Here is a 72089-nt window from a genome sequence, read left to right as displayed (position 1 = left end):
AGCACCAGCCTTGGGATTACCAGATTACACTAAGCTATTCAACTTATTTGTGCATCACAAGTCGGGTTTTGCACAATCTGTTTTGACTCAGTTACATGGGGACAGGCAGCGACCGGTAGCGTATTTCAGTACCCAACTAGACCCAGTGGCACGCGGACTACCAGGATGTCTTCTTTCGTTGGCAGCAGCTTATTATGCTATGCAACAGGCTCAGACAATAACTCTAAATCATCAGACCATTTTGTATATCCCACACTCTGTCAAGATTTTACTTACTAAATGTGCCACCCAACACCTAACCTCCGCAAGAACCACTAAATACGAGGTCGAACTGTTATCAAATCCGAACCTTGTCATCAAAAGATGTACTACCTTAAATCCAGCCACTCTACTCCCCACGGAAGACGACGGCGAACCCCATTCATGTGAAATGGTAACCGAATTAGTGACTAAACCACGTATCAATCTAACAGATGTACCAATGTGTAACCCTGATCTAATGTACTATGTTGACGGATCAGCTCTACGAAATGATAGGGGCCAACCTAGAGCAGCTTATGCAATTGTAACTCAGTTTAATGTTGTCGAAACAGCCTCTCTTCCAGACTCCTTTTCAGCCCAACAAGCCGAATTGTTTGCGTTAACTCGAGCCTGTATTCTGGCTGAAGGACACACAGTTAATATCTACACTGTAGAGCTGATAATGCAGCTAAGTCAGCAGCTCTGTCGAAAGGGGGGATGCAGGTGTCATTGTTCCCACTAAGGAAAAATAATTGCTCAGACCCACCACCCACTATTAATGACGTGCTGGCCTTTCAGACACAGGCCAGTACGGAGGAGGTGGTGACCTGGACGAAGGATCAATGTTATAAAAATCCAGAAGGAATATGGGTTCACCATGACGGCCACATGGTGGCCCCTAGATCCTTACTTCCATGGATTGCCCGATGTGTTCATACATTCACACATGCAGGCAAAGGGGGATTGGCAGATTATATTTTGGCAACTTGGTATGCACCAGGTATTTCGGCAATTGCAAAACAAATCTGTGAAAATTGTGTTACCTGTCAGACAATGAATCCGGGTAAGACGGAAAAAGTAGAATCTGCCTCCCACCCAAATCCAGTCGGGCCTTTTGTACATTTACAAATGGATTTTATTGAATTACCTATGTGTATGGGATCCAAGTATGTATTAGTTATTGTAGATGTGTTCTCTAGATGGATTGAAGCCTTTCCATGTAAAAAGGCCGATGCCACTACTGTTGCTAAATGTTTGTTAAAAGAAATTGTACGGCGCTTCGGAATCCCTGCTAAGCTTTCCAGTGATAACGGGTCACATTTCACGGGAACTGTCATAAGAGAAATGTGTAAAGCTTTACAGATTAATCAACGTTTTCATTGCAGTTATCATCCACAATCAGCTGGACTTGTTGAAAGATATAATGGAATGCTTAAAGATAAGCTGGCAAAACTATGCAATGACACTGGACTGAAATGGACAGAACTGCTGCCCTTAGCTTTGATGGTAATGCGATCTGCAACCAACAGAACAACAGGCTTGTCACCACATGAGATAGTTATGGGACGTCCCCAACGACTACCTTTTACAGCACCATTTACTGCAAAACAGATGGACATCTACAAAATGGAGGAAAATATGTTGAATTATTGTATTGCACTAACCAAATGTATTTCCAGCTTTCATTCACAGGTAAAGGAAGCCCAAGTCAAGCCAGCGGAAGGGAAGTGTCATAACCTGGAGCCAGGGGAATTCGTTTACATCAAGATTTTTAAAAGGAAAAGCAATCTACAGCCAAGATTCGAAGGACCATACCAGGTCTTGCTGGCGACCAATACTGCAATCAAGGTAAAGGAAAGACCAACATGGATCCACGCATCCCATTGCAAACGGGCACCCGACCAGGAGGAAGGGACGAAGGAATCAGAGGAACAGAAAAAGGAAGACTGAATAAAGAACTGTATGGACTATGGGGACTGATGGTGCTGGGCTTGACAGGGTTTTACTTCGCATTATTGATTACACCAGGGGTACAGACCCACCACCGAAGGGAATTGCACGTAAACGTATTTATGGCACTGAGTCATAGGTATGCTCAAGAAAGAAACTTGTCGAGTTGCTGGATATGTTCCCATGTACCTGTCCACTCCAGGGGGGGTATTCCCCTGAGATCTGTCCCCTTTAACGAATCAGAAATGGTAGAATGGTTGACAGTGCAAAACAGGACAAAACTAACTAAGGGGCCAGAAACAAAGGAGCAAACAGAATGGAGGTCGGCAGGGTATAAACTTACAGCCTTCCAGGGATGGTACCAGCCCAATTATGATAATAACCATCAGCCTCCCTTCCTAAGCATTACTCCCAGAATAGGAAATCCTGAGGGTATAATATGCCTAGTGAGTAATGAAACTAAAAGAAATGGAAATGGAGAGACTGTACAAGATCAGAATGGATTGAGTTGTCCTTGTGAAGGACAAAATGGGGGAATGTGGAAATGTATTTTTATCTAAGCTGATACCAAACGGTATTTGTGTGCCTTTTGATTAAAATGGAGTCCTGGCCCTTCCAGAACTTTCTGCATTTTAGCAGCCAGCTTATTTTAAACAGCTAAACCTGCTGTTAGATGGCTGATGGTTATCAGACAGCTAGGAGACAAGTCATGCTGAGACAAGTAACCCCCCATGGTGCTCTCCTATTGTCTACACTACAGGAGTTCCATGTCACCCCACCCTTATCTCCTAGCCATTATCTCTTTCCTTTACCTCATCCATTTGAAGCAAACAGGTAAACTGACCAGGAAATTGGATAATCCTGATACAATACAAGACAGGTGATAGCCCATTACCTATGACTCATGGAGTAATGGCCGTTTGGCTTTCTGATAACCCTGACAAAAGGAAATATCTGGATACCATTTCAGGACCAGGATATAGTAATTAACTCTTTATCTGTATTCACTGACTGTGAGACAGAGCAATACACAGGGAGAGGCCAGAACTTGGGTTTTACTGTATAAATATCTTGTGAAGCTGTACCATTGCGGAGGTGTTCATTTGGCCCTTGACTGAGTGAAACCTAACCCTTGCGAGCAAGTAAATTAAAAGAGAAACTTCCATCGGAGCTGTAAGTGTCGGAGTCGATTCTTTTCTGAGGTCGAGATTTCGACACCAGGCAATGTATATCTCCAACAAGCAAGAGTCTAACCACCGCCCCTTGACATTCAACGGTATTACCATCGCTGAATCCCCCACTATCAACATCCTGGAGATCACCATTGACCAGAAAATTAACTGGACCAGCCACATAAATACTGTGGCAACAAGAGCAGGTCAGAGGCTAGGTATTCTGTGGCGAGAGTCTCACCTCGTGACTCCCCAAAGCCTTTCCACCATTACAAGGCACAAGTCAGGAATGTGATCGAATACTCTCCACTTCCCTGAATGAGTGCAGCTCCAACAACACTCAAGAAGCTCGTCACCATCCAAGGCAAAGCAGCCCGCTTGATTGACACCCCATCCACCACCTTAAACATTTATTCCCTCCATCTGACGTATTGTGGCTGCAGTGTGTACCATCTACAAGATGCACTACAGCAATTCCCCAAAGCTTCTTCGGCAGCACCTCCCAAACCCGCGACCTCCACCATATAGAAGGACAAGGGCAGCAAACACATGGGGGCACCACCACCTACAAGTTCCCCTCCAAGTTACATACCATCCTTACATGGAAACATATCACCATTCCTCCGTCACTGGGTCAAAATCCTGGAACTCCCTCCCGAATGGCACTGTGGAGTACTTTCACCACACAGACTGCAGCGGTTCAAGAAGGCAGCTCACTGCCATCTTCTCAAGGGCAATAAATTCTGAATTTGCCAGCGACACCCACAACCAATGAACGAATAAAGAATTAAAAAAATTGACAAGCTAATATTTTTGGAGCACGTACAGTGACTTTTCGGGTCGCTCCTTTCTTCCCTGCTCCCCCACACTGCAAGTGGAAGGTAGAGGCAACCTTTGGCCTTCTTCGGAGATTAATGCTGCAAAGAGTGTATCATTTAGCCCATCATGCTCATTCCATTCAGAAAATATGTATGATTGTTACATCATATACTTCCTCACAACCACCAATTGACAATCCCCTATTTTAAGGAACATTAAGTTCTTCCTGGTATCTACAGCACTTAAAACCTCTGGTTGTGTCAACTAACCACTGCTTCACATCATGGAATCATACAATGGTTACAGCCCGGAAGGAGGCCGTTTGGCCTGTTGAGCCCGTGTGGGCACTCTGCAAGAGCACTGCAGCTAGTCCCACACCCCTGGCCTTTCCCCATAGCCCTGCAAATATTTTTCTTTCAGGTACTTGTCCAACTCCCTTTTGAAAGCTATGATTGAGTCTGCCTCCACCACCCTTTCAGGCAGTACATTCCAGATCCCAAACTCTCACTGGTTTTGCAACCGGGCGTGGTGAGATCAACAAATCCCGCCATATTCGGCAGGGGGTTTGGGTGGTGGTACAGCATTGTGCCCCAGTCTCCTTCGTTCCGATATTGTGATGTCATCACCATGCGCAATGTCCCAGCAGCACCCCGGACCCAAAATTGCATTCCACCCCCTGCAGCATCGGCAGGTGAAAACACCGACAGCAGCAGGAGGTGTGCATCACTTCAGGGGCGATACTTAAAGACGAGGTGGCCGAGGACCGGGGTAAGTAAAAAAAAACATACCTTAGTGTAGTTGCCCTACCTTTCATCTTAGTGGGAATGTGCCTCGACTGTACACGAACTATCTCCTCTTTAAAGGCAGCCCATTGTTCCACGACAGTTTTGCCTACCAATCTTTGATTCCGATTTACCTGGGCCAGATCTGTTTTCATCCTACTGAAATTTGCCTTTCTCCAATTATGAATTTTTACTCTACGTTGCTCCCTGTCCTTTTGCATAGCTAATCTAAACATAGTGAGGGGGCTCAACAAGGTGGATGCAGAGAGGATATTTCCACTCATAGGAGAAACTAAAACTGGAGGACATAGGGCTAGAACCTCCATTTTTTTTTAAGCGTGCTTAGCGGCCACTTAATGCCCATTTTACCACTGAAATGACATATAACGCCCATTTCGGCATAAGATGGAAACTAGCGGGCATTTTTCGGAAACTTATCAATGAGCATTACTTTCCCCAAGTGCTTAACGCCGAGAAAAAATATTACCGCCCGCCCAAAATGTTTGGGCGGAATCAGTAGAATGGGCGAATTCAACGCCCATAATATCGCCCAGCGTTACTTTCCACACAGATTTAATGCCGAAATTCAATATTAACACCCACCCACTTTTTTTGTCGTAAAGAGCACATTTGATTAAACTAATGCCCAGGAGATCGGCCACCGTCACTTTCCCCACCTCACACATATATCGCCCACAATATCGCTCGCCTAACAAACTGCCCACAAAACGTGGAACTGTTCTGAGCGAACGCCAGCAGTGTGGCTGCCATTTTTAAAATCCCATTCTTACGTGAGGAACTGAAATCTGAATGATTTGCCTGAAAGAGCCTGTGAGTGACAAAGCTGACACGCTGCTGTGTGTGTGCAGATCAGACATCAACGGTGCCCATCAGCTTCGTGCCAGTTAATTGATGTTAAGTTGTATTTAACCTTTTCATGGTAAGGAATCAACAGTGTGTAACGCTGCAGTGATCTGAGACAATGTGCAACAAGGCTATGTTCAATAACAAAAATGTTATACCAATATTGGTCTGAAATCATAAGTATCACAGCCAATGATACCCAACCCCCGCTCACGACCCACTTTTTCCACCATTGACATCAATCACATGTTCAACATGTCCACCAACACAGAATACAAAGGCAAAGCAGGAGCGTGGTCCCCAGCCCCCAAACCTTGCAAAAAATTGCATACACCCAGCTGGAGATATAATACCGCCATCACCTGCAGACATGCATCTCACTTTCCTTCCCCCCTCCCCTTCTTCTCCCCACCTCTACCCCTTCCCCTCCTCGCTCCATGGTGCCTCATTAGTGGGGGATGAAGGCAAATGCGGTCTTTGCATGGGTATGGGAGCGGGGGATGCTGAGGGGGCTATATTCTCTGATGCAGAAGCAGGATCTTGGTCCTTGCTCTCATCTGTCGTTTGCAGTGCTGGTGCGGAACCTGGGATGGTGTGCCGCGCTCGGGGATCAATGGGAGGCCTGTGGCAGCAGTGTTCCTGGCTATCGCATCCAGGGACTCTGCCATCCACGGAATGTTGCCGGTCATGGTGCCGGACGTGGTGGCCAGCTGTCGGGATATGCCCCCCAATGCTTTGATGAGCTAGTCACCAATGTCTACAGTCCTCCTGGACAACTGTACCATCTCTCTGCTCTCATGTGGTGCTCATGGAACAGACCTGCAGCGTCCACAAGGCCTCTGCGAGGTCGGCCCCGTCCTGGGGACAAATGGGGTGCCCTGTGGCGAGGTGCTTGGGCCCGGTACCTCCAGAGTGGAGGTGGGAATGACCGGAGGACCATTAGATTGCCTTGGGGTGGAATGGCTTCTGGATGCAGGTTGATGCAGGTTCCTTGAAGTCAGCACTCTCACCCGTGGAGAACAGACCCAGCTGATTGATGGGCGAGAATCAGACCTCCTCAGCACCAGATGTAGTTGGATTGTCCGCCGACTCCTGCCCTGCACCCCCATCTTCTGGCCTCGGGTCTTGCCTTGGGACGCGCTGCTGGCTGAGCTGTAAAATACAAATTAGGTTATTAGAGGAGTAGGGGGTGCTCGGGTCACAAGATGAGTCCAGCGCTACACACAGCACATGCACGATTAAAGCACCACCGCTATCAAAATCATCACAGACATCACATTTCATGGCCATCAACACATTTGCATTCCAATGATTTTCATTGGGCCATCATTATTTATATGACAATTTTAGAAATCATATATCATATATGATTGTTCGGATATGAGTGGGTGTGGCATCTATTGACTTTACATCACGCAATGGTGTAAGCTTTACTCACGTGGTATCATTTCAGCGTCTGCAGATGCATCCGTAGCTGTCCGGGGGTGTTTCCTCACGAGTGCGAGCACTCGCTCCTCCATCTCTGTGATGTAGCTGGGGACTGGTGGCCCCCCACCCGTTCGCCTCTGCATGGACCTCATCGTCAATAGCTTCTTTTCTAAAAGGTGACAGGACAACATGACATGAGATCATTGCGTGATATCATTGATAGGTATTGCCATAGACACTGATACAACACATAACCGAAGATGTAAAAATCATTATTATGATAATTATCATTCTTTACCTTAAGACGTGCACCGTGACCGCAGGCTTTGAGTAAAACATTCCCAGTAAAAGTGAAAGATCTCACAACTGCTGATAATCATTCATGACTGTTACAAATCAAATTATATAAATACATAAGTACATGTAAATCAATGTAATAATTACTCTTGCGGATCCCACAAGCTCGTTCCATTGTTTGCGGCATTGGTTTCCCTCACGAACCTCGTTGGTTACCGACGAGACCACCTTGGTCCATATCTTCTGGTATGCCATTGGGGTGGGCTTCCCACACCCTCCCTGTGTCAAATCACCCCAGCGCGACTCGACCTCCTGCATGAGGGAGGCATTTGCCTCGTCCGCGAACCTCCTGGCTCTTTTGCGCCCTCCAATGTGCTCCTCTCCCACCTCACTTCTCTCTCCAGCTTCAGTCTCCACAGCCTGCTGTGATGCCTCCTCCTCTCTATCCATTATAGGCCAAATTCGGTCAAATATGTGGCTGGTGACAGCTACTTTTTGTTTGCCTACTTGCTGTGATACTCTAAAGTCTTCCTGCTTCTTCCCAAAGCAGCCACACCACACCCAGACACGCCTTCAGTCCCTCTGAGCTCCCTCTCTCTCTGTCTCCTCTTCTGAGCATGTCATGATAACCCTTGAGCTCCAGAATCGCAGGAATCGAGCATTGCCATGCCGTTGCTAAGGACGGCCACACTTTACGACAAGAGGTCAAAAAATTTAAACCTACCACCCATTTTATATCGCTCGCGGTAACACCCATTTTCAAAAGTGGAGACTAGGTGCTTTGAGAATGGGCGAGAAGCCGGCGATCTGAAAACCCATTTTTACCGCCCACGCCGGATATAACGCCCATTTTTTGGCGATAAGCACAAAAGTGGAGATTCTAGTCCATAGTCTCAGAATAAGGGGCTGCCCATTTAAAACTGAGATGAGGAGGAATTTCTTCTCTCAGAGGTTTGTAAATCTATGGAATTCTCTGCCCCAGAGAGCTGTGGGGGCTGGGTCATTGAAGATATGTAAGGTGGAGATTGACAGATTTTTGAGCGATAAGCGAATAAAGGGTTATGGGGAGTGGGCAGAGAAGTGGAGCTGAGTCCATGAAATTCTTCCCCCTCCCTTTACACTATTATTATCCCAGTCTATGCGCTCAACTTTCCACATGGGTGATTTTTGCACAGTTGAAGAGGTACATAGGATTTTTTAGTCGCCCAAATACGGCAAAAAAACAAATCCAATTTTCGCCAGAATTAACTTTGAATTTAGAGCAGCGCAGATTGGCCTTAAGCTATGTGGGCCAAAAATTGATGTTGCTCGGGTAACGAGGGATGTTCATAAGGGTTGAGGTTAGTGTTACTTTTAGAATATCTCCACAAGACTGTGTATCTTAAGCTCAAACTGTTGTGACCTTGGTCTCTTTATTGTAACTCCAGAGTGAGGAGGTAGCATCGCAGACTGTCTTTTATACGTGCTTGTCCACAGTGTGCAGGTGACCCTTGGGTCTCCCACAGGTGCGCCCCTTGATGGTAAGTCTCGGCCCGGGAAAGCAGCAGGCCGGTACAGGGTCCTTTCGGCCCGGGAAGGTAGCGGGCCAGCCCACACTTATCCCTGGCAGAAATTACCCACCCCCCCACCTACCTGCCCAGTCTTCAGCCCACCTCGCCCCTAGCCCTGGTCGAAGGGCTTGCCGGTGCATTCTCCCGACCCTAGCCCAGGCCGAGTGCTCTCCTCCCTCCTGGTCCCCGCACCTAACTACACCCGAAAGGCTTCCCCCAACCCCCTCTCCCAGCCCCCCACCTCTCTCTTCCACCCCCACCTCTCTCTCCCCCTCTTTCTTACCTTTGCTGCTGCTGCTGTCCGGGCAGCTGCTGCACTTACCTGCGCCGATTTCCTTACCTGCGTCGATTTGTTTAATTCTCTGCAAGGGAGTGGCCACATACGCTGGCCTAAGTAGAATGGAGTAACTACTTAGCTGGCCAAAGTTGCCTAAAAGGCCCCCTTTTGAGCAAAAAAAAAACTTACCTAAAATAAACCTAACTAAGTCAGTTTCGCTGGTGCAAAGTGATTGGGGAAAATGGAGATTTTTAAGTTAGGCCAGAAAAAAGCAGCCTACTCCAAAAAAAACCCACAGCAAATACTGGGGAAAATTGAGCCCGAAATTAGGAGAGTTGAAATCCTCCATTATCACTACTCTATAGTTCTTGCACCTCTCTGTAATTCCTCTGCAAATTTGCTGCTCCATATTTTTCTCACCAGTTGGTGGCCTATAGAATAACCGAGTAGTGTAATGGTATATTCAGAATATAGATTCTGTCCTTGTCCCTTCCAGGAATAATTAATATCCATTCCTGCCTTTTTATGCACCTGGTCTTCGTTATTGCCATATTATATTCCCATGTATCTACTTGCGCCTGCTGCTCACCAACCTTATCTTCACATACATACACTGCAAAGCTATCTTAGACCATCCCATTTTCTCTCTTTGTCTGACCCCAACTAATACCTTTATTTCTTGCTTTTGTGCTATCCATCTCTCCCAATCCTTTGTGCCCTTTGTTTCTCCTTTCTAAAGCTTCCCGATTTTCCTGGGTCAGGTCTCAATAGAGATGCACGATGGCCTCCTGGTGCAATTCCAGAGCAAGCTTGTCCGCGGGGAGGCTGCTATAGTGCCCGAGCCTGTCAGTGGGGAGGCTGCTATAGAAACATAGAAACATAGAAAATAGTTGCAGGAGTAGGCGATTTGGCCCTTTGAGTCTACACCACCATTCAATAAGATCATGACTGATCTTTCACCTCAGTACCCCTTTCCTGCTTTCTCTCCATACCCCTTGATCCCTTTAGCCGTAAGGGCCATATCTAACTCCCTCTTGAATATATCCAATGAACTGGCATCAACAACTCCCTGCGGTAGAGAATTCCACAGGTTAACAACTCTCTGAGTGAAGAAGTTTCTCCTCATCACAGGCCTAAATGGCTTACCCCTTATCCTTAGACTGTGTTCCCTGGTTCTGGACTTCCCCAACATCGGGAACATTCTTCCTGCATCTAACATGTCCAATCCCGCCAGAATTTTATATGTTTCTATGAGATCGCCTCACATCCTTCTAAACTCCAGTGAATACAGGCCCAGTCAATCCAGTCTCTCCTCATAAGTCAGTCCTGCCATCCCAGGAATCAGTCTGGTGAACCTTCGCTGCACTCCCTCAATAGCAAGAACATCCTTCCTCAGATTATGAGAACAAAAATGAACACAATATTCCAGGTGAGGCCTCACCAAGGCCCTGTACAACTGCAGTAAGATCTCCCTGCTCCTAGACTCAAATCCCCTAGCTATGAAGGCCCAACATACCATTTGCCTTCTGCACCGCCTGCTGTACCTGCATGCCAACTTTCAATGACTGATGTACCATGACACCCAGGTCTCGTTGCACCTCCCTTTTTCCTAATCCGCCGCCATTCAGATAATATTCTGCCTTCGGGTTTTTGCCACCAAAGTGGATAACCTCACATTTATCCACATTATACTGCAGCTGCCTTGCATTTGCCCACTCACCTAACCTGTCCAAGTCATCCTGCAGCAGTTTCCTCACAGCTCACACCACCATCCAGCTTAGTGTCATCTGCAAATTTGAAGATATTACACTCAATTCCTTCATCCAAATCATTAATGTATATTGTAAAGAGCTGGGGTCCCAGCACTGAGCCCTGTCTGCGGCACCCCACTAGTCACTGTCTGCCATTCTGAAAAGGACCCATTTATCCCGACTCTCTGCTTCCTGTCTGCCAACCAATTCTCTATCCACGTCAATACATTACATCCAATACCATGTGCTTTAATTTTGCACACCAATCTCTTGTGTGGGTTCTTGTCAAAAGCCTTTTTTAACAGTCCAAATGCACCACATCCACTGGTTCTCCCTTGTCCACTCTACTAGTTACATCCTCAAAAAATTCTAGAAGATTTGTCAAGCATGATTTCCCTTTCATAAATCCATGCTGACTTGGACCGATCCTGTTACTACTATCCAAATGCGCTGCTATTTCATCTTTAATAATTGATTCCAACGTTTTCCCCACTACTAATGTCAGGCTAACAGGTCTATAATTAATTGTTTTCTCTCTCCCTCCTTTTTTAAAAAGTGGTGTTACATGAGCTACCCTCCAGTCCATAGGAACTGATCCAGAGTTGATAGACTGTTGGAAAATGATCACCAATGCATCCACTATTTTTAGGGCCACTTCCTTAAGTACTCTGGGATGCAGACTATCAGGTCCCGGGGATTTATTGGCCTTCAACCCCATCAATTTCCTCAACACAATTTCCCACCTAATAAGGATTTCCTTCAGTTCCTCCTTCTTACTAGACCCTCGGTCCCCTCGTATTTCTGGAAGATTATTTGTGTCTTCCTTCATGAAGACAGAACCAAAGTATTTGTTCAACTGGTCCGCCATTTCTTTGTTCCCCATTATAAATTCACCTGAATCCAGCTGCAAGGGACCTACGTTTGTCTTCACTAATCTTTTCCTCTTCACATATCTATAGAAGCTTTTGTTGTCACTTTTTATGTTCCCAGCAAGCTTCTTCCTTGGATTTAACACTATCCTTAATTTCCCTTGTTAGCCACGGTTGAGCCACCTTCCCCATTTTATTCTTAGTCCAGACAGGGATGTACAATTGTTGAAGTTCATCCTGTCAGCAAGGAGGCTGCTATAGTGCCTGAAGATAGGACGATGGACATACAGGAGCAGAAGCAGGCCGAAGATCAGGACAAGCCCTCCCACTGAAGGCCTCGGCTGAGAACATTCATCAGGTCAGATTCCAGGACCGGTTGGAATGCGAGAAGGCCGCCATATGGCCCTCTCCCTCCACTTGGGTATTTACCGCCACCTTCCCAATGTCAGTCTTGGGAAGTGGTAATAAGTATCGCAGGAAAATTCAACTGTGCCCCAGCATTCACTTGTGATGGGTGGGGAAGAAACGAGCAGTGCCGGTCTCGGCAGGGGAAATCCCGGTTTCATCCCCCATGAACTTTCTAACATTCTCGGTCACAATTCACAAATTACCTGATTTTTGGTGGGATCGTAAAGGATAATTCCTCATCCCCCCCATATTTTCTAACCCCAATTGGCTAACTGGGGAGACTGCTAGTGAAATTCCATGCATCTGTAACAAATCAACAGACAGTAGGAGGATTGTGCAATCTTCCAAGAAGCTTGATGCAGCAGGAGATACTGAACTACAATTTGCGTGCTTTCTAGAATAAGCCATCCTCATTGAAGATCATTACAGATTTGACAGTTTGTGGAGATTGCCAGAAATTGTGTTGTTGATTCTGTACAGCGATACAGAAATATGTGATGAGAAATATGGTGCGAACAATGGACACAGATGACTGAAATGAAGTTAAGAATGAACACAAAAGGAGTGTGCCCCACCAAAAGAAAAGCCAAGATTTTAACTCGGGCCGTGAGTGTGGACGTGGTGAACTAGAAGCTCGCACGGCAGTGCTGTGTGAGGGCCGCAGTGGGTGGGGGGGGATTTTAATTCCCGTGCTACATTTCCACATGGGAAGTTGGCATCCTGCCCAAATTCAGAGTGGGAATCGTTACCTAACCGCTGGGTGGGAGCGGAATTCTGTCCATCCGGAAACTTCCACCAAGGATCCAAGAGAACGGTTCACATGAACAAGGTAAGTGATGTGAAGGGTTTGGGGGTGGCGCTGTTCCAGAGGTGACTGTGTTCAGGGGAGGGGAAGGATAGTTCAGGCCAAGAGAGGCCCAAGCCTTCCTCGTGGCATGCAGAATAGCACTCCTGCTCCTCCTGCCCCAGAAGAAAACAATGGAAAAATGTAAAAGACTGACCCACCTGCACCTCTTATGGCCCAGCTCCAGCTTGCCGCCAGGTTTCATTGGTGGGTCAGTTACAGTGCGCAACCGCCACTATCTGGAGTGCAAATCACGCCAGGGTCCTAATTGCATCATAGGACCCCAACACTTAATTAGCAATGAGGTTGTCCCGCGTGCCTGAGCTGAGTTCAGCCGACACTGCCGAAAACCCACCAGTAAAAATGGCGGCAGGCGGGAGCACATGGGGAATAGCAAAGGAAACACGGGTCCGCCCTTTTAACCACTCGCTCACCCTGTTCCCAACTACCAGGCAGGGTTAAAATCAGTCCCAAGGCGTTCTTCTGCAACATCAAAAGGGAAACAGGTTCATTCGCCTGCTCTTTGCTAAATTTATTTGCAAATCAAACTCATGCAATGACAGCGACTGGAAGCCAAGCATCGAGTACATAGATCTGTTAACAAAGTGTCACCACTCCTTTTTGAGATTTTTGACAGAAAGGATTAAGATACGATTCATGGTAAGGTGTTGATTTTAAATTAAATGGAACTCACCATGGTGAGCAATCCTCGTCACAGCCACATAGACTCCAATAGAAAAAAGACATGAGCAGGGTGTAAAGCCGGCTGCCAATTCGCTATCATCCAGTTTGCATGACTGCCCGACAAATTTCACTCCCAGTATTCCATGTGTAAATTCTGCATCCAAACAACAACAGGCAGTTCTGACCAAGGGTCCATGCCTGACATGTTATCCATTCTAATCTCCCTACAGATAATGACTGACCTTGTGAGTGCTTCCAGCATTTTTTGCTTTTGATTCATATGCTCTCGCCTTAAGCCGCTGGGGAACTCCGCTGGCTGACAAGTTAGAGCTTTTACTATTGTTGTGTTGATAATCTATTTATTTGTTACTGCTCACTGGATGGGTATTAGGACCTTGCGGGAGCTATTCACAGTTGCTATACTCATACTGGTTCATGCCGGTTTGGGGACACCATTTTGGGTTGTATAAAAGCACAGTTAAGTTACATTACTCCTGTCTCAGTTTGTCAGTTATTCACGCATACACAACTTAATTTGGCAATGAGGATGATTCAAATTAACCTCCCTGCACCCCCACCTTTCCTCTCCACACCCGGGGACCCTCCAATTCTGTGGCCGAGGTGGATAAAAAGTTGTTCTACCTACATCACAGCGAGTGGGTTAGACAGTGACAACGTAACACTAGCTTGCCACCCTGTAATACTTATCCACTGCCTCGGCACCAAAGGCCAATGCATCTTTGGCAAATTGAAGACATGGAGTCCTATGACAAAACAGTAAACGCCCCAGAGAACTATTTTGGGCCAAAGAAAAGTATTGTGATGGAGAGATACCAATTTTGTAAAAGGAGGCAAGGGAACGGTGAACCAATCAAACAGTACATTCAAAAGTATATTCAAACAGTACATTCAAAAGTAAACAGTATATTCAAAAGGGAGTTAGATGAAGTCCTTACTACTAGGGGGATCAAGGGGTATGGCGAGAAAGCAGGAAGGGGGTACTGAAGTTGCATGTTCAGCCATGAACTCATTGAATGGCGGTGCAGGCTAGAAGGGCCGAATGGCCTACTCCTGCACCTATTTTTCTATGTTTCTATGTTTCTATGTACATTTCATTAACTGAATTGGCCGCTACATGTAACTTTGGAGCACTCTGTGGAATTCTCTACCACAGAAAGTTGTTGAGGCCAGTTCATTAGATATATTCAAAAGGGAGTTAGATGTGGCCCTTGCGGCAAAAGGGATCAAGGGGTATGGAGAGAAAGCAGGAATGGGGTACTGAAGTTGCATGATCAGCCATGATCATATTGAATGGTGGTGCAGGCTCGAAGGGTTGAATGGCCTCCTCCTGCACCTATTTTCTATGTTTCTATGTTTCTGCACAGGAAATGATCAGGGGCTAGAAACTCCAATTTTTTTGCATGCTTAATGCCCACTTAACGCCCATTTTATTGCTGAAATGACGTATAATGCCCATATAGAGCCCATTTTGGCATAAAGTGGAAACTGGCGGGTATTTTTTGGAAACTTATCGCCGAGCGTTACTTTCCCCATGTGCTTAACGCTGGGAAAAAATATGACCGCCCGCCCACTTTTTTGGGGCGGAATCAGCAGAATGGGCGAATCTGAAACCCCTTTTTTAATGCCCACGCCGGAAATAACACTCATTTTTGGGTGATGAGCACAAAAGTGGAGGTTCTAGCCCCAGGGTCAATTGATTGAGAAAACAGTGTTCCCCCGCATTCAGAAATGGAGGATGAGAAAATGTCATTGGATAAAACAACTAACTTTGGCCATCCAAATCGAATCAGCACTTTCCGATTCAAAAGCGATCAGATCCCCCGCTCCCCCTGTGCAGCAGACTGCAGATACAGCCCATGTTCGTCCAAAGCAGAAATTACAGCAGAGACCCAGGACTAGTAATAAACCACTCACTACAGAACTGTCTTCAGAATTCCACGGCTCAATAGTTTTTACGAAACTCGATATGCGCCGCAGTTACTTGCAAATACCCCTAGCGGACAACAGCAAACCACTCACGGCATTCACGATGCATGATGGTCTGTATCAGTATTGACGCATGCCCTACAGAGTATCAGCTGCACCAAGTGCATTTCAGAAGATTGTCACTACTATGCTAGCTGGCATAGAGGGAGCCCTTAATCTTCTTGACGATATCGTCATCCATGGACGGGCAATGGAAGAACATGACAAGCGACTTCACGCAGTTATGGCTAGACTTGCTACACATAACATTACACTTAATGTCGATAAGTGTACATTCACTGCTGGAGAAATAAACCTTTTGGGCTACAGAGTCACAGCACAAGGAGGCAAGCCGACACTTGACAACATTGATGCGATCCAGCGAATACAGGAGGCTACCAATGTCAAAGAACTCACATCATTCCTCGACACTTGCAACTCCTATCTGAAGTTCGTCCCACACTACGCGCACATTGCCAAACCACTTCGCAAGTTGTTGCACAAGGACGTCCCTTGGGAACGGACAGATTCCCAGGCTCAGGCATTCAACAAGCTTAAGGAAAAAATCACATCCCCTCCTATCCTCGTGGACTTTGATCCGAATGCCAATATGTTCGTCACCAAGGAAACATCAGGCACCGCCATGGATGCTGTGCCCTCGCAATGGAAAGACGGCCTGGAATGCCAGTCACCTTCACCTCTCGCACACTTTCAATCTGCAGAACGTAAATACTCTACAGGGGAACTCGAAACACTCGCTTGCATCTACGCACATGAACGCTGACACATCTACCTCTATAGCAGGAAATTTACTCTCTGTATGGATCACCAAGCGCTGACTACGCTACTGGCTCCAACTGGATCTGGGCACAGGCCACTACGAATCAACCGATGGTCACATTGCCTTCATCAGTATAACTTCGATGTACAGTCCATTGCTGGCAGTCACAACCACGTAGCTGACATGCTCAGCCACTCGACACCTGTTTCGGATGCTAGTGCTGACTTATTCACAGATGATGACATACATGTCACGTCGATCATCACTCAGACTATCAGAAAGCTTGTCTCCTGCGACAAACTCAAAACTGAATCAGAGAGTGATGCTATGCTCCAGCAAGTGTGCCACTTCCTCCAGACTGAGTGTAGGATTGCAAAATTCATGGGAAACCGCCCCCCCCTCCCCCAGTGTTTGGACGTATTGGAAAAGGATATTAATTTGGAACGGTCAACCAGAACGTTTGGGATCCTAAAGTGCACCTGGAAGAAACTACGAGTTTTAATCGAATTTGGGATTTTACAAGGCAGTTTGAGTCCGTGTGGGAAGGGCTGAAAACTAAAGGATAACTATCCTTCAAAAGAAACCAGTTTTGGGTATTGAAGCTGTCTGGGGTATTGAAGCTAAGCAAATCGTCTGGGGAATTGAGTAAACTCGAAAACCCTTCTCCCTGAGAGATATTAACATAGCAACAATCAACCCAGAAATAGCCAGCCATCACCCTGAGTAGGAAATCCATCCAACGCATACATAATGTTAATGGCCCATCCAGCCCGCATGGAAACCCAGACCTAGGCAGGCATTGCAAATACCAAAGTTAATTTTTTCCGATCAAGAAACAAATTCAAGAGATCGACACATCCGAGATAGGTTAACATTAATGGGCCCACCAAAATATGACAAAGAGATATCAATGTCGCCAAAAATTAAACAAAGAATCGGGTTGATTTGGCGCGAAGATTGGACGGCTCCCAAAGTATAACTGGGGTCCTGCTTTAACAAAGTTTTTATACATAGAGCATCAAGAAGGAAGAAAGGAGAGAGAGACCACCACAGCAGTTTTAACAAGCCTCTCCAGCCTCAACGACACTCCCGGGGCCACACTGCCCTGCTACCGAAAGAAGAAGGAAGAACATCATCACAGCAGAAAGCAGCCCCAATAACTTCGGACATCGCCATCACGGCAACAACTGACCACAGCCAACGTGGTAACATCGAAAGCACCGTGATCGACCAATTCCAAAACCAAAACTCCTCAAAATAAACCGAAGATTCGAAAGTTTCCACTCTACAATCTAGTCCGAGCTACCAACAGGCGAAACATTATTTAAAAAGACTTTAAAACCTATTTCTATTGGAAGAAAGTGGGTACTCACCCCATAAGTCCAATACGCGTCCTACCACCCAACTAAAGACTACGCAGTCAGAAATCTTCTACGACGTTTGGGGTATGGCAAGCAGAACCTACAGAGTCCAGCGAACCCCGAAATTGCGAACCACTGCCAACGGATAATAAAGGATTGATGAGCATAAACCCTGTCTGCCCTGGAGTTTAACCTAGTCAGAGTTAGGAATTGGGAGGTGGGAGGTGTATTATTTCTGTAACCCCTTTTGAATGTGTGGTGAAGTGTTCTTTATTCTAGTCATTTCAAGCTTGACATTGTACTTTTCTTGTCTGTAATAAAATCAAAGTTCTTTGCACCAAAACAGTTGTCTCTTGCACTTTGTCACATCCCCCAAAAAAATCCAAAGTCTAGAGCCCAGGGAGTGGAAGCGATTCGAACCGCTCAGAAGGTCAGAGGTGAACCTGACCCCACACACCATCCCCTACATGAGTAACCTAAGTCTAAATTCTGGAACAACTGAAAACATTCCACAGACTTCGCGATGAATTTTCTGTTTGGAACGAAGGCTGCCTAGTTCGCGGTGATAGAGCAGTAATTCCTAAGTTGCTTCAAGAGCGCGTTCTCTCATTGGCACAAGATGGACACCCTGGCATTGTCTGCAGAGATGTCGTGATTCAGTATTGTGGCCTGGGATTGACACTTGCATTTGAGGAGTTTGCCTCACACTGCGAAGCATGCAGTCTGAGCGAAAAGGCCACGAACATCCAACCAGCGCCAATGAAGCCCATTCAATGGCCAGAACTTCAGTTGGATATCTTTGGTCAAGTTGATGCAACTCCACAGCACCAGTATTTCCTTGTTGTAGTACTTGATGTGTATTCCAAATGACCAGAAATCGCTTCAACAAGTTCAGTGACCTCATCAACGATCGTCACTATTCTGCAGCGTATGTTCACGAGGTGGGACCTCCCAGAGGTCATAATCACTGACAATGGACCACAGTTTGTGTCCGACCAGTTCACGGATTTCCTCACTCGTCATGCTATCGAGCATCGCCTTACTGCTCGGTACAATCCTCAAAGCAACGGAGGTGTTAAGCGTTTTAACCGCATCATCAAAGAGGGTTTGAACGCAGGCCAAATATTCGATGAAGCGGTTCAGACCATTCTCTGCACATACTGTTTGACAAAGCAGGGAAGACACCGCTGAGCTCATGATTGGGCAGAATTTTCGCTGGCTACTGGACATTCTCAAACCCCCAGCCAAACCTAGTGCAAAGATAACCACACTCGCATCACAGATTTCGGAACGCCAATGAAAAGTCAAGTCGTATATTGACACAAAATGACGCGCTCAAAAGCCCCAATTAAAGAATGGAGATTGGGTCAGAGTTAAGCACCCAAACCGTAGTCATAAGCTCGCATCTTCACTTTCACCTCCAAAACAGATCGGGCGAAAGTTCAGCCCTCACACCTACAAGCTCAATGATGGAACTCGATGGAACGCTCGTAGACTGATCCCAACTCACAGGTCAACAGACCAGCAGGATGGAACAGAGGCACCGTTCTGTTTCCCAACTGAAAACTTTGATCAAACACCGCAAGCTTCACGCCAGTCTCAGCGTATCAGTTCACGACCTGGCTATCTCAAGGACATTGCCTGTACATAGGCGGTGGTTTTAAAAAGGGGGTAGATATGGTGTGTTCATACTCTATTTATTTGTTTCAGCTCACTGGGTCATTAAGACCCTGCAGGAGCTATTCACAGTTGCTGTAAACATGCTGGTTCATACCGGTTTGGGACACAATTTTGGGTTGCATAAAAGCACACTTTTTAAGTTACTTCACTCCTGGCTCAGTTTGTCAGTTATTCACGCCTACACAACAACTATCGATAACGACTGTCTGCATCCTTTTATTTAACCAATTAATAATTCATTTCACATCTTCATATTGGATTTTATGAGTTTTTATGGTAGGAGGGTTGAAGTTAGCGACAGTATATATCAATTTAAAAAGTGTTCGCAAGCATGATTCTTAGAACTATGAGGTTGTTAGCTTGATGTCTATTGTGAGAAAAAAAACACTGGAATCTATTACAGGTTGAGCCTCTCTTATCCGGGACTCCCTTATCCGGCACCACCCCTCGTCCGGAACCATTCCCGGCCACTGGGTGGCACATGCGCAGAACACAGCCAGTCAAAATCCTTCCTTCCCCAGTCTCAGAACATATATGAACAAAAAAATTCGGACAGGGTCCTCACCAATCTAATCATTCTCCTCGATGCCGGGATTATCGGCTGCCTCTTCCTTATCACTCTGCAGCAACTCCAGCAGTCACAGTCCTCGGGCCGGCTGCTCCTCTGCCCAGCGCTCCCTCCAGGGGGTCCGGCCGGCGGGCCTCATCCTCGGGCCCACTCGGGCCGCGCTGACACTTCGAGGCCCCGCTGGGCCTGCTCGGGCCGCCGACCTCTTCCCCCGACCTCGGGCCACCTCATTTCCCCCCGGCCGATGACCTCCTCTCATCTGGAAAAATCCCTCATTCGGCACAGGCCAGGTCCCTAGGGTGCGGAATAAGGGAGGTTTAACCTGTACAAACAAAGCAATGAAAAGCACTGAGTGAGAGAACAGGAAATAAACTGAAATCCAAATGGATTATCAAAAGCAGGCTGTGGTTAACTGTTGGGATAAAAAGAAGACGTCTCTTCCTCAAGGTGGGCTCCCTGATATAAGGAGTCGACACCTACCCTTTGACATAGCGACCATGGAATCACTCAGACGAAACCCCTCGGTTAACCGATTTTATTCAAACATGCTCGGGAAGATTCTGATGAACACTTCCTCAATCAGAGATTTTACAATTACAATTATACAGTTTTCCGAGGTATGTGACCCTCCTACAAAACCATCGATTGGCCTACTGTGATCATCAAAGTTACTTTGATTTGTTGACTCTTATCAAACTAGCTCTAAGTGGTTCTTTTCTACCTGTCCATCTCTCATCACATGTCACCCTCCAGGAATGTGTTCAACTTTGCCTCAGTTTCTCATGATGGGTTGATTAACCTTGCTTCCCAGGGTATGCTATCTTTCCAGGCTGTTGACTCTCCACTGCCCTTGTTATTCAGTACTGAGTGTATGTTTTCATCTATCAGTCTGTGCTAAGGGTCATTGCAGTGTTGGCTACTTATGATGGTTCATTAACCATCAAGCTTTGCAACATAGCAAGCTTTGCTGCTTCCCCTTCTTAAAACCCATTCAAGCAAGTGTATAAGCGTGCTTTACATACATAAACGAGTTTTACATACAAATACAATCCCTATAAAGACAGGGGAACTCCCGATTCCTTCGAACCTCCTAATACTGATAAGCCCGACAATTCAGTTCGGGCATTCCTCCCCTTACACTAACCAACATGTTACATTTCCTGGAGGATGCAACAGTGAGTGAAGAGGGTAGGGTAATGCCTGTTCCAAGAATTAATGAAGGGGGTAGGGTAATGCTGCCTGTCGCCTACTTAACTGCATCATTTATTTAGCATCTGATGAGGAAGACTGGGACGAGGGTGAGGAAGGAGAGAGGGTAAAGACACCAGATTAACCAGAGATGCTCCAGACCAGCGCTTCGCTTCATCTACTCAATGCCTTCAAACCTTTCCCAATCCCCCTTCCATAGTAGCAATCCTCAATATCTCCTCTACCAGGCTCTCCATCCCAAAACAAAAACCTCCAACCACTGAACCAACTATCGTATAGATGATACCCTGACATTGCAGGTCCGTAACCTGCGATAAGTCTGTACTGCAGATAAATTTGAAAACGTGAAAAAAACTATTGGTGACCCATCAGTCGACCCATAGGACCAGAATTTCGGCTTTATTGTTGGCGATTTTCTCGGCGTTGCAGCTATTTTTTCGCTCGGCAAGCGTTTCCGCGCAAGTGTTTTACATGGTATCGCCCACATCAGAAGTCGCTCACCGGGACCAAATCACCCATACGCAACGCCGAGAATAACCGCCAGGACATAAGTTTGGGCCTCAACCGCCAACATCCCGATTGCCGAGAGACCCGCCAGGGCGGGAACGGGGGGACCGTGCAAAGAAAAGGAAGTGAAATTTATTCATTTAAAATTTTAGCCCAGCGATTAGGCTTAAAACTGTCTTGGGAATGCGTTGCATGTGGGATTTTTTTAATGATCATTTTTTATTTAGGTTTTCCCCCCTCCGTAGGCCCAACCGCGGTCTCGGCCTAAATATTTGCACTTACCGTCCATTCCAGTAACGACCGCCCATTTGGTTGACTTTCCAATTACCTGCCGAGAGACCGCCGAGAATGAGTATGTAACGCCGATTTTTTTCACCGTGCAATCATTTCCACACACCTTTTCCTGAAAAATGCTAATTCTCGACCGTTTATTTCACCTTCTCAGTGGGCAATCGGGCGTTGAGGGCCTTTATAGAAAGTCTGGACCATAGTCCGCGTCCCAAATACTTTATTTAACTGCGATATGCTTCCACAAATGCTTCTAACATGGCTGATGGAAGGCTGTTACTGCTCAAGGACTGTTGAGATGTTTGTAGAATGCGAAATCCGGGACTGAGAGAATGTTGGAAGCTGCTTGTACGGACAGGCCCAACTGGCTTCCTGGCACCAAGGTGGGCATTGGCTGAGGGGGAATAGCGAGCAAGCAGGTGTGCTGTCACCTTGAGAGAGGGTAGCATGTGCCGCTGCTGTTGGCCCAATGTCAGTCCCATGGGGCTACGAAACATCACTCCCACTGATCTGCAGGGGAACAGACAGCTGCAGATCAGCCACGCGATTATGCCCTGAATCGCGTGTCTTCCAGTAGCACTTCCAAGGTAGTGCAGAGAGTGCAGTCCAGAAAGTGAATGGCAGCGTGATTGAACTCATCACAAAACTCTCGATTAACAACCACTGCTCCTCTGGGTCCGCGGGGAAGGTTTCGAGTACCTCTGCCAGGGGTCCTCCTCCCTCCCTCGATTGCGAGGTCCTGCCACACCCTTTGTTTGTGACAGGCCAGAATGCTGGGGACCAAAGAGGTTGAGAGCAAAAGTGATACTATGAGCCCAGAAGGAGCAGGAAGGCGCCACAACAATGTGGGCCGCCTCCAATCACACCCACTCCCCCCGCCCCCCGGCGACAGAACCGCCACTTCGGCCATATCGAGCCTCAACCCACCACAACTATCTTTTCCCGATCGGGTCGCATATTGGGCCAGCTAAAACTTTGCCGGTTGCAGCCAGCAAGCTGCATTGCGATGCGCATTTGGTGCCATACAACTCATCGACACAATCGATCCTCCCACACGATCGATCCTCTCTCACTATCGATCCTCTCACACTATCGATCCTCTCTCACTATCGATCCTCCCACACTATCGATCCTCTCTCACTATCAATCCTCCCACACGATCGATCCTCTCTCACTATCGATCCTCTCACACTATCGATCCTCTCTCACTATCGATCCTCCCACACGATCGATCCTCTCTCACTATCGATCCTCTCATACTATCGATTCTCTCTCACTAACGGTCCACTCTCACTATTGATCCTCGTACACTATCGATCCTCTCTCACTATCGATCCTCGCACACTATCGATCCTCTCTCACTATCGATCCTCTCTCACTATCGAACCTCGCACACTATCGATCCTCTCTCACTATCGATCCTCTCTCACTATCGATCCTCTTTCAATATCGATCCTCGCACATGATCGATCCTCTCACACTATCGATCCTCTCTCACTATCGATCCTCTCTCACTATCGATCCTCTCACACTATCGATCCTCTCACACTATCGATCCTCTCTCACTATCGACCCTCTCACACTATCAATCCTCTTTCAATATCGATCCCCTCACACTATCGATCCTCTCACAATATCGATCCTCTCACACTATCGATCCTCTCTCACTATCGATCCTCTCTCACTATCGATCCTCTCTCACTATCGATCCTCTCACACTATCGATCCTCTCTCACTATCGATCCTCTAACTCTAACGGTCCACTCTCACTATCGATCCTCTCTTAATATCAAACCTCTCTCACTATCGATCCTCACACACGAATGGTCCTCTCACACTAGAGATCCTCTGTCACGATCGATCCTCTCACACTATCGATCCTCTCTCAATATCGATCCTCTTTCACCATCGATCCTCACACACTAACGGTCCTCTCTCACTATCGATACTCGCACACTATCGATCCTCTCTCACTATCGATCCTCTCATTTTCGATCCTCTCAAACTATCGATCCTCTCACACAATCGATTCGCCCACACTATTGATCCTCTCTCACTATCGATCCTCTCTCACTATCGATTCTCTCATACTATCGATCCTCTCTCACTATCGATCCTCTCACACTATCGATCCTCTCTCACTATCGATCGTCTCTCACTATCGATCCTCTCATTTTCGATTCTCTCTCATTATCGATACTCTCATTTTCAATTCTATCTCACTATCGATCCTCTCATTTCCGATCCTCTCACACTATCGTTCCTCTCACACTATCGATCATCTGACACTATCGATCTTCTCTCACTATCGATGCTCTCTCACTATCGATCCTCTCTCACAATCGATTCTCTCACACGATCGATCCTCTCACACTATCGATCCTCTCTCACTATCGATCCTCTCACACTATCGATCCTCTCACACTCTCAATCCACTCTCACCATCGAACCTCTCTCACCATCGAGCCTCTCACACGATCACTCCACTCTCACTATCGATCCTCTCTCACTATCGATCGTCTCTCACTATCGATCCTCTCATTTTCGATTCTCTCTCATTATCGATACTCTCATTTTCAATTCTATCTCACTATCGATCCTCTCATTTCCGATCCTCTCACACTATCGTTCCTCTCACACTATCGATCATCTGACACTATCGATCTTCTCTCACTATCGATGCTCTCTCACTATCGATCCTCTCACACTATCGATCCTCTCACACTCTCAATCCACTCTCACCATCGAACCTCTCTCACCATCGAGCCTCTCACACGATCACTCCACTCTCACTATCGATCCTCTCTCACTATCGATCCACTCTCACTCTCAATCCACTCTCACTATCGATCCTCGCTCACTATCGATTCTGTCACCCTATCGATCCTCTCTCACTATCGATCCTCTCACACTATCGATCCACTCTCATGATCTATCGTCTCTCACTATCGAACCTCTCACACGATCAATCCACTCTCACTATCGATTCTCTCACACAATCGCTCCTCTCACACAATCGATTCTCCAACACTATTGATCCTCTCTCACTATCGATCCTCTCTCACTATCGATTCTCTCACACTATCGATCCACTCTCACTATCGAACCTCTCTTACGATCGATCCTCTCACATGATCAATCCACTCTCACTATCGATCCTCTCTCACTATCGATCCTCTCTCACTATCGATCCACTCTCACAATCGATCCACTCTTACGATCGATTCTTCCTCACTATCGATTCTGTCACCCTATCGATCCTCTCTCACTATCGATCCTCTCACAGTATCGATCCACTCTCATTATCGATCGTCTCTCACTATCGATCCTCTCACATGATCAATACACTCTCACTATCGATTCTCTCACACTATCGCTCCTCTCACACAATCGATTCGCCCACACTATTGATCCTCTCTCACTATTGATCATCTCTCACTATCGATTCTCTCACACTATCGATCCTCTCTCACTATCGATTCTCTCACACTATCGATCCTCCCACACTATCGATCCACTCGCACTATCGATCCTCTCTCACTATCAATCCTCTCATTTTCGATCCTCTCTCATTATTGATCCTCTCATTTTCGATCCTCTCACACTATCGATCCTCTCACACTATCGATCCTCTCACACTATCGATCTTCTCTCACTATCGATGCTATCTCACTATCGATCATCACATATTATCGATCCTCTCACACTATCGATCCTCTCTCACTATCGATCTTCTCTCACTATCGAACCTCTCTCACTATCGATCCTCTCTCAATGTCGATCCTCTCACACGATCGATCTTCTCTCACTATCGATCCTCTCACACTATCGATCCTCTCTCACTATCGATCCTCTCACACTATTGATCCTCTCTCACTATCGATCCTCTAACACCAACGGTCCACTCTCACTGTCGATCCTCTCTCACTATCGATCCTCTCTCACTATCGATTCTGTCATCCTATCGATCCTATCTCACTATCGATCCTCTCACAGTATCGATCCACTCTCATTATCGATCGTCTCTCGCTATCGATCCTCTCACATGATCAATACACTCTCACTATCGATTCTCTCACACTATCGCTCCTCTCACACAATCGATTCGCCCACACTATTGATCCTCTCTCACTATCGATCATCTCTCACTATCGATTCTCTCACACTATCGATCCTCTCTCACTATCGATTCTTTCACACTATCGATCCTCCCACACTATCGATCCACTCTCACTATCGATCCTCTCACACTATCGATCCTCTCTCACTATCGATCCTCCCACACTATCGATCCTCTCTCACTATCAATCCTCCCACACGATCAATCCTCTCTCACTATCGATCCTCTCACACTATCGATCCTCTCTCACTATCGATCCTCCCACACGATCGATCCTCTCTCACTATCGATCCTCTCATAATATCGATCCTCTCTCACTAACGGTCCACTCTCACTATTGATCCTCGTACACTATCGATCCTCTCTCACTATCGATCCTCGCACACTATCGATCCTCTCTCACTATCGATCCTCTCTCACTATCGAACCTCGCACACTATCGATCCTCTCTCACTATCGATCCTCTCTCACTATCGATCCTCTTTCAATATCGATCCTCGCACATGATCGATCCTCTCACACTATCGATCCTCTCTCACTATCGATCCTCTCTCACTATCGATCCTCTCACACTATCGATCCTCTCACACTATCGATCCTCTCTCACTATCGACCCTCTCACACTATCAATCCTCTTTCAATATCGATCCTCTCACACTATCGATCCTCTCACAATATCGATCCTCTCACACTATCGATCCTCTCTCACTATCGATCCTCTCTCACTATCGATCCTCTCACACTATCGATCCTCTCTCACTATCGATCCTCTCTTAATATCAAACCTCTCTCACTATCGATCCTCACACACGAATGGTCCTCTCACACTAGAGATCCTCTGTCACGATCGATCCTCTCACACTATCGATCCTCTCTCAATATCGATCCTCTTTCAATATCGATCCTCGCACATGATCGATCCTCTCACACTATCGATCCTCTCTCACTATCGATCCTCTCTCACTATCGATCCTCTCACACTATAGATCCTCTCACACTATCGATCCTCTCTCACTATCGACCCTCTCACACTATCAATCCTCTTTCAATATCGATCCTCTCTCACTATCGATCCTCTCACACGATTGATCCTCTCACACTATCGATCCTCTCTCACTATCGATCCTCTCTCACTATCGATCCTCTCACACTATCGATCCTCTCTCACTATCGATCCTCTCTTAATATCAAACCTCTCTCACTATCGATCCTCACACACGAATGGTCCTCTCACACTAGAGATCCTCTGTCACGATCGATCCTCTCACACTATCGATCCTCTCTCAATATCGATCCTCTTTCACCAACGATCCTCACACACTAACGGTCCTCTCTCACTATCGATACTCGCACACTATCGATCCTCTCTCACTATCGATCCTCTCATTTTCGATCCTCTCAAACTATCGATCCTCTCACACAATCGATTCGCCCACACTATTGATCCTCTCTCACTATCGATCCTCTCTCACTATCGATTCTCTCATACTATCGATCCTCTCTCACTATCGATCCTCTCACACTATCGATCCTCTCTCACTATCGATCGTCTCTCACTATCGATCCTCTCATTTTCGATTCTCTCTCATTATCGATACTCTCATTTTCAATTCTATCTCACTATCGATCCTCTCATTTCCGATCCTCTCACACTATCGTTCCTCTCACACTATCGATCATCTGACACTATCGATCTTCTCTCACTATCGATGCTCTCTCACTATCGATCCTCTCTCACAATCGATTCTCTCACACGATCGATCCTCTCACACTATCGATCCTCTCTCACTATCGATCCTCTCACACTATCGATCCTCTCACACTCTCAATCCACTCTCACCATCGAACCTCTCTCACCATCGAGCCTCTCACACGATCACTCCACTCTCACTATCGATCCTCTCTCACTATCGATCCTCTCTCACTATCGATCCACTCTCACTCTCAATCCACTCTCACTATCGATCCTCTCTCACTATCGATTCTGTCACCCTATCAATCCACTCTCACTATCGATCCTCTCTCACTATCGATCCTCTCTCACTATCGATCCACTCTCACAATCGATCCACTCTTACGATCGATCCTTCCTCACTATCGATCCTCTCACAGTATCGATCCACTCTCATTATCGATCGTCTCTCACTATCGATCCTCTCACATGATCAATACACTCTCACTATCGATTCTCTCACACTATCGCTCCTCTCACACAATCGATTCGCCCATACTATTGATCCTCTCTCACTATTGATCATCTCTCACTATCGATTCTCTCACACTATCGATCCTCTCTCACTATCGATTCTCTCACACTATCGATCCTCCCACACTATCGATCCACTCGCACTATCGATCCTCTCTCACTATCAATCCTCTCATTTTCGATCCTCTCTCATTATTGATCCTCTCATTTTCGATCCTCTCACACTATCGATCCTCTCACACTATCGATCCTCTCACACTATCGATCTTCTCTCACTATCGATGCTATCTCACTATCGATCATCACATATTATCGATCCTCTCACACTATCGATCCTCTCTCACTATCGATCTTCTCTCACTATCGAACCTCTCTCACTATCGATCCTCTCTCAATGTCGATCCTCTCACACGATCGATCTTCTCTCACTATCGATCCTCTCACACTATCGATCCTCACTCACTATCGATCCTCTCACACTATTGAACCTCTCTCACTGTATCGATCCTCTAACACTAACGGTCCACTCTCACTGTCGATCCTCTCTCACTATCGATCCTCTCTCACTATCGATTCTGTCACCCTATCGATCCTATCTCACTATCGATCCTCTCACAGTATCGATCCACTCTCATTATCGATCGTCTCTCGCTATCGATCCTCTCACATGATCAATACACTCTCACTATCGATTCTCTCACACTATCGCTCCTCTCACACAATCGATTCGCCCACACTATTGATCCTCTCTCACTATCGATCATCTCTCACTATCGATTCTCTCACACTATCGATCCTCCCACACTATCGATCCACTCTCACTATCGATCCTCTCTCACTATCAATCCTCTCATTTTCGATCCTCTCTCATTATCGATCCTCTCATTTTCGATCCTCTCACACTATCGATCATCACATATTATCGATCCTCTCTCACTATCGATCTTCTCTCACTATCGAACCTCTCTCACTATCGATCCTCTCTCAATGTCGATCCTCTCACACGATCGATCTTCTCTCACTATCGATCCTCTCTCACTATCGATCCTCTCTCACTATCGATTCTGTCACCCTATCGATCCTATCTCACTATCGATCCTCTCACAGTATCGATCCACTCTCATTATCGATCGTCTCTCGCTATCGATCCTCTCACATGATCAATACACTCTCACTATCGATTCTCTCACACTATCGCTCCTCTCACACAATCGATTCGCCCACACTATTGATCCTCTCTCACTATCGATCATCTCTCACTATCGATTCTCTCACACTATCGATCCTCCCACACTATCGATCCACTCTCACTATCGATCCTCTCTCACTATCAATCCTCTCATTTTCGATCCTCTCTCATTATCGATCCTCTCATTTTCGATCCTCTCACACTATCGATCATCACATATTATCGATCCTCTCTCACTATCGATCTTCTCTCACTATCGAACCTCTCTCACTATCGATCCTCTCTCAATGTCGATCCTCTCACACGATCGATCTTCTCTCACTATCGATCCTCTCACACTATCGATCCTCTCTCACTATCGATCCTCTCACACTATTGATCCGCTCTCAATATCGATCCTCTAACACTAACGGTCCACTCTCACTGTCGATCCTCTCTTAATATCAAACCTCTCTCACTATCGATCCTCGCACAGTAACGGTCCTCTCACACGATTGATCCTCTCTCACTATCGATCCTCACACACTAACGGTCCTCTCTCACTATCGATACTCGCACACTATCGATCCTCTCTCAATATCGAACCTCTCTCTATCGATCCTCGCACACTAACGGTCCTCTCTCACTATCGATCGTCTATAACTATCGATCCTCTCTCACGATCAGTCCTCTCACACAATCGATCCACTCTCACTATCAATCCTCTCTCACTATCGATCCACTCTCACTATCGATCCTCTCTCACTATCTATCCTCTCTTACTATCGACCCTCTCTCACTATCGATCCTCTCTCACTATCGATTCTCTCACACTATCGATCCTCTCTCACTATCGATCCTCTCACACTATCGATCCTCTCTCACTATCGATCCTCCCACACTATCGATCCTCCCTCACTATCGATCCTCCCACACGATCGATCCTCTCTCAGTATCGATCCTCTCATACTATCGATCCTCTCTCACGAACGGTCCACTCTCACTATTGATCCTCGTACACTATCGATCCTCTCTCACTATCGATCCTCGCACACTATCGATCCTCTCTCACTATCGATCCTCTCTCACTATCGATCCTCTTTCAATATCGATCCTCGCACATGATCGATCCTCTCACACTATCGATCCTCTCTCATTATCGATCCTCTCTCACTATCGATCCTCCACACTATCGATCCTCTCACACTATCGATCCTCGCTCACTATCGACCCTCTCACACTATCAATCCTCTTTCAATATCGATCCTCTCACACTATCGATCCTCTCTCAATATCGATCCTCTCACACTATTGATCCTCTCTCACTGTCGATCCTCTCACACGATCGATCCTCTCACATTATCGATCCTCTCTCACTATCGATCCTCTCACACTATCGATCCTCTCTCACTATCGATCCTCTCACACGATTGATCCTCTCACACTATCGATCCTCTCTCACTATCGATCCTCTCTCACTATCGATCCTCTCACACTATCGATCCTCTCTCACTATCGATCCTCTCTTAATATCAAACCTCTCTCACTATCGATCCTCACACACGAATGGTCCTCTCACACTAGAGATCCTCTGTCACGATCGATCCTCTCACACTATCGATCCTCTCTCAATATCGATCCTCTTTCACCAACGATCCTCACACACTAACGGTCCTCTCTCACTATCGATACTCGCACACTATCGATCCTCTCTCACTATCGATCCTCTCATTTTCGATCCTCTCAAACTATCGATCCTCTCACACAATCGATTCGCCCACACTATTGATCCTCTCTCACTATCGATCCTCTCTCACTATCGATTCTCTCATACTATCGATCCTCTCTCACTATCGATCCTCTCACACTATCGATCCTCTCTCACTATCGATCGTCTCTCACTATCGATCCTCTCATTTTCGATTCTCTCTCATTATCGATACTCTCATTTTCAATTCTATCTCACTATCGATCCTCTCATTTCCGATCCTCTCACACTATCGTTCCTCTCACACTATCGATCATCTGACACTATCGATCTTCTCTCACTATCGATGCTCTCTCACTATCGATCCTCTCTCACAATCGATTCTCTCACACGATCGATCCTCTCACACTATCGATCCTCTCTCACTATCGATCCTCTCACACTATCGATCCTCTCACACTCTCAATCCACTCTCACCATCGAACCTCTCTCACCATCGAGCCTCTCACACGATCACTCCACTCTCACTATCGATCCTCTCTCACTATCGATCCTCTCTCACTATCGATCCACTCTCACTCTCAATCCACTCTCACTATCGATCCTCTCTCACTATCGATTCTGTCACCCTATCAATCCACTCTCACTATCGATCCTCTCTCACTATCGATCCTCTCTCACTATCGATCCACTCTCACAATCGATCCACTCTTACGATCGATCCTTCCTCACTATCGATCCTCTCACAGTATCGATCCACTCTCATTATCGATCGTCTCTCACTATCGATCCTCTCACATGATCAATACACTCTCACTATCGATTCTCTCACACTATCGCTCCTCTCACACAATCGATTCGCCCATACTATTGATCCTCTCTCACTATTGATCATCTCTCACTATCGATTCTCTCACACTATCGATCCTCTCTCACTATCGATTCTCTCACACTATCGATCCTCCCACACTATCGATCCACTCGCACTATCGATCCTCTCTCACTATCAATCCTCTCATTTTCGATCCTCTCTCATTATTGATCCTCTCATTTTCGATCCTCTCACACTATCGATCCTCTCACACTATCGATCCTCTCACACTATCGATCTTCTCTCACTATCGATGCTATCTCACTATCGATCATCACATATTATCGATCCTCTCACACTATCGATCCTCTCTCACTATCGATCTTCTCTCACTATCGAACCTCTCTCACTATCGATCCTCTCTCAATGTCGATCCTCTCACACGATCGATCTTCTCTCACTATCGATCCTCTCACACTATCGATCCTCACTCACTATCGATCCTCTCACACTATTGAACCTCTCTCACTGTATCGATCCTCTAACACTAACGGTCCACTCTCACTGTCGATCCTCTCTCACTATCGATCCTCTCTCACTATCGATTCTGTCACCCTATCGATCCTATCTCACTATCGATCCTCTCACAGTATCGATCCACTCTCATTATCGATCGTCTCTCGCTATCGATCCTCTCACATGATCAATACACTCTCACTATCGATTCTCTCACACTATCGCTCCTCTCACACAATCGATTCGCCCACACTATTGATCCTCTCTCACTATCGATCATCTCTCACTATCGATTCTCTCACACTATCGATCCTCCCACACTATCGATCCACTCTCACTATCGATCCTCTCTCACTATCAATCCTCTCATTTTCGATCCTCTCTCATTATCGATCCTCTCATTTTCGATCCTCTCACACTATCGATCATCACATATTATCGATCCTCTCTCACTATCGATCTTCTCTCACTATCGAACCTCTCTCACTATCGATCCTCTCTCAATGTCGATCCTCTCACACGATCGATCTTCTCTCACTATCGATCCTCTCTCACTATCGATCCTCTCTCACTATCGATTCTGTCACCCTATCGATCCTATCTCACTATCGATCCTCTCACAGTATCGATCCACTCTCATTATCGATCGTCTCTCGCTATCGATCCTCTCACATGATCAATACACTCTCACTATCGATTCTCTCACACTATCGCTCCTCTCACACAATCGATTCGCCCACACTATTGATCCTCTCTCACTATCGATCATCTCTCACTATCGATTCTCTCACACTATCGATCCTCCCACACTATCGATCCACTCTCACTATCGATCCTCTCTCACTATCAATCCTCTCATTTTCGATCCTCTCTCATTATCGATCCTCTCATTTTCGATCCTCTCACACTATCGATCATCACATATTATCGATCCTCTCTCACTATCGATCTTCTCTCACTATCGAACCTCTCTCACTATCGATCCTCTCTCAATGTCGATCCTCTCACACGATCGATCTTCTCTCACTATCGATCCTCTCACACTATCGATCCTCTCTCACTATCGATCCTCTCACACTATTGATCCGCTCTCAATATCGATCCTCTAACACTAACGGTCCACTCTCACTGTCGATCCTCTCTTAATATCAAACCTCTCTCACTATCGATCCTCGCACAGTAACGGTCCTCTCACACGATTGATCCTCTCTCACTATCGATCCTCACACACTAACGGTCCTCTCTCACTATCGATACTCGCACACTATCGATCCTCTCTCAATATCGAACCTCTCTCTATCGATCCTCGCACACTAACGGTCCTCTCTCACTATCGATCGTCTATAACTATCGATCCTCTCTCACGATCAGTCCTCTCACACAATCGATCCACTCTCACTATCAATCCTCTCTCACTATCGATCCACTCTCACTATCGATCCTCTCTCACTATCTATCCTCTCTTACTATCGACCCTCTCTCACTATCGATCCTCTCTCACTATCGATTCTCTCACACTATCGATCCTCTCTCACTATCGATCCTCTCACACTATCGATCCTCTCTCACTATCGATCCTCCCACACTATCGATCCTCCCTCACTATCGATCCTCCCACACGATCGATCCTCTCTCAGTATCGATCCTCTCATACTATCGATCCTCTCTCACGAACGGTCCACTCTCACTATTGATCCTCGTACACTATCGATCCTCTCTCACTATCGATCCTCGCACACTATCGATCCTCTCTCACTATCGATCCTCTCTCACTATCGATCCTCTTTCAATATCGATCCTCGCACATGATCGATCCTCTCACACTATCGATCCTCTCTCATTATCGATCCTCTCTCACTATCGATCCTCCACACTATCGATCCTCTCACACTATCGATCCTCGCTCACTATCGACCCTCTCACACTATCAATCCTCTTTCAATATCGATCCTCTCACACTATCGATCCTCTCTCAATATCGATCCTCTCACACTATTGATCCTCTCTCACTGTCGATCCTCTCACACGATCGATCCTCTCACATTATCGATCCTCTCTCACTATCGATCCTCTCACACTATCGATCCTCTCTCACTATCGATCCTCTAACACTAACGGTCCACTCTCACTATCGATCCTCTCTTAATATCAAACCTCTCTCACTATCGATCCTCACACACGAATGGTCCTCTCACACTAGTGATCCTCTCTCACGATCGATCCTCTCACACTATCGATCCTCTCTCAATATCGATCCTCTTTCACCATCGATCCTCACACACTAACGGTCCTCTCTCACTATCGATACTCGCACACTATCGATCCTCTCTCACTATCGATCCTCTCATTTTCAATGCTCTCTCACTATCGATCCTCTCATTTTCGATCCTCTCAAACTATCGATCCTCTCACACAATCGATTCGCCCACACTATTGATCCTCTCGCACTATCGATCCTCTCTCACTATCGATTCTCTCATACTATCGATCCTCTCTCACTATCGATCCTCTCAAACTATCGATCCTCTCTCACTATCGATCGTCTCTCACTATCGATCCTCTCATTTTCGATTCTCTCTCATTATCGATACTCTCATTTTCAAATCTATCTCACTATCGATCCTCTCATTTCCGATCCTCTCACACTATCGTTCTTCTGACACTATCGATCATCTGACACTATCGATCTTCTCTCACTATCGAGGCTCTCTCACTATCGATCCTCTCTCACTATCGATCCTCTCTTACTATCGATCCACTCTCACTCTCAATCCACTCTCACTATCGATCCTCTCTCACTATCGATTCTGTCACCCTATCGATCCTCTCTCACTATCGATCCTCTCACACTATCGATCCACTCTCATGATCGATCGTCTCTCATTTTCGATCCTCTCACACGATCAATCCACTCTCACTATCGATTCTCTCACACTATCGCTCCTCTCACACAATCGATTCTCCCACACTATTGATCCTCTCTCACTATCGATCCTCTCTCACTATCGATTCTCTCACACTATCGATCCACTCTCACTATCGAACCTCTCTCACTATCGATCCTCTCACATGATCAATCCACTCTCACTATCGATCCTCTCTCACTATCGATCCTCTCTCACTATCGATCCTCTCACACTATCGATCCTCTCACACTCTCAATCCACTCTCACCATCGAACCTCTCTCACCATCGAGCCTCTCACACGATCACTCCACTCTCACTATCGATCCTCTCTCACTATCGATCCTCTCTCACTATCGATACACTCTCACTCTCAATCAACTCTCACTATCGATCCTCTCTCACTATCGATTCTGTCACCCTATCGATCCTCTCTCACTATCGATCCTCTCACACTATCGATCCACTCTCATGATCGATCGTCTCTCACTATCGATCCTCTCACACGATCAATCCACTCTCACTATCGATTCTCTCACACTATCGCTCCTCTCACACAATCGATTCTCCCACACTATTGATCCTCTCTCACTATCGATCCTCTCTCACTATCGATCCACTCTCACAATCGATCCACGCTCACGATCGATCCTTCTTCACTATCGATTCTATCACACTATCGATCCTCTCTCACTATCGATTCTCTCACACTATCGATCCTCTCACACTCTCGATCCACTCTCACTATCGATCCACTCTCACTATCGATCCTCTCTCACTATCGATTCTCTCACACTATCGATCCTCTCACACGATCAATCCACTCTCACTATCGATTCTCTCACACTATCGCTCCTCTCACACAATCGATTCTCCCACACTATTGATCCTCTCTCACTATCGATCCTCTCTCACTATCGATCCACTCTCACAATCGATCCACTCTCACGATCGATCCTTCCTCACTATCGATTCTGTCACACTATCGATCCTCTCTCACTATCGATTCTCTCACACTATCGATCCTCTCACACTCTCGATCCACTCTCACTATCGATCCACTCTCACTATCGATCCTCTCTCACTATCGATTCTCTCACACTATCGATCCTCTCACACACTCGATCCACTCTCACTATCGATCCTCTCTCACTATCGATCCTCTCTCACTATCGATCCACTCTCACGATCGATCCTCTCTCACTATCGATTCTCTCACACTATTGATCCTCTCACACTCTCGATCCACTCTCACTGCCGAACCTGTCTCACTATCGAGCCTCTCACATGATCAATCCACTCTCACTATCGATCCTCTCTCACTATCGATCCTCTCTCACTATCGATCCACTCTCACTCTCAATCCACTCTCACTATCGATCGTCTCTCACGATCGATCCTCTCACATGATCAATACACTCTCACTATCGATTCTCTCACACTATCGCTCCTCTCTCACTATCGATTCTCTCACACTATCGATCCTCCCACACTATCGATCCACTCTCACTATCGATCCTCTCTCACTATCAATCCTCTCACACTATTGATCCGCTCTCAATATCGATCCTCCAACACTAACGGTCCACTCTCACTGTCGATCCTCTCTTAATATCAAACCTCTCTCACTATCGATCCTCGATCAGTAACGGTCCTCTCACACTTTTGATCCTCTCTCACTATCGATCCTCACACACTATCGATCCTCTCACACTCTCAATCCACTCTCACCATCGAACCTCTCTCACCATCGAGCCTCTCACACGATCACTCCACTCTCACTATCGATCCTCTCTCACTATCGATCGTCTCTCACTATCGATCCTCTCACACGATCAATCCACTCTCACTATCGATTCTCTCACACTATCGCTCCTCTCACACAATCGATTCTCCCACACTATTGATCCTCTCTCACTATCGATCCTCTCTCACTATCGATCCACTCTCACAATCGATCCACTCTCACGATCGATCCTTCCTCACTATCGATTCTGTCACACTATCGATCCTCTCTCACTATCGATTCTCTCACACTATCGATCCTCTCACACTCTCGATCCACTCTCACTATCGATCCACTCTCACTATCGATCCTCTCTCACTATCGATTCTCTCACACTATCGATCCTCTCACACGATCAATCCACTCTCACTATCGATTCTCTCACACTATCGCTCCTCTCACACAATCGATTCTCCCACACTATTGATCCTCTCTCACTATCGATCCTCTCTCACTATCGATCCACTCTCACAATCGATCCACTCTCACGATCGATCCTTCCTCACTATCGATTCTGTCACACTATCGATCCTCTCTCACTATCGATTCTCTCACACTATCGATCCTCTCACACTATCGATCCACTCTCACTCTCAATCCACTCTCACTATCGATCGTCTCTCACGATCGATCCTCTCACATGATCAATACACTCTCACTATCGATTCTCTCACACTATCGCTCCTCTCACACAATCGATTCGCCCACACTATTGAACCTCTCTCACTATCGATCATCTCTCACTATCGATTCTCTCACACTATCGATCCTCTCTCACTATCGATTCTCTCACACTATCGATCCTCTCATTTTCGATCCTCTCTCATTATCAATCCTCTCATTTTCGATCCTCTCACACTATCGATCCTCTCACACTATCGATCCTCTCACACTATCGATCTTCTCTCACTATCGATGCTATCTCACTATCGATCATCACATATTATCGATCCTCTCACACTATCGATCCTCTCTCACTATCGATCTTCTCTCACTATCGAACCTCTCTCACTATCGATCCTCTCTCAATGTCGATCCTCTCACACGATCGATCCTCTCTCACTATCGATCCTCTCACACTATCGATCCTCTCTCAATATCGAACCTCTCTCTATCGATCCTCGCATACTAACGGTCCTCTCTCACTATCGATCGTCTCTAACTATCGATCCTCTCTCACGATCAGTCCTCTCACACAATCGATCCACTCTCACTATCAATCCTCTCTCACTATCGATCCACTCTCACTATCGATCCTCTCTCACTATCTATCCTCTCTTACTATCGACCCTCTCTCACTATCGATCCACTCTCACTATCGATTCTCTCACACTATCGATCCTCTCTCACTGTCGATCCTCTCACACTGTCGATCCACTCTCACTATCGATCCTCTCTCACTATCAATCCTCTCACACGATCAATCCACTCTCACTCTCGATTCTCTCACACAATCGATCCGCCCACACTATTGATTCTCTCTCACTATCGATCCTCTCTCACTATCGATTCTCTCATACTATCAATCCTCTCTCACTATCGATTTTCTCATTTTCGATCCTCTCACATTATCGATACGCTCATTTTCAATCCTCTCTCACTATCGATCCTCTCATTTTCGATCCTCTCACACTATCATTCCTCTCACACTATCGATCCTCTCACACTATCGATCTTCTCTCACTATCGATGTTCGCTCACTATCGATCCTCTCACACTATCGATCCTCTCACACTATCGATCCTCTCTCTATCGATCCTCTCACACTATCAATCCTGTCTCACTATCGATCTTATCTCACTGTCGATGCTCTCTCACTATCGATCCTCTTTCACTATCGATCCTCTCTCACCATCGATCCTCTCACATTATCGATCCACTCTCACTATCGATCCTCTGTCACTATAAGTCCTCTCACACAATCGATCCTCTCTCACTATCGATCCTCTCTCACTATCGATCCACTCTCACTATCGATCCTCTCTCACTATCGATTCTCTCACACTATCGATCCTCTCACACTATCGATCCACTCTCACTATCGAACCTCTCTCACTATCGATCCTCTCACATGATCAATCCACTCTCACTATCGATCCTCTCTCACAATCAATCCTCTCTCACTATCGATCCACTCTCACTGTCGATCCACTCTCACGATCGATCCTCTCTCACTATCGATTCTGTCACACTATCGATCCTCTCTCACTATCGATCCTCTCACACTATCGATCCTCTCACACTATCGATCCACTCTCATTATCGATCGTCTCTCACTATCGATCCTCTAACACGAGCAATGCACTCTCACTATCGATCCTCTCACACTATCGATCCTCTCACACTATCGATCCTCTCACACTATTGATCCTCTCTCACTATCGATCCTCTCACACTATCGATCCTCTCACACTATCGATCCTCTCTCACTATCGATCATCTGACCCTATCGATCTTCTCTCACTATCGATGCTCTCTCACTATCGATCCTCTCTCACAATCGATTCTCTCACACTGTCGATCCTCTCACACTATCGATCCACTCTCACTATCGAACCTCTCTCACTATCGATCCTCTCACACGATCAATCCACTCTCACTATCGATCCTCTCTCACTATCGATCCTCTCTCACTATCGATCCTCTCACACTATCGATCCTCTCACACTCTCAATCCACTCTCACCATCGAACCTCTCTCACCATCGAGCCTCTCACACGATCACTCCACTCTCACTATCGATCCTCTCTCACTATCGATCCTCTCTCACTATCGATCCACTCTCACTCTCAATCCACTCTCACTATCGATCCTCTCTCACTATCGATTCTGTCACCCTATCGATCCTCTCTCACTATCGATCCTCTCACACTATCGATCCACTCTCATGATCGATCGTCTCTCACCATCGAGCCTCTCACACGATCACTCCACTCTCACTATCGATCCTCTCTCACTATCGATCCTCTCTCACTCTCAATCCACTCTCACTATCGATCCTCTCACACAATCGATTCTCCCACACTATTGATCCTCTCTCACTATCGATCCTCTCTCACTATCAATCCACTCTCACAATCGATCCACTCTCATGATCGATCCTTCCTCACTATCGATTCTGTCACACTATCGATCCTCTCTCACTATCGATTCTCTCACACTATCGATCCTCTCACACTCTCGATCCACTCTCACTATCGATCCACTCTCACTATCGATCCTCTCTCACTATCGATTCTCTCACACTATCGATCCTCTCACACACTCGATCCACTCTCACTATCGATCCTCTCTCACTATCGATCCTCTCTCACTATCGATCCACTCTCACTATCGATTCTCTCACACTATCGATCCTCTCACACTCTCGATCCACTCTCACTGCCGAACCTCTCTCACTATCGAGCCTCTCACATGATCAATCCACTCTCAATATCGATCCTCTCTCACTATCGATCCTCTCTCACTATCGATCCACTCTCACTCTCAATCCACTCTCACTATCGATCCTCTCTCACTATCGATTCTGTCACCCTATCGATCCTCTCTCACTATCGATCCTCTCACTGTATCGATCCACTCTCATTATCGATCGTCTCTCACTATCGATCCTCTCACATGATCAATACACTCTCACTATCGATTCTCTCACACTATCGCTCCTCTCACACAATGGATTCGCCCACACTATTGATCTTCTCTCACTATCGATCATCTCTCAATATCGATTCTCTCACACTATCGATCCTCTCTCACTATCGATTCTCTCACACTATCGATCCTCCCACACTATCGATCCACTCTCACTATCGATCCTCTCTCACTATCAATCCTCTCATTTTCGATCCTCTCTGATTATCGATCCTCTCATTTTCGATCCTCTCACACTATCGATCCTCTCACATTATCGATCCTCTCACACTATCGATCTTCTCTCACTATCGATGCTATCTCACTATCGATCATCACATATTATCGATCCTCTCACACTATCGATCCTCTCTCACTATCGATCTTCTCTCACTATCGAACCTCTCTCACTATCGATCCTCTCTCAATGTCGATCCTCTCACACGATCGATCCTCTCTCACTATCGATCCTCTCACACTATCGATCCTCTCTCACTATCGATCCTCTCACACTATTGATCCTCTCTCACTATCGATCCTCAAACACTCACGGTCCACTCTCACTGTCGATCCTCTCTTATTATCAAACCTCTCTCACTAACGATCCTCGCACAGTAACGGTCCTCTCACACTTTTGATCCTCTCTCACTATCGATCCTCACACACTAACGGTCCTCTCTCACTATCGATGCTCGCACACTATCGATCCTCTCTCAATATCGAACCTCTCTCTATCGATCCTCGCACACTAACGGTCCTCTCTCACTATCGATCGTCTCTAACTATCGATCCTCTCTCACGATCAGTCCTCTCACACAATCGATCCACTCTCACTATCAATCCTCTCTCACTATCGATCCACTCTCACTATCGATCCTCTCTCACTATCTATCCTCTCTTACTATCGACCCTCTCTCACTATCGATCCACTCTCACTATCGATTCTCTCACACTATCGAGCCTCTCTCACTGTCGATCCTCTCACACTATCGATTCTCTCACACTATCGATCCTCCCACACTATCGATCCACTCTCACTATCGATCCTCTCTCACTATCAATCCTCTCATTTTCGATCCTCTCTGATTATCGATCCTCTCATTTTCGATCCTCTCACACTATCGATCCTCTCACACTATCGATCCTCTCACACTATCGATCTTCTCTCACTATCGATGCTATCTCACTATCGATCATCACATATTATCGATCCTCTCACACTATCGATCCTCTCTCACTATCGATCTTCTCTCACTATCGAACCTCTCTCACTATCGATCCTCTCTCAATGTCGATCCTCTCACACGATCGATCCTCTCTCACTATCGATCCTCTCACACTATCGATCCTCTCTCACTATCGATCCTCTCACACTATTGATCCTCTCTCACTATCGATCCTCAAACACTCACGGTCCACTCTCACTGTCGATCCTCTCTTAATATCAAACCTCTCTCACTAACGATCCTCGCACAGTAACGGTCCTCTCACACTTTTGATCCTCTCTCACTATCGATCCTCACACACTAACGGTCCTCTCTCACTATCGATGCTCGCACACTATCGATCCTCTCTCAATATCGAACCTCTCTCTATCGATCCTCGCACACTAACGGTCCTCTCTCACTATCGATCGTCTCTAACTATCGATCCTCTCTCACGATCAGTCCTCTCACACAATCGATCCACTCTCACTATCAATCCTCTCTCACTATCGATCCACTCTCACTATCGATCCTCTCTCACTATCTATCCTCTCTTACTATCGACCCTCACTCACTATCGATCCACTCTCACTATCGATTCTCTCACACTATCGAGCCTCTCTCACTGTCGATCCTCTCACACTGTCGATCCACTCTCACTATCGATCCTCTCTCACTATCAATCCTCTCACATGATCAATCCACTCTCACTCTCGATTCTCTCACACAATCGATCCGCCCACACTATTGATTCTCTCTCACTATCGATCCTCTCTCACTATCGATTCTCTCATACTATCAATCCTCTCTCACTATCGATCCTCTCATTTTCGATCCTCTCACATTATCGATACGCTCATTTTCAATCCTCTCTCACTATCGATCGTCTCATTTCCGATCCTCTCACACTATCATTCCTCTCACACTATCGATCCTCTCACACTATCGATCTTCTCTCACTATCGATGTTCGCTCACTATCGATCCTCTCACACTATCGATCCTCTCACACTATCGATCCTCTCTCTATCGATCCTCTCACACTATCAATCCTGTCTCACTATCGATCTTATCTCACTGTCGATGCTCTCTCACTATCGATCCTCTTTCACTATCGATCCTCTCTCACCATCGATCCTCTCACATTATCGATCCACTCTCACTATCGATCCTCTGTCACTATAAGTCCTCTCACACAATCGATCCTCTCTCACTATCGATCCTCTCTCACTATCGATCCACTCTCACTATCGATCCTCTCTCACTATCGATTCTCTCACACTATCGATCCTCTCACACTATCGATCCACTCTCACTATCGAACCTCTCTCACTATCGATCCTCTCACACGATCAATCCACTCTCACTATCGATCCTCTCTCACAATCGATCCTCTCTCACTAACGATCCACTCTCACTATCGATCCACTCTCACGATCGATCCTCTCTCACTATCGATTCTGTCACACAATCGATCCACTCTCATTATCGATCCTCTCTCACTATCGATTCTGTCACACTATCGATCCTCTCTCACTATCGATCCTCTCACACTATCGATCCTCTCACACTATCGATCCACTCTCATTATCGATCGTCTCTCACTATCGATCCTCTAACACGAGCAATGCACTCTCACTATCGATCCTCTCACACTATCGATCCTCTCACACTATCGTTCCTCTCACACTATTGATCCTCTCTCACTATCGATCCTCTCACACTATCGATCCTCTCACACTATCGATCCTCTCTCACTATCGATCATCTGACACTATCGATCTTCTCTCACTATCGATGCACTCTCACTATCGATCCTCTCTCACAATCGATTCTCTCACACTATCGATCCTCTCACACTATCGATCCACTCTCACTATCGAACCTCTCTCACTATCGATCGTCTCACACGATCAATCCACTCTCACTATCGATCCTCTCTCACTATCGATCCTCTCTCACTATCGATCCTCTCACACTATCGATCCTCTCACACTCTCAATCCACTCTCACCATCGAACCTCTCTCACCATCGAGCCTCTCACACGATCACTCCACTCTCACTATCGATCCTCTCTCACTATCGATCCACTCTCACTATCGATCCACTCTCACTCTCAATCCACTCTCACTATCGAACCTCTCTCACTATCGATCCTCTCACACGATCAATCCACTCTCACTATCGATCCTCTCTCACTGTCGATCCTCTGTCACTATAAGTCCTCTCACACAATCGATCCTCTCTCACTATCGATCCTCTCTCACTATCGATCCACTCTCACTATCGATCCTCTCTCACTATCGATTCTCTCACACTATCGATCCTCTCACACTATCGATCCACTCTCACTATCGAACCTCTCTCACTATCGATCCTCTCACACGATCAATCCACTCTCACTATCGATCCACTCTCACAATCGATCCTCTCTCACTATCGATCCACTCTCACTATCGATCCACTCTCACGATCGATCCTCTCTCACTATCGATTCTGTCACACTATCGATCCACTCTCATTGTCGATCCTCTCTCACTATCGATCCTCTCACACTATCGATCCTCTCACACTATCGATCCACTCTCATTATCGATCGTCTCTCACTATCGATCCTCTAACACGAGCAATGCACTCTCACTATCGATCCTCTCACACTATCGATCCTCTCACACTATCGATCCTCTCACACTATTGATCCTCTCTCACTATCGATCCTCTCGCACTATCGATCCTCTCACACTATCGATCCTCTCTCACTATCGATCATCTCTCACTATCGATCTTCTCACACTATCGATCCTCTCTCACTATCGATCCACTCTCACTATCGATCCTCTCTCACCATCGATCCTCTCATTTTCAATGCTCTCTCACTATCGATCCTCTCATTTTTGATCCTCTCTCACTATCGATCCACTCTCACTATCGATCCTCTCTCACCATCGATCCTCTCACACTATCGATCCACTCTCACTATCGATTCTCTCACACTATCGATTCTCTCACTCTATTGATCCTCTCTCACTATCGATCCTCTCTCACTAACGATTCTCTCACACTATCGATCCACTCTCACTATCGAACCTCTCTCACTGTCGATCCTCTCACACGATCAATCCAATCTCACTATCGATCCTCTCTCACTATCGATCCTCTCTCACTATCGTTCCACTCTCACCATTGATCCACTCTCACGATCGATCCTCTCTCACTTTCGATTCTGTCACACTATCGATCCTCTCTCACTATCGATTCTCTTACACTATCGATCCTCTCACACTCTCGATCCTCTCTCACTATCGATCCACTCTCTCTATCGATCCTCTCTCACTATCGATTCTCTCACACTATCGATCCTCTCACACTCTCGATCCACTCTCACTATCGATCCTCTCACACTCTCGATCCTCTCTCACTATCGATCCACTCTCTCTATCGATCCTCTCTCACTATCGATTCTCTCACTCTATCGATCCTCTCACACTCTCGATCCACTCTCACTATCGAACCTCTCTCACTATCGAGCCTCTCACACGATCAATCCACTCTCACTATCGATCCTCTCTCACTATCGATCCTCTCTCACTATCGATCCACTCTCACTATCGATCATCTCTCACTACCGATTCTGTCATCCTATCGATCCTCTCTCACTATCAATCCTCTCACACTATCGATCCACTCTCACTATCGATCCTCTCACTCAATCGATTCGCCCACACTATTGATCCTCTCTCACTATCGATCCTCTCTCACTATCGATTCTCTCACACTATCGATCCTCTCTCACTATCGATCCTCTCACACAATCGATTTGCCCACACTATTGATCCTCTCTCACTATCGATCCTCTCTCACTATCGATTCTCTCACACTATCGATCCTCCCACACTATCATTCCACTCACACTATCGATCTGTTCCCACGATCGATGCTCTCTCACTTTCGATCATCACACATTATCGATCTCTCACACTATCGATCCTCTCTCACTATCGACCTTCTCTCTATCGAACCTCTCTCACTATCGATCCTCTCACACTATCGATCCACTCTCACTATCGATCATCTCTCACTATCGATTCTCTCACACAAGCGATCCTCTCTCACTATCGATTCTCTCAGACTATCAATCCTCTCTCACTATCGATCCTCTCATTTTCGATCCTCTCACATTATCGATACGCTCATTTTCAATCCTCTCTCACCATCGATCGTCTCATTTCCGATCCTCTCACACTATCATTGCTCTCACACTATCGATCCTCTCACACTATCGATCTTCTCTCACTATCGATGTTCGCTCACTATCGATCCTCTCACACTATCGATCCTCTCACACTATCGATCCTCTCTCTATCGATCCTCTCACACTATCAATCCTGTCTCACTATCGATCTTATCTCACTGTCGATGCTCTCTCACTATCGATCCTCTTTCACTATCGATCCTCTCTCACCATCGATCCTCTCACATTATCGATCCACTCTCACTATCAATCCTCTGTCACTATAAGTCCTCTCACACAATCGATCCTCTCTCACTATCGATCCTCTCTCACTATCGATCCACTCTCACTATCGATCCTCTCTCACTATCGATTCTCTCACACTATCGATCCTCTCACACTATCGATCCACTCTCACTATCGAACCTCTCTCACTATCGATCCTCTCACACGATCAATCCACTCTCACTATCGATCATCTCTCACTATCGATTCTCTCACACAAGCGATCCTCTCTCACTATCGATTCTCTCAGACTATCAATCCTCTCTCACTATCGATCCTCTCATTTTCGATCCTCTCACATTATCGATACGCTCATTTTCAATCCTCTCTCACCATCGATCGTCTCATTTCCGATCCTCTCACACAATCATTGCTCTCACACTATCGATCCTCTCACACTATCGATCTTCTCTCACTATCGATGTTCGCTCACTATCGATCCTCTCACACTATCGATCCTCTCACACTATCGATCCTCTCTCTATCGATCCTCTCACACTATCAATCCTGTCTCACTATCGATCTTATCTCACTGTCGATGCTCTCTCACTATCGATCCTCTTTCACTATCGATCCTCTCTCACCATCGATCCTCTCACATTATCGATCCACTCTCACTATCAATCCTCTGTCACTATAAGTCCTCTCACACAATCGATCCTCTCTCACTATCGATCCTCTCTCACTATCGATCCACTCTCACTATCGATCCTCTCTCACTATCGATTCTCTCACACTATCGATCCTCTCACACTATCGATCCACTCTCACTATCGAACCTCTCTCACTATCGATCCTCTCACACGATCAATCCACTCTCACTATCGCTCCTCTCTCACAATCGATCCTCTCTCACTATCGATCCACTCTCACTATCGATCCACTCTCACGATCGATCCTCTCTCACTATCGATTCTGTCACACTATCGATCCACTCTCATTATCGATCCTCTCTCTCTATCGATTCTGTCACACTATCGATCCTCTCTCACTATCGATCCTCTCACACTATCGATCCTCTCACACTATCGATCCACTCTCATTATCGATCGTCTCTCACTATCGATCCTCTAACACGAGCAATGCACTCTCACTATCGATCCTCTCACACTATCGATCCTCTCACACTATCGATCCTCTCACACTATTGATCCTCTCTCACTATCGATCCTCTCACACTATCGATCCTCTCACACTATCGATCCTCTCTCACTATCGATCATCTGACACGATCGATCTTCTCTCACTATCGATGCACTCTCACTATCGATCCTCTCTCACAATCGATTCTCTCACACTATCGATCCTCTCACACTATCGATCCACTCTCACTATCGAACCTCTCTCACTATCGATCCTCTCACACGATCAATCCACTCTCACTATCGATCCTCTCTCACTATCGATCCTCTCTCACTATCGATCCTCTCACACTATCGATCCTCTCACACTCTCAATCCACTCTCACCATCGAACCTCTCTCACCATCGAGCCTCTCACACGATCACTCCACTCTCACTATCGATCCTCTCTCACTATCGATCCTCTCTCACTATCGATCCACTCTCACTCTCAATCCACTCTCACTATCGATCCTCTCTCACTATCGATTCTGTCACACTATCGATCCTCTCACACTATCGATCCACTCTCACTATCGAACCTCTCTCACTATCGATCCTCTCTCACGATCAATCCACTCTCACTATCGATCCTCTCTCACTGTCACTCCTCTGTCACTATAAGTCCTCTCACACAATCGATCCTCTCTCACTATCGATCCTCTCTCACTATCGATCCACTCTCACTATCGATCCTCTCTCACTATCGATTCTCTCACACTATCGATCCTCTCACACTATCGATCCACTCTCACTATCGAACCTCTCTCACTATCGATCCTCTCACACGATCAATCCACTCTCACTATCGATCCACTCTCACAATCGATCCTCTCTCACTATCGATCCACTCTCACTATCGATCCACTCTCACGATCGATCCTCTCTCACTATCGATTCTGTCACACTATCGATCCACTCTCATTGTCGATCCTCTCTCACTATCGATTCTGTCACACTATCGATCCTCTCTCACTATCGATCCTCTCACACTATCGATCCTCTCACACTATCGATCCACTCTCATTATCGATCGTCTCTCACTATCGATCCTCTAACACGAGCAATGCACTCTCACTATCGATCCTCTCACACTATCGATCCTCTCACACTATCGATCCTCTCACACTATTGATCCTCTCTCACTATCGATCCTCTCGCACTATCGATCCTCTCACACTATCGATCCTCTCTCACTATCGATCATCTCTCACTATCGATCTTCTCACACTATCGATCCTCTCTCACTATCGATCCACTCTCACTATCGATCCTCTCTCACCATCGATCCTCTCATTTTCAATGCTCTCTCACTATCGATCCTCTCATTTTTGATCCTCTCTCACTATCGATCCACTCTCACTATCGATCCTCTCTCACTATCGATCCACTCTCACTATCGATCCTCTCTCACTATCTATCCTCTCTTACTATCGACCCTCTCTCACTATCGATCCACTCTCACTATCGATTCTCTCACACTATCGAGCCTCTCTCACTGTCGATCCTCTCACACTGTCGATCCACTCTCACTATCGATCCTCTCTCACTATCAATCCTCTCACATGATCAATCCACTCTCACTCTCGATTCTCTCACACAATCGATCCGCCCACACTATTGATTCTCTCTCACTATCGATCCTCTCTCACTATCGATTCTCTCATACTATCAATCCTCTCTCACTATCGATCCTCTCATTTTCGATCCTCTCACATTATCGATACGCTCATTTTCAATCCTCTCTCACTATCGATCGTCTCATTTCCGATCCTCTCACACTATCATTCCTCTCACACTATCGATCCTCTCACACTATCGATCTTCTCTCACTATCGATGTTCGCTCACTATCGATCCTCTCACACTATCGATCCTCTCACACTATCGATCCTCTCTCTATCGATCCTCTCACACTATCAATCCTGTCTCACTATCGATCTTATCTCACTGTCGATGCTCTCTCACTATCGATCCTCTTTCACTATCGATCCTCTCTCACCATCGATCCTCTCACATTATCGATCCACTCTCACTATCGATCCTCTGTCACTATAAGTCCTCTCACACAATCGATCCTCTCTCACTATCGATCCTCTCTCACTATCGATCCACTCTCACTATCGATCCTCTCTCACTATCGATTCTCTCACACTATCGATCCTCTCACACTATCGATCCACTCTCACTATCGAACCTCTCTCACTATCGATCCTCTCACACGATCAATCCACTCTCACTATCGATCCTCTCTCACAATCGATCCTCTCTCACTAACGATCCACTCTCACTATCGATCCACTCTCACGATCGATCCTCTCTCACTATCGATTCTGTCACACAATCGATCCACTCTCATTATCGATCCTCTCTCACTATCGATTCTGTCACACTATCGATCCTCTCTCACTATCGATCCTCTCACACTATCGATCCTCTCACACTATCGATCCACTCTCATTATCGATCGTCTCTCACTATCGATCCTCTAACACGAGCAATGCACTCTCACTATCGATCCTCTCACACTATCGTTCCTCTCACACTATTGATCCTCTCTCACTATCGATCCTCTCACACTATCGATCCTCTCACACTATCGATCCTCTCTCACTATCGATCATCTGGCACTATCGATCTTCTCTCACTATCGATGCTCTCTCACTATCGATCCTCTCTCACAATCGATTCTCTCACACTATCGATCCTCTCACACTATCGATCCACTCTCACTATCGAACCTCTCTCACTATCGATCGTCTCACACGATCAATCCACTCTCACTATCGATCCTCTCTCACTATCGATCCTCTCTCACTATCGATCCTCTCACACTATCGATCCTCTCACACTCTCAATCCACTCTCACCATCGAACCTCTCTCACCATCGAGCCTCTCACACGATCACTCCACTCTCACTATCGATCCTCTCTCACTATCGATCCACTCTCACTATCGATCCACTCTCACTCTCAATCCACTCTCACTATCGATCCTCTCTCACTATCGATTCTGTCACACTATCGATCCTCTCACACTATCGATCCACTCTCACTATCGAACCTCTCTCACTATCGATCCTCTCACACGATCAATCCACTCTCACTATCGATCCTCTCTCACTGTCGATCCTCTGTCACTATAAGTCCTCTCACACAATCGATCCTCTCTCACTATCGATCCTCTCTCACTATCGATCCACTCTCACTATCGATCCTCTCTCACTATCGATTCTCTCACACTATCGATCCTCTCACACTATCGATCCACTCTCACTATCGAACCTCTCTCACTATCGATCCTCTCACACGATCAATCCACTCTCACTATCGATCCACTCTCACAATCGATCCTCTCTCACTATCGATCCACTCTCACTATCGATCCACTCTCACGATCGATCCTCTCTCACTATCGATTCTGTCACACTATCGATCCACTCTCATTGTCGATCCTCTCTCACTATCGATTCTGTCACACTATCGATCCTCTCTCACTATCGATCCTCTCACACTATCGATCCTCTCACACTATCGATCCACTCTCATTATCGATCGTCTCTCACTATCGATCCTCTAACACGAGCAATGCACTCTCACTATCGATCCTCTCACACTATCGATCCTCTCACACTATCGCTCCTCTCACACTATTGATCCTCTCTCACTATCGATCCTCTCGCACTATCGATCCTCTCACACTATCGATCCTCTCTCACTATCGATCATCTCTCACTATCGATCTTCTCACACTATCGATCCTCTCTCACTATCGATCCACTCTCACTATCGATCCTCTCTCACCATCGATCCTCTCATTTTCAATGCTCTCTCACTATCGATCCTCTCATTTTTGATCCTCTCTCACTATCGATCCACTCTCACTATCGATCCTCTCTCACCATCGATCCTCTCACACTATCGATCCACTCTCACTATCGATTCTCTCACACTATCGATTCTCTCACTCTATTGATCCTCTCTCACTATCGATCCTCTCTCACTAACGATTCTCTCACACTATCGATCCACTCTCACTATCGAACCTCTCTCACTGTCGATCCTCTCACACGATCAATCCAATCTCACTATCGATCCTCTCTCACTATCGATCCTCTCTCACTATCGTTCCACTCTCACCATTGATCCACTCTCACGATCGATCCTCTCTCACTTTCGATTCTGTCACACTATCGATCCTCTCTCACTATCGATTCTCTTACACTATCGATCCTCTCACACTCTCGATCCTCTCTCACTATCGATCCTCTCTCACTATCGATTCTCTCACACTATCGATCCTCTCACACTCTCGATCCTCTCTCACTATCGATCCACTCTCTCTATCGATCCTCTCTCACTATCGATTCTCTCACACTATCGATCCTCTCACACTCTCGATCCACTCTCACTATCGATCCTCTCACACTCTCGATCCTCTCTCACTATCGATCCACTCTCTCTATCGATCCTCTCTCACTATCGATTCTCTCACTCTATCGATCCTCTCACACTCTCGATCCACTCTCACTATCGAACCTCTCTCACTATCGAGCCTCTCACACGATCAATCCACTCTCACTATCGATCCTCTCTCACTATCGATCCTCTCTCACTATCGATCCACTCTCACTATCGATCATCTCTCACTACCGATTCTGTCATCCTATCGATCCTCTCTCACTATCAATCCTCTCACACTATCGATCCACTCTCACTATCGATCCTCTCACTCAATCGATTCGCCCACACTATTGATCCTCTCTCACTATCGATCCTCTCTCACTATCGATTCTCTCACACTATCGATCCTCTCTCACTATCGATCCTCTCACACAATCGATTTGCCCACACTATTGATCCTCTCTCACTATCGATCCTCTCTCACTATCGATTCTCTCACACTATCGATCCTCCCACACTATCATTCCACTCACACTATCGATCTGTTCCCACGATCGATGCTCTCTCACTTTCGATCATCACACATTATCGATCTCTCACACTATCGATCCTCTCTCACTATCGACCTTCTCTCTATCGAACCTCTCTCACTATCGATCCTCTCACACTATCGATCCACTCTCACTATCGATCATCTCTCACTATCGATTCTCTCACACTAGCGATCCTCTCTCACTATCGATTCTCTCACACTATCGATCATACCACACTATCAATCCACTCACACTATCGATCTGTTCCCACGATCGATGCTCTCTCACTTTCGATCATCACACATTATCGATCTCTCACACTATCGATCCTCTCTCACTATCGACCTTCTCTCTATCGAACCTCTCTCACTATCGATCCTCTCACACTATCGATCCACTCTCACTATCGATCATCTCTCACTATCGATTCTCTCACACAAGCGATCCTCTCTCACTATCGATTCTCTCAGACTATCAATCCTCTCTCACTATCGATCCTCTCATTTTCGATCCTCTCACATTATCGATACGCTCATTTTCAATCCTCTCTCACCATCGATCGTCTCATTTCCGATCCTCTCACACTATCATTGCTCTCACACTATCGATCCTCTCACACTATCGATCTTCTCTCACTATCGATGTTCGCTCACTATCGATCCTCTCACACTATCGATCCTCTCACACTATCGATCCTCTCTCTATCGATCCTCTCACACTATCAATCCTGTCTCACTATCGATCTTATCTCACTGTCGATGCTCTCTCACTATCGATCCTCTTTCACTATCGATCCTCTCTCACCATCGATCCTCTCACATTATCGATCCACTCTCACTATCAATCCTCTGTCACTATAAGTCCTCTCACACAATCGATCCTCTCTCACTATCGATCCTCTCTCACTATCGATCCACTCTCACTATCGATCCTCTCTCACTATCGATTCTCTCACACTATCGATCCTCTCACACTATCGATCCACTCTCACTATCGAACCTCTCTCACTATCGATCCTCTCACACGATCAATCCACTCTCACTATCGATCCTCTCTCACAATCGATCCTCTCTCACTATCGATCCACTCTCACTATCGATCCACTCTCACGATCGATCCTCTCTCACTATCGATTCTGTCACACTATTGATCCACTCTCATTATCGATCCTCTCTCACTATCGATTCTGTCACACTATCGATCCTCTCTCACTATCGATCCTCTCACACTATCGATCCTCTCACACTATCGATCCACTCTCATTATCGATCGTCTCTCACTATCGATCCTCTAACACGAGCAATGCACTCTAACTATCGATCCTCTCACACTATCGATCCTCTCACACTATCGATCCTCTCACACTATTGATCCTCTCTCACTATCGATCCTCTCACACTATCGATCCTCTCACACTATCGATCCTCTCTCACTATCGATCATCTGACACTATCGATCTTCTCTCACTATCGATGCACTCTCACTATCGATCCTCTCTCACAATCGATTCTCTCACACTATCGATCCTCTCACACTATCGATCCACTCTCACTATCGAACCTCTCTCACTATCGATCCTCTCACACGATCAATCCACTCTCACTATCGATCCTCTCTCACTATCGATCCTCTCTCACTATCGATCCTCTCACACTATCGATCCTCTCACACTCTCAATCCACTCTCACCATCGAACCTCTCTCACCATCGAGCCTCTCACACGATCACTCCACTCTCACTATCGATCCTCTCTCACTATCGATCCTCTCTCACTATCGATCCACTCTCACTCTCAATCCACTCTCACTATCGATCCTCTCTCACTATCGATTCTGTCACACTATCGATCCTCTCACACTATCGATCCACTCTCACTATCGAACCTCTCTCACTATCGATCCTCTCACACGATCAATCCACTCTCACTATCGATCCTCTCTCACTGTCAATCCTCTGTCACTATAAGTCCTCTCACACAATCGATCCTCTCTCACTATCGATCCTCTCTCACTATCGATCCACTCTCACTATCGATCCTCTCTCACTATCGATTCTCTCACACTATCGATCCTCTCACACTATCGATCCACTCTCACTATCGAACCTCTCTCACTATCGATCCTCTCACACGATCAATCCACTCTCACTATCGATCCACTCTCACAATCGATCCTCTCTCACTATCGATCCACTCTCACTATCGATCCACTCTCACGATCGATCCTCTCTCACTATCGATTCTGTCACACTATCGATCCACTCTCATTGTCGATCCTCTCTCACTATCGATTCTGTCACACTATCGATCCTCTCTCACTATCGATCCTCTCACACTATCGATCCTCTCACACTATCGATCCACTCTCATTATCGATCGTCTCTCACTATCGATCCTCTAACACGAGCAATGCACTCTCACTATCGATCCTCTCACACTATCGATCCTCTCACACTATCGATCCTCTCACACTATTGATCCTCTCTCACTATCGATCCTCTCGCACTATCAATCCTCTCACACTATCGATCCTCTCTCACTATCGATCATCTCTCACTATCGATCTTCTCACACTATCGATCCTCTCTCACTATCGATCCACTCTCACTATCGATCCTCTCTCACCATCGATCCTCTCATTTTCAATGCTCTCTCACTATCGATCCTCTCATTTTTGATCCTCTCTCACTATCGATCCACTCTCACTATCGATCCTCTCTCACCATCGATCCTCTCACACTATCGATCCACTCTCACTATCGATTCTCTCACACTATCGATTCTCTCACTCTATTGATCCTCTCTCACTATCGATCCTCTCTCACTATCGATTCTCTCACACTATCGATCCACTCTCACTATCGAACCTCTCTCACTGTCGATCCTCTCACACGATCAATCCAATCTCAATATCGATCCTCTCTCACTATCGATCCTCTCTCACTATCGATCCACTCTCACCATTAATCCACTCTCACGATCGATCCTCTCTCACTTTCGATTCTGTCACACTATCGATCCTCTCTCACTATCGATTCTCTTACACTATCGATCCTCTCACACTCTCGATCCTCTCTCACTATCGATCCACTCTCTCTATCGATCCTCTCTCACTATCGATTCTCTCACACTATCGATCCTCTCACACTCTCGATCCACTCTCACTATCGATCCTCTCACACTCTCGATCCTCTCTCACTATCGATCCACTCTCTCTATCGATCCTCTCTCACTATCGATTCTCTCACACTATCGATCCTCTCACACTCTCGATCCACTCTCACTATCGAACCTCTCTCACTATCGAGCCTCTCACACGATCAATCCACTCTCACTATCGATCCTCTCTCACTATCGATCCTCTCTCACTATCGATCCACTCTCACTATCGATCATCTCTCACTACCGATTCTGTCATCCTATCGATCCTCTCTCACTATCAATCCTCTCACACTATCGATCCACTCTCACTATCGATCCTCTCACTCAATCGATTCGCCCACACTATTGATCCTCTCCCACTATCGATCCTCTCTCACTATCGATTCTCTCACACTATCGATCCTCTCTCACTATCGATCCTCTCACACAATCGATTTGCCCACACTATTGATCCTCTCTCACTATCGATCCTCTCTCACTATCGATTCTCTCACACTATCGATCCTCCCACACTATCAATCCACTCACACTATCGATCTGTTCCCACGATCGATGCTCTCTCACTTTCGATCATCACACATTATCGATCTCTCACACTATCGATCCTCTCTCACTATCGACCTTCTCTCTATCGAACCTCTCTCACTATCGATCCTCTCTCACTGTCAATCCTCTCACACGATCGATCCTCTCTCATTATCGATCCTCTCACACTATCGATCCTATCACACTATCGATCTTCTCACACTATCAATCCTCTCTCACCATCGATCCTCTCACACTATCGATCCCCTCACTATCGATCCTCTCACACTATCAATCCTCTCTCACTATCGATCCACTCTCACAATCGATCCACTGTCACGATCGATCCTCCCTCACAATCGATTCTGTCACACTATCGATCCTCTCTCACTATCGATTCTCTCTCACCATCGATCCTCTCACACTATCGATCCACTCTCACTATTGATCCTCTGTCACTATAAGTCCTCTCACACAATCGATCCTCTCTCACTATCGATCCTCTCTCACTATCGATCCACTCTCACTATCGATCCTCTCTCACTATCGAACCTCTCTCACTATCGATCCTCTCACACGATCAATCCACTCTCACTATCGATCCTCTCTCACAATCGATCCTCTCTCACTATCGATCCACTCTCACTATCGATCCACTCTCACGATCGATCCTCTCTCACTATCGATTCTGTCACACTATCGATCCACTCTCATTATCGATCCTCTCTCACTATCGATTCTGTCACACTATCGATCCTCTCTCACTATCGATCCTCTCACACTATCGATCCTCTCACACTATCGATCCACTCTCATTATCGATCGTCTCTCACAATCGATCCTCTAACACGAGCAATGCACTCTCACTATCGATCCTCTCACACTATCGATCCTCTCTCACTATTGATCCTCTCTCACTATCGATCTTCTCACACTATCGATCCTCTCACACTATCGATCCTCTCACACTATCGATCCTCTCTCACTATCGATCTTCTCACACTATCGATCCTCTCTCACTATCGATCCACTCTCACTATCGATCCTCTCTCACTATCGATCCTCTCATTTTCAATGCTCTCTCACTATCGATGCTCTCATTTTTGATCCTCTCACACTATCGATCCACTCTCACTATCGATCCTCTCTCACCATCGCTCCTCTCACACTATCGATCCACTCTCACTATCGTTTCTCTCACACTATCGATTCTCTCACACTATTGATCCTCTCTCACTATCGATCTTCTCACACTATCGATCCTCTCACACTATCGATCCTCTCACACTAACGATTCTCTCACACTTTCGATCCACTCTCACTATCGAACCTCTCTCACTGTCGATCCTCTCACACGATCAATCCACTCTCACTATCGATCCTCTCTCACTATCGATCCTCTCTCACTATCGATCCACTCTCACCATTGATCCACTCTCACGATCGATCCTCTCTCACTTTCGATTCTGTCACACTATCGATCCTCTCTCACTATCGATTCTCTCACACTATCGATCCTCTCACACTCTCGATCCTCTCTCACTATTGATCCACTCTCTCTATCGATCCTCTCTCACTATCGATTCTCTCACACTATCGATCCTCTCACACTCTCGATCCACTCTCACTATCGAACCTCTCTCACTATCGAGCCTCTCACACGATCAATCCACTCTCACTATCGATCCTCTCTCACTATCGATCCTCTCTCACTATCGATCCACTCTCACTATCGATCATCTCTCACTATCGATTCTGTCACCCTATCGATCCTCTCTCACTATCGATCCTCTCACACTATCGAGCCTCTCACACGATCAATCCACTCTCACTATCGATCCTCTCTCACTATCGATCCTCTCTCACTATCGATCCACTCTCACTATCGATCATCTCTCACTATCGATTCTGTCATCCTATCGATCCTCTCACACTATCGATCCACTCTCACTATCGATCCTCTCACACAATCGATTCGCCAACACTATTGATTCTCTCTCACTATCGATCCTCTCTCACTATCGATTCTCTCACACTATCGATCCTCTCTCACTATCGATCCTCTCACACAATCGATTCACCCACACTATTGATCCTCTCTCACTATCGATCCTCTCTCACTATCGATTCTCTCACACTATCGATCCTCCCACACTATCGATCCACTCACACTATCGATCTTCTCCCACTATCGATCCTCTTTCACTATCGATCCTCTCTCACCATCGATCGTCTCACACTATCGATCCACTCTCACTGTCGATCCTCTGTCACTATAAGTCCTCTCACACAAACGATCCTCTCTCACTATTGATCCTCTCTCACTATCGATCCACTCACCCTATCGATCCTCTCTCACTATCGATTCTCTCACACAATCGATCCGCCCACACTATTGATTCTCTCTCACTATCGATCCTCTCTCACTATCGATTCTCTCATACTATCAATCCTCTCTCACTATCGATCCTCTCATTTTCGATCCTCTCACATTATCGATACGCTCATTTTCAATCCTCTCTCACTATCGATCGTCTCATTTCCGATCCTCTCACACTATCATTCCTCTCACACTATCGATCCTCTCACACTATCGATCTTCTCTCACTATCGATGTTCGCTCACTATCGATCCTCTCACACTATCGATCCTCTCACACTATCGATCCTCTCTCTATCGATCCTCTCACACTATCAATCCTGTCTCACTATCGATCTTATCTCACTGTCGATGCTCTCTCACTATCGATCCTCTTTCACTATCGATCCTCTCTCACCATCGATCCTCTCACATTATCGATCCACTCTCACTATCGATCCTCTGTCACTATAAGTCCTCTCACACAATCGATCCTCTCTCACTATCGATCCTCTCTCACTATCGATCCACTCTCACTATCGATCCTCTCTCACTATCGATTCTCTCACACTATCGATCCTCTCACACTATCGATCCACTCTCACTATCGAACCTCTCTCACTATCGATCCTCTCACACGATCAATCCACTCTCACTATCGATCCTCTCTCACAATCGATCCTCTCTCACTAACGATCCACTCTCACTATCGATCCACTCTCACGATCGATCCTCTCTCACTATCGATTCTGTCACACAATCGATCCACTCTCATTATCGATCCTCTCTCACTATCGATTCTGTCACACTATCGATCCTCTCTCACTATCGATCCTCTCACACTATCGATCCTCTCACACTATCGATCCACTCTCATTATCGATCGTCTCTCACTATCGATCCTCTAACACGAGCAATGCACTCTCACTATCGATCCTCTCACACTATCGTTCCTCTCACACTATTGATCCTCTCTCACTATCGATCCTCTCACACTATCGATCCTCTCACACTATCGATCCTCTCTCACTATCGATCATCTGGCACTATCGATCTTCTCTCACTATCGATGCTCTCTCACTATCGATCCTCTCTCACAATCGATTCTCTCACACTATCGATCCTCTCACACTATCGATCCACTCTCACTATCGAACCTCTCTCACTATCGATCGTCTCACACGATCAATCCACTCTCACTATCGATCCTCTCTCACTATCGATCCTCTCTCACTATCGATCCTCTCACACTATCGATCCTCTCACACTCTCAATCCACTCTCACCATCGAACCTCTCTCACCATCGAGCCTCTCACACGATCACTCCACTCTCACTATCGATCCTCTCTCACTATCGATCCACTCTCACTATCGATCCACTCTCACTCTCAATCCACTCTCACTATCGATCCTCTCTCACTATCGATTCTGTCACACTATCGATCCTCTCACACTATCGATCCACTCTCACTATCGAACCTCTCTCACTATCGATCCTCTCACACGATCAATCCACTCTCACTATCGATCCTCTCTCACTGTCGATCCTCTGTCACTATAAGTCCTCTCACACAATCGATCCTCTCTCACTATCGATCCTCTCTCACTATCGATCCACTCTCACTATCGATCCTCTCTCACTATCGATTCTCTCACACTATCGATCCTCTCACACTATCGATCCACTCTCACTATCGAACCTCTCTCACTATCGATCCTCTCACACGATCAATCCACTCTCACTATCGATCCACTCTCACAATCGATCCTCTCTCACTATCGATCCACTCTCACTATCGATCCACTCTCACGATCGATCCTCTCTCACTATCGATTCTGTCACACTATCGATCCACTCTCATTGTCGATCCTCTCTCACTATCGATTCTGTCACACTATCGATCCTCTCTCACTATCGATCCTCTCACACTATCGATCCTCTCACACTATCGATCCACTCTCATTATCGATCGTCTCTCACTATCGATCCTCTAACACGAGCAATGCACTCTCACTATCGATCCTCTCACACTATCGATCCTCTCACACTATCGCTCCTCTCACACTATTGATCCTCTCTCACTATCGATCCTCTCGCACTATCGATCCTCTCACACTATCGATCCTCTCTCACTATCGATCATCTCTCACTATCGATCTTCTCACACTATCGATCCTCTCTCACTATCGATCCACTCTCACTATCGATCCTCTCTCACCATCGATCCTCTCATTTTCAATGCTCTCTCACTATCGATCCTCTCATTTTTGATCCTCTCTCACTATCGATCCACTCTCACTATCGATCCTCTCTCACCATCGATCCTCTCACACTATCGATCCACTCTCACTATCGATTCTCTCACACTATCGATTCTCTCACTCTATTGATCCTCTCTCACTATCGATCCTCTCTCACTAACGATTCTCTCACACTATCGATCCACTCTCACTATCGAACCTCTCTCACTGTCGATCCTCTCACACGATCAATCCAATCTCACTATCGATCCTCTCTCACTATCGATCCTCTCTCACTATCGTTCCACTCTCACCATTGATCCACTCTCACGATCGATCCTCTCTCACTTTCGATTCTGTCACACTATCGATCCTCTCTCACTATCGATTCTCTTACACTATCGATCCTCTCACACTCTCGATCCTCTCTCACTATCGATCCTCTCTCACTATCGATTCTCTCACACTATCGATCCTCTCACACTCTCGATCCTCTCTCACTATCGATCCACTCTCTCTATCGATCCTCTCTCACTATCGATTCTCTCACACTATCGATCCTCTCACACTCTCGATCCACTCTCACTATCGATCCTCTCACACTCTCGATCCTCTCTCACTATCGATCCACTCTCTCTATCGATCCTCTCTCACTATCGATTCTCTCACTCTATCGATCCTCTCACACTCTCGATCCACTCTCACTATCGAACCTCTCTCACTATCGAGCCTCTCACACGATCAATCCACTCTCACTATCGATCCTCTCTCACTATCGATCCTCTCTCACTATCGATCCACTCTCACTATCGATCATCTCTCACTACCGATTCTGTCATCCTATCGATCCTCTCTCACTATCAATCCTCTCACACTATCGATCCACTCTCACTATCGATCCTCTCACTCAATCGATTCGCCCACACTATTGATCCTCTCTCACTATCGATCCTCTCTCACTATCGATTCTCTCACACTATCGATCCTCTCTCACTATCGATCCTCTCACACAATCGATTTGCCCACACTATTGATCCTCTCTCACTATCGATCCTCTCTCACTATCGATTCTCTCACACTATCGATCCTCCCACACTATCATTCCACTCACACTATCGATCTGTTCCCACGATCGATGCTCTCTCACTTTCGATCATCACACATTATCGATCTCTCACACTATCGATCCTCTCTCACTATCGACCTTCTCTCTATCGAACCTCTCTCACTATCGATCCTCTCACACTATCGATCCACTCTCACTATCGATCATCTCTCACTATCGATTCTCTCACACTAGCGATCCTCTCTCACTATCGATTCTCTCACACTATCGATCATACCACACTATCAATCCACTCACACTATCGATCTGTTCCCACGATCGATGCTCTCTCACTTTCGATCATCACACATTATCGATCTCTCACACTATCGATCCTCTCTCACTATCGACCTTCTCTCTATCGAACCTCTCTCACTATCGATCCTCTCACACTATCGATCCACTCTCACTATCGATCATCTCTCACTATCGATTCTCTCACACAAGCGATCCTCTCTCACTATCGATTCTCTCAGACTATCAATCCTCTCTCACTATCGATCCTCTCATTTTCGATCCTCTCACATTATCGATACGCTCATTTTCAATCCTCTCTCACCATCGATCGTCTCATTTCCGATCCTCTCACACTATCATTGCTCTCACACTATCGATCCTCTCACACTATCGATCTTCTCTCACTATCGATGTTCGCTCACTATCGATCCTCTCACACTATCGATCCTCTCACACTATCGATCCTCTCTCTATCGATCCTCTCACACTATCAATCCTGTCTCACTATCGATCTTATCTCACTGTCGATGCTCTCTCACTATCGATCCTCTTTCACTATCGATCCTCTCTCACCATCGATCCTCTCACATTATCGATCCACTCTCACTATCAATCCTCTGTCACTATAAGTCCTCTCACACAATCGATCCTCTCTCACTATCGATCCTCTCTCACTATCGATCCACTCTCACTATCGATCCTCTCTCACTATCGATTCTCTCACACTATCGATCCTCTCACACTATCGATCCACTCTCACTATCGAACCTCTCTCACTATCGATCCTCTCACACGATCAATCCACTCTCACTATCGATCCTCTCTCACAATCGATCCTCTCTCACTATCGATCCACTCTCACTATCGATCCACTCTCACGATCGATCCTCTCTCACTATCGATTCTGTCACACTATTGATCCACTCTCATTATCGATCCTCTCTCACTATCGATTCTGTCACACTATCGATCCTCTCTCACTATCGATCCTCTCACACTATCGATCCTCTCACACTATCGATCCACTCTCATTATCGATCGTCTCTCACTATCGATCCTCTAACACGAGCAATGCACTCTAACTATCGATCCTCTCACACTATCGATCCTCTCACACTATCGATCCTCTCACACTATTGATCCTCTCTCACTATCGATCCTCTCACACTATCGATCCTCTCACACTATCGATCCTCTCTCACTATCGATCATCTGACACTATCGATCTTCTCTCACTATCGATGCACTCTCACTATCGATCCTCTCTCACAATCGATTCTCTCACACTATCGATCCTCTCACACTATCGATCCACTCTCACTATCGAACCTCTCTCACTATCGATCCTCTCACACGATCAATCCACTCTCACTATCGATCCTCTCTCACTATCGATCCTCTCTCACTATCGATCCTCTCACACTATCGATCCTCTCACACTCTCAATCCACTCTCACCATCGAACCTCTCTCACCATCGAGCCTCTCACACGATCACTCCACTCTCACTATCGATCCTCTCTCACTATCGATCCTCTCTCACTATCGATCCACTCTCACTCTCAATCCACTCTCACTATCGATCCTCTCTCACTATCGATTCTGTCACACTATCGATCCTCTCACACTATCGATCCACTCTCACTATCGAACCTCTCTCACTATCGATCCTCTCACACGATCAATCCACTCTCACTATCGATCCTCTCTCACTGTCAATCCTCTGTCACTATAAGTCCTCTCACACAATCGATCCTCTCTCACTATCGATCCTCTCTCACTATCGATCCACTCTCACTATCGATCCTCTCTCACTATCGATTCTCTCACACTATCGATCCTCTCACACTATCGATCCACTCTCACTATCGAACCTCTCTCACTATCGATCCTCTCACACGATCAATCCACTCTCACTATCGATCCACTCTCACAATCGATCCTCTCTCACTATCGATCCACTCTCACTATCGATCCACTCTCACGATCGATCCTCTCTCACTATCGATTCTGTCACACTATCGATCCACTCTCATTGTCGATCCTCTCTCACTATCGATTCTGTCACACTATCGATCCTCTCTCACTATCGATCCTCTCACACTATCGATCCTCTCACACTATCGATCCACTCTCATTATCGATCGTCTCTCACTATCGATCCTCTAACACGAGCAATGCACTCTCACTATCGATCCTCTCACACTATCGATCCTCTCACACTATCGATCCTCTCACACTATTGATCCTCTCTCACTATCGATCCTCTCGCACTATCAATCCTCTCACACTATCGATCCTCTCTCACTATCGATCATCTCTCACTATCGATCTTCTCACACTATCGATCCTCTCTCACTATCGATCCACTCTCACTATCGATCCTCTCTCACCATCGATCCTCTCATTTTCAATGCTCTCTCACTATCGATCCTCTCATTTTTGATCCTCTCTCACTATCGATCCACTCTCACTATCGATCCTCTCTCACCATCGATCCTCTCACACTATCGATCCACTCTCACTATCGATTCTCTCACACTATCGATTCTCTCACTCTATTGATCCTCTCTCACTATCGATCCTCTCTCACTATCGATTCTCTCACACTATCGATCCACTCTCACTATCGAACCTCTCTCACTGTCGATCCTCTCACACGATCAATCCAATCTCAATATCGATCCTCTCTCACTATCGATCCTCTCTCACTATCGATCCACTCTCACCATTAATCCACTCTCACGATCGATCCTCTCTCACTTTCGATTCTGTCACACTATCGATCCTCTCTCACTATCGATTCTCTTACACTATCGATCCTCTCACACTCTCGATCCTCTCTCACTATCGATCCACTCTCTCTATCGATCCTCTCTCACTATCGATTCTCTCACACTATCGATCCTCTCACACTCTCGATCCACTCTCACTATCGATCCTCTCACACTCTCGATCCTCTCTCACTATCGATCCACTCTCTCTATCGATCCTCTCTCACTATCGATTCTCTCACACTATCGATCCTCTCACACTCTCGATCCACTCTCACTATCGAACCTCTCTCACTATCGAGCCTCTCACACGATCAATCCACTCTCACTATCGATCCTCTCTCACTATCGATCCTCTCTCACTATCGATCCACTCTCACTATCGATCATCTCTCACTACCGATTCTGTCATCCTATCGATCCTCTCTCACTATCAATCCTCTCACACTATCGATCCACTCTCACTATCGATCCTCTCACTCAATCGATTCGCCCACACTATTGATCCTCTCCCACTATCGATCCTCTCTCACTATCGATTCTCTCACACTATCGATCCTCTCTCACTATCGATCCTCTCACACAATCGATTTGCCCACACTATTGATCCTCTCTCACTATCGATCCTCTCTCACTATCGATTCTCTCACACTATCGATCCTCCCACACTATCAATCCACTCACACTATCGATCTGTTCCCACGATCGATGCTCTCTCACTTTCGATCATCACACATTATCGATCTCTCACACTATCGATCCTCTCTCACTATCGACCTTCTCTCTATCGAACCTCTCTCACTATCGATCCTCTCTCACTGTCAATCCTCTCACACGATCGATCCTCTCTCATTATCGATCCTCTCACACTATCGATCCTATCACACTATCGATCTTCTCACACTATCAATCCTCTCTCACCATCGATCCTCTCACACTATCGATCCCCTCACTATCGATCCTCTCACACTATCAATCCTCTCTCACTATCGATCCACTCTCACAATCGATCCACTGTCACGATCGATCCTCCCTCACAATCGATTCTGTCACACTATCGATCCTCTCTCACTATCGATTCTCTCTCACCATCGATCCTCTCACACTATCGATCCACTCTCACTATTGATCCTCTGTCACTATAAGTCCTCTCACACAATCGATCCTCTCTCACTATCGATCCTCTCTCACTATCGATCCACTCTCACTATCGATCCTCTCTCACTATCGAACCTCTCTCACTATCGATCCTCTCACACGATCAATCCACTCTCACTATCGATCCTCTCTCACAATCGATCCTCTCTCACTATCGATCCACTCTCACTATCGATCCACTCTCACGATCGATCCTCTCTCACTATCGATTCTGTCACACTATCGATCCACTCTCATTATCGATCCTCTCTCACTATCGATTCTGTCACACTATCGATCCTCTCTCACTATCGATCCTCTCACACTATCGATCCTCTCACACTATCGATCCACTCTCATTATCGATCGTCTCTCACAATCGATCCTCTAACACGAGCAATGCACTCTCACTATCGATCCTCTCACACTATCGATCCTCTCTCACTATTGATCCTCTCTCACTATCGATCTTCTCACACTATCGATCCTCTCACACTATCGATCCTCTCACACTATCGATCCTCTCTCACTATCGATCTTCTCACACTATCGATCCTCTCTCACTATCGATCCACTCTCACTATCGATCCTCTCTCACTATCGATCCTCTCATTTTCAATGCTCTCTCACTATCGATGCTCTCATTTTTGATCCTCTCACACTATCGATCCACTCTCACTATCGATCCTCTCTCACCATCGCTCCTCTCACACTATCGATCCACTCTCACTATCGTTTCTCTCACACTATCGATTCTCTCACACTATTGATCCTCTCTCACTATCGATCTTCTCACACTATCGATCCTCTCACACTATCGATCCTCTCACACTAACGATTCTCTCACACTTTCGATCCACTCTCACTATCGAACCTCTCTCACTGTCGATCCTCTCACACGATCAATCCACTCTCACTATCGATCCTCTCTCACTATCGATCCTCTCTCACTATCGATCCACTCTCACCATTGATCCACTCTCACGATCGATCCTCTCTCACTTTCGATTCTGTCACACTATCGATCCTCTCTCACTATCGATTCTCTCACACTATCGATCCTCTCACACTCTCGATCCTCTCTCACTATTGATCCACTCTCTCTATCGATCCTCTCTCACTATCGATTCTCTCACACTATCGATCCTCTCACACTCTCGATCCACTCTCACTATCGAACCTCTCTCACTATCGAGCCTCTCACACGATCAATCCACTCTCACTATCGATCCTCTCTCACTATCGATCCTCTCTCACTATCGATCCACTCTCACTATCGATCATCTCTCACTATCGATTCTGTCACCCTATCGATCCTCTCTCACTATCGATCCTCTCACACTATCGAGCCTCTCACACGATCAATCCACTCTCACTATCGATCCTCTCTCACTATCGATCCTCTCTCACTATCGATCCACTCTCACTATCGATCATCTCTCACTATCGATTCTGTCATCCTATCGATCCTCTCACACTATCGATCCACTCTCACTATCGATCCTCTCACACAATCGATTCGCCAACACTATTGATTCTCTCTCACTATCGATCCTCTCTCACTATCGATTCTCTCACACTATCGATCCTCTCTCACTATCGATCCTCTCACACAATCGATTCACCCACACTATTGATCCTCTCTCACTATCGATCCTCTCTCACTATCGATTCTCTCACACTATCGATCCTCCCACACTATCGATCCACTCACACTATCGATCTTCTCCCACTATCGATCCTCTTTCACTATCGATCCTCTCTCACCATCGATCGTCTCACACTATCGATCCACTCTCACTGTCGATCCTCTGTCACTATAAGTCCTCTCACACAAACGATCCTCTCTCACTATTGATCCTCTCTCACTATCGATCCACTCACCCTATCGATCCTCTCTCACTATCGATCCTCTCACACTATCGAGCCTCTCACACGATCAATCCACTCTCACTATCGATCCTCTCTCACTATCGATCCTCTCTCACTATCGATCCACTCTCACTATCGATCATCTCTCACTATCGATTCTGTCATCCTATCGATCCTCTCACACAATCGATTCGCCCACACTATTGATCCTCTCTCACTATCGATCCTCTCTCACTATCGATTCTCTCACACTATCGATCCTCCCACACTATCGATCCACTCACACTATCGATCTTCTCCCACGATCGATCCTCTTTCACTATCGATCCTCTCTCACCATCGATCCTCTCACACTATCGATCCACTCTCACTGTCGATCCTCTGTCACTATAAGTCCTCTCACACAAACGATCCTCTCTCACTATCGATCCACTCTCACTATCGATCCTCTCTCACTATCGATTCTCTCACACTATCGATCCTCTCACACTATCGATCCACACTCACTATCGATCCTCTCACACTATCGATCCTCTCACACTATCGATCCTCTCTCACTATCGATCCACTCTCACTATCGATCCTCTCTCACTATCGATCCTCTCATTTTCAATGCTCACTCACTATCGATGCTCTCATTTTTGATCCTCTCACACTATCGATCCACTTTCACGATCGATCCTCTCTCACCATCGATCCTCTCACACTATCGATCCACTCTCACTATCGATTCTCTCACACTATCGATTCTCTCACACTATTGATCCTCTCTCACTATCGATCCTCTCTCACTAACGATCCTCTAACACGAGCAATGCACTCTCACTATCGATCCTCTCACACTATCGATCCTCTCTCACTATCGATCCTCTCACACTATTGATCCTCTCTCACTATCGATCCTCTCACACTATCGATCCTCTCACACTATCGATCCTCTCTCACTATCGATCCTCTCTCACTATCGATCTTCTCACACTATCGATCCTCTCTCACTATCGATCCACTCTCACTATCGATCCTCTCTCACTATCGATCCTCTCATTTTCAATGCTCTCTCACTATCGATGCTCTCATTTTTGATCCTCTCACACTATCGATCCACTTTCACGATCGATCCTCTGTCACCATCGATCCTCTCACACTATCGATCCACTCTCACTATCGATTCTCTCACACTATCGATTCTCTCACACTATTGATCCTCTCTCACTATCGATCCTCTCTCGCTAACGATTCTCTCACACTTTCGATCCACTCTCACTATCGAACCTCTCTCACTGTCGATCCTCTCACATGATCAATCCACTCTCACTATCGATCCTCTCTCACTATCGATCCTCTCTCACTATCGATCCACTCTCACCATTGATCCACTCTCACGATCGATCCTCTCTCACTTTCAATTCTGTCACACTATCGATCCTCTCTCACTATCGATTCTCTCACACTATCGATCCTCTCACACTCTCGATCCTCTCTCACTATCGATCCACTCTCTCTATCGATCCTCTCACACTATCGATCCTCTCTCACTATCGATCCTCTCTCACTATCAATCTTCTCACACTATCGATCCTCTCTCACTATCGATCCACTCTCACTATCGATCCACTCTAACTATCGATCCTCTCTCACTATCGATCCACTCTCACTATCGATCCTCTCTCACCATCGATCCTCTCACACTATCGATCCACGCTCACTATCGATTCTCTCACACTATCGATTCTCTCACACTATTGATCCTCTCTCACTATCGATCCTCTCTCACTATCGATTCTCTCACACTATCGATCCACTCTCACTATCGAACCTCTCTCACTGTCGATCCCCTCACACGATCAATCCACTCTCACTATCGATCCTCTCTCACTATCGATCCTCTCTCACCATTGATCCACTCTCGCGATCGATCCTCTCTCACTTTCGATTTTGTCACACTATCGATCCTCTCTCACTATCGATTCTCTCACACTATCGATCCTCTCACACTCTCGATCCTCTCTCACTATCGATCCACTCTCTCTATCGATCCTCTCTCACTATCGATTCTCTCACACTATCGATCCTCTCACACTCTCGATCCACTCTCACTATCGAACCTCTCTCACTATCGAGCCTCTCACACGATCAATCCACTCTCACTATCGATCCTCTCTCGCTATCGATCCTCTCTCAATATCGATCCACTCTCACTATCGATCATCTCTCACTATCGATTCTGTCATCCTATCGATCCTCTCTCACTATCAATCCTCTCACACTATCGATCCACTCTCACTATCGATCCTCTCACACAATCGATTCGCCCACACTATTGATCCTCTCTCACTATCGATCCTCTCTCACTATCGATTCTCTCACACTATCGATCCTCTCTCACTATCGATCCTCTCACACAATCGATTCGCCCACACTATTGATCCTCTCTCACTATCGATCCTCTCTCACTATCGATTCTCTCACACTATCGATCCTCCCACACTATCGATCCACTCACACTATCGATCATCTCCCACTATCGATGCTCTCTCACTTTCGATCATCACACATTATCTATCCTCTCACACTATCGATCCTCTCTCACCATCGATCTTCTCTCTATCGAACCTCTCTCACTATCGATCCTCTCTCACTGTCGATCCTCTCACACGATCGATCCTCTCTCATTATCGATCCTCTCACACTATCGATCCTATCACACTATCGATCTTCTCACACTATCAATCCTCTCTCACCATCGATCCTCTCACACTATCGATCCCCTCACTATCGATCCTCTCACACTATCAATCCTCTCTCACTATCGATCCACTCTCACAATCGATCCACTCTCACGATCCATCCTCCCTCACTATCGATTCTGTCACACTATCGATCCTCTCTCACTATCGATTCTCTCACACTATCGATCCTCTCACACTCTCGATCCACTCTCACTATCGATCCACTCTCACTATCGATCCTCTCTAACTATCGATTCCCTCACACTATCGATCCTCTCACACACTCGATCCACTCTCACTATCGATCCTCTCTCACTATCGATCCTCTCTCACTATCGATCCACTCTCACGATCGATCCTCTTTCACTATCGATTCTCTCATACTATCGATCCTCTCTCACTATCGATCCTCTCACACCATCGATCCTCTCTCACTATCGATCCTCTCTCACTATCGATCCTCTCTCACTATCGATCCTCTCTCACTATCGATCCTCTCTCACTATCGATCCACTCTCACTCTCAATCCACTCTCACTATCGATCCTCTCTCACTATCGATTCTGTCACCCTATCGATCCTCTCTCACTATCGATCCTCTCACACTATCGATCCACTCTCACTATCGATCATCTCTCACTATCGATTCTCTCACACTAGCGATCCTCTCTTACTATCGATTCTCTCACACTATCGATCCTCCCACACTATCGATCCACTCTCACGATCGATCCTCTCTCACTATCGATCCTCTCATTTTCGATCCTCTCTCATTATCGATCCTCTCATTTTCGATCCTCTCACACTATCGATCCTCTTACACTATCGATCCTCTCACACTATCGATCTTCTCTCACTATCGATGCTCTCTCACTGTCGATCATCACACATTATCGATCCTCTCACACTATCGATCCTCTCACACTCTCGATCTTCTCACACTATCAAACCTCACTCGCTATCGTTCCTCTCTCTCTGTCGATCCTCTCGCACTATCGATCCTCTCTAACTATCGATCCTCTCACACTATCGATCCTATCACACTATCGATCCTCTCACACTATCGATTCTCTCACACTATCGATCCTCACTCACTGTCGATCTTCTCACACTATCGATCCTCTCACACTATCAATGCACTCTCACTAATAATCCTCTCACACTATCGATCCTCTCACACAATCGATCCTTTCTCACTATCGATCCTCTCACACAATCGATCCTCTCTT

Source organism: Pristiophorus japonicus, chromosome 7 (genome assembly GCF_044704955.1).
Source record: "Pristiophorus japonicus isolate sPriJap1 chromosome 7, sPriJap1.hap1, whole genome shotgun sequence".
Classification (NCBI taxonomy): Eukaryota; Metazoa; Chordata; class Chondrichthyes; family Pristiophoridae; genus Pristiophorus; species Pristiophorus japonicus.
Note: the sequence above shows the minus strand (reverse complement) of the source record.